This window comes from Lytechinus pictus, chromosome 3, assembly GCF_037042905.1.
Source record: "Lytechinus pictus isolate F3 Inbred chromosome 3, Lp3.0, whole genome shotgun sequence".
NCBI lineage: Eukaryota > Metazoa > Echinodermata > Echinoidea > Temnopleuroida > Toxopneustidae > Lytechinus > Lytechinus pictus.
In genome coordinates, this window is record NC_087247.1 from 59,202,370 (window position 1) to 59,263,317 (window position 60,948).

Here is a 60,948-nt window from a genome sequence, read left to right on the forward strand (position 1 = left end):
ATCGATGAGGCTCTATCCCTTTAATTGTTGAACGCCAAACAGGGTAGCAGCAACTCCCATCTTTTAACGTCCATTTAAGTTACCATTGGATGGTAAAGTTACCATAATTATAGTAACTTTTATGCAATAGCACCATTGATTGTATAATGTACTGATGGAGAGTAGATACAGGAGCAATTCAAACAACCTGTCATCGGTTTTGTGTTTCCTCAATCACTTTTGTTAAGTACCATTTAGAGTTTCAGGTTGATTAGGTCCCGCTGTGCTTTAGCACTATTCTAACCCTCTGAGGTTTCTAATAGATTTTCAAACTAGTGAAAATCTTCCACATTTAGTAATGAACACTGATTTCAGTATGGTAGATTAGTGTGTACTTAATCAGTGTTATATGGTGCATGCAATATTTTTTTTTCATTATTTCCTGAAATTCTGCTTATAGCTACAAAATGATAATATCGAATTTTCTTTTTCAGTTGGAAAAAAATTAAGAGGGCAGATATCTTACTATTGAATGAATAACTGAAGATAGAAGTATGATTTTTCAGTAGAGTGTATGTTGCCATTTAAGGACGTTCCACAGTTATGTTTGTGCGCATTATGATTTGCGCATAGTTTACACTCTGCGCGCTGACGTCACAATGGATGAACAGGTGATTAATTAGCTGCGGGTATGTGCTGATTTTTCTCATCTTCTGCACTTTAACTGCAGATCCGATGCGTTATTTCATGAAGCTAAAAAATGGAATTATTCCATGGACCATTCAAAAAAAGATTCTCTACAATTTCAAAATACTTTACTCTGCAATGCTGCCAAGAATCACAAATATTACCCCGAGTTTGAATAAATGGTAGAGTGGTTTTGATTTTTTCTTCACATAGATACAAAGCATTCGGCGCATTTTTGGTGTTTTAAAAAGCACATTTGCTCTAATAAAAATACTGATAGTTTAAAAACAAGCACATGAACCCCTATTTTTGAATGTTTGTTCCTCTTAGGTATACCTTCCTCTACAACTCTACAAATTTTGGTGAAAATGACATGGATTTTTAATAAAGTGCAGCATTTATTGTACTTTTGTAGTTTGTTACTGAAATTTCACAATTTTTAGATTGGGATTTTGTTATCTTTTACGCCATTTTTAAGAACTGACAGTGCTGTTAAACTTAAAATTGCAAACAAATAGCACTATAAATATATTCTCCATTCTAACGATACAATTATTAACTCTCTTGCGAAATTTGATGACTTTTTCATGTATTTTGACTGAGTAATACAGGTTTAAACTCATTGTAGTAATCTTGGGCGGTCTAAAAATGCCAAATTCTTTTGAATGCGCAATTTTTAAGAACATCAATTTGGGTGAACTTTGAAGTTCTATAGCAAAAAATCAAGCACATGGACCTATGTTAATTTTTGCATATTTCGAATATTAAGGTTCTAAAGTATCTATGTGCAAAGTTTGGTGAAAATGACATGGATTTCACTTTAACTGTGGAACGTCCTTAAATATCATTTTCTTTTGTGAGCTGGCATAATTCATTTTATCAAGGGCAATAATTTCAGTTAAAAAGAATGCTCATTTATTGTTCTTTGGGATCAAATCATTTGAGCCTGTTCTTCATTTTATTTCACTTAAATAAAAATTCAAAAAGTTTCCTGAAATACAATTCTTTTAAATCTGAAAAGAATGGGACTAGTTTTGATCCTTTATAAATCCTTCATGAACTCCTGAGCAAAGTGCATCTATTGCTTTGTCAAAGGGGATTCAACCCCTGATAAGTTAAAGGTTAAGTGACCTTTAACCTCTTATAAAGGACATGATATTGGATGTTTGCTCTTAGGTCTCAGATGGAATTCAATTCTTGATCATGTTTTTCAATGTCACCTGTATTCTATTGATATGAGGAAAATCTAAGAAAAGATCTGTTCAATAACACTTATCAACATGAAAGTCAATACTGAATATCATGAATAGAAGTGAGGTTTCAAAACACTTTAGGTCTTTATTGTACAAGCCAATTCTTGATATGAAATCAGAATGATATGTATAAGATTTTGAGAGAAAAAAATTCCATTACCCTTGATGCAGGATAAGAAGGAAAGGAAGAGCTACTTATGGTGAAACAAAATCTTGTCTTCATATTTCTGCTTCCAACCTTGTCATTTTGGGTTGAGTTAAATTTGACAACCTCCACCCTTTCTCCTCTCTTTATATCAGTCAGTCTGTCACATAATTTTTACTTCACCCTTCACACGTTGCTCTGGAGCAAAATTTCCTCTATTTTTATTTTTTTCTTCTGAAGAGCAGAGTGTAGACTGTGCCTTGATTTGGTCTTCTCGTTCTTAGAAGAAGATTCTCTCTGCCTTCTCTCTTCAACTTCCTTAATCAATAAAATCAATTGGGAGTATGTAGAGAGTGGTGCTCTTCATATTGCCACCCATTCCTGCCCAATAATTTCAGCTCCAAATTTGATCTTTTTTACTCCCCTACTCTTGCATTCATGAAACTGTGAGGTGGCTCTGGCATGTAGGAAGAGGGGGGTAAAGTCTGTATGTGTGTAATTCTGCCATCCCTTGCCCCAAATGAGAATTTAATAATTCAGAAGCAGTACAGAAGGATAAGAGGATTGGTATTTGATGGGAGGATGGTGGAATCATGTGAAAATTCAATTTGACCGATTAGTAAATTGAATCAGTGGATGCCCCACAGGTCCTCGTTATTATTGTCTCATTTGTTTGTTAGTGTTTTGGTGGGGTGATAGACTAGGGGTTACTTGAACATAGTTTGATTTTTAAATTGCTTACACTTATGATTTGTGATTAATCATGATATCAATCTGATTTTTTTCATTGCTACATCATTGTAATTATTCATGCTATTTAACTACTTTACATCATTATTATCAGTCACTAGTTATCATTTCAATCTGTCATATTGCAATTTCTTGCATGAATTCTTGAAAGGTAAAAGTAACTTAGTTGTGATATCAAATCAAGCCTTAGCAATTATATATCCTGAATTTACCCTTACATTGATCTTGGATGGAGCATAGATCTACAAGACAGCTGAATGATATACTGGAGTCCCTCCATGGTATTATTCATGAGAAGAGATGCATGATGCAGTGAACTGGTAAGAGTGATGGAAGTTGATCTTACCAAGTGGCATGCATTTTACAAATGAAAAAAAAAAAAACAACATTGTGGCTTGTGTTGTTTCTCGTTTACAAGTCTACATGATGGTCATGAAGTTAATGTAGCTTTCAGCATTCACTCCTTGTTCTAGAAATGGAGTACATGTCAATATCTCCATCACAGATTCTGTAACATAAGGGAAGTATTCAAGAAAGAGGAGATTTCTTTATGCTTTCTTCTAATGCAAACAAAATATTGTGTAATGTGTATATTTCATCCCAAATAAAAGGAAAAATAACCTGTGAATAAGAACTCCCATTTATTTTACCCATTTCGTACATTGCTATATTTAGATGGAGCGTCTTGTATCAGATTTGTGAATGTCATGTGGGTGTCACAATATTATCTTCAGATAATTGCTATGGTTAGCAGGCATTGAACGACTGATTCCGCTGACCTCCTTCAGCAAATTGGCAATAGCTGTTACCTGACGTGGCCTCCTACAGGTGCTCTAGGACAGAGTGTAGTTGCAGGTGTCGTTACAAACGGTTTTGACAAAGGTTATAATTATAAAGATCATTATTCATGAAACTTTTGAATTCAACACATTTTTTGTTTCCCAAGTATTTATATTTCATAAGGAAACAAAAATAAAAATAAACCCCTTATGTAATAGAGATTATCAGGGGTAGATATTAACTTAGTAAAGATAATAAATTATTAACCAGGACAATAGATGAATTACATGGAAATAATGCTGTTTCGAATCGAACCTCAGTAGATCATGTTATTTCTTCACTCTCATTTATAACTCATTTTTTATATCTTTATTATAAAATTGTTGAACATTCTAATGACAGTGATATTTACTTGAAATGATATATGAAAATTGCAATTATAAAAAATATATAACTTACATTTGCCTGTTCTGCATTGAAAGGTTTGAGAAACAGGGGGGGGGGGAGGGAGGAAGAGGGAGAGATGTAGAGGAGGAAAGATGGGGATTAGAGTTATTTTGTTTTTCATTTTACAAAATCAGCTGCTGAAATGGCTGATGCTCCTGGTAAATCAAATATGATTTGATACAGAGTGAGAGAGAGAGTTAATTGATGCACACAGTCCTAATCAGCATCATTTTCCAGTCATTGCAGTTTATAATTCAATCTGTGTATGGGATGATTAAGCTCTATAACATAGCCGCAATGATGATATTCATTTATAGGCAAAGCAGGGAATCATGTTTACTAGGAAATACAAATATTCTTTCAATAGGTAATCTGCATGTTAGGATCATCAGGAATGAAAGGTAATGTAGAAAAAAAGTAATGTTGTAGATCACAAATATGGATGATTAACATACTAATTGATGTTGACATTAATGATAGCATGGAAATATCAACTACAGGACCACTGATGATTCTTCAATCAGACATGTATAACTTGTTGAAATTAAGTCTTATGAACATGTGTTTATGTAATAAAGGTTAAAGTAGTAATAATAGTTGTATAGTAGATTTATAAAAACAGATTTATTAAATATATAGATTTACAAAATAGCCAAGGGAATGAATAACGAGGTTTGATCATTGATCATAGATTAAGACAGGACTCATATCTGCAAAGAAATCAAATATCCCACTGGCTCTTTGTTTTTTACGTAGGGAGATATATTTATACATGTAAATATATACATATTTTCAAATACTCAGGGCAAGCAACCTATGTGTAGTTTCCCTTGTATAATGGGGACGATCTTGAATTCTAGTTACCTCTATTTGCAAATCAGGGCCCCACGCCTTGAAAGCGTAGGAACCTGAATGAGTTGAAAATTACAGCACAACAATCATGCAATCCATCAGGCGGCTGCATGCATTTAGCAATGGAATAATGCAGTTATACATCGAGTGGATTTGAATTATCTGGAAAAGTGTGGTTTTGAGGGAAAATGTGGTTGTTAAGGAGATGAGTAGTTGTAAGATGTGAATTTTTGAGTTATCATTGGATAGCAAAATACATGATTTATTCCCCTTTAATGCTGAGGATGGTGTTATATGGAATGGGACTTGTTGGAAATCTAGATTGAGTTTGTTGAGATAAAGGGAGTAGAGGAACAGAAGATGAAGAAATAAAAGAAGAGGAGAAAAAAAATCATACGAAGAAGAGGTGTTCAAGGAAAAAGAAGAGAAAAGGAATAAGGGATAGAAAAAAAAAACAAAGAAAGAAAAATAAGGAGGAAAAGCAAAAAGCTTAGAAAAATATAGAAATAGAAAAGCTGGAGATATTCAGGTGAAGTGAGTTAGAAAGAATTGATTTACCAGTATGTTGATAAAAGTTATTCCAGATAAAAAAAAAAATCAAATTGAAATATTGTACTAATGCATCATTTTACATTGCACATTATAAACAAGACATTAATACTAAATACAATTTGCAATATATATATAAAGATGAATTCCCTAGAAAAAAAAATGGAAAGACAGAATATGAATGACATATGGATTTGGCCAAAGATAAACTTATGACGTATTGACCAGCAGTTGAATGTTATTCCCCATACTCCTTGGATAATGTATTTATCCCACAGGCAAAGCACTCCATTTTGTGGAGCCGACTAATCGTTATCACTGCCGCTTGCAGTGCATCTGACATACAAATTATTCAAGGCTGTGTTCAAATAATTATGATTAATCTTGAGGAAAAATATATTTATTATAATCTAAATGCTAATGAAATTATTCCATCATAGCATTTATAGCTAAACTGGCATCTCCCTTTGACAAAATAATTATGCCCCTCTGGCTTCAGAAAATGTAAAATGGTTTTAGAAATTATTTTTAGGTGTATATATCTTTAGGTGCAAAAGTTACAATTGACTTTGCAACTGTTGACCACTCCTGTTGATAATTGATCCCTATGTAGCATACTTAGCTCCTGAGAATGTGTTCCAGTTGTGCAAAGTTTTACAAATAGCTTTATGAAACTCCCACCAGGTTAAGAATTGATTTCAAGTGAAAATGAGACATTATTATGCTATGCCCTGTGTAGTGAACCATTATAAATTTATAACCACATTTAAGTGTTATTTGCTGACTTCGGGAATCATGTTCTTATAAATCACTACCAGACATCAACATCAACATTAAAATAAAATTTGGTTAGCTTTATCTTATCGTTCTAATAGAAATATTCATTCAAGATATCTATGGTATAGTATTTCCCCCTAGAACTATTATATATTTTGTTAAAATAATTTTAAATCCAATGGATAAATATTCTGGTTTGCTGAAATTCTATATCAAAAGAATGATAAATTAATTCTCTAATCAGTATTATATTTTCCCCTTATATTACCTATTCCTTGCATAAATAAGAATGTAAACATGCCCTATGCAACCAAGCAAGATGGCTCCGGATGGAACAGACATTATCGCCCCTGTAACAGCCAATTGGCTACAAATTGGATGGGTGAAGTTCAGCTAAAGCAAAGTAGACAGATAATACATGGCCTGCGGGTGTAGCTTCTTAAATTAGTGGGATGGTAGTGCACTTGACTTTGAGTGATCTCTAATTGAGAAGTGATGACCTGGTAAATGCAATTGGAAAATAATGCTCTAAGTGAACATTCATGTAATACACTAGGCGAATAATTAATCTTCTAGAAACGGTTATCTAAAAATATTTATTGCCACATTCTTTCATTCCATTTAAGATATATATTCTAAATTTTGCAACTCCAATTGTGCATTTCTTGTTATGATATAGTGTGAGAATGATATGACTGAAAGAACAACCACTGATATGATGAAGAACAATTCTAATGTACACATGAGCGTTAGAACTTTTTAAAAGATGCCATCACATACCTCATGAAGAGTCTACAAAATTCAAATGAAAATTTAGAAGAAAAAAATATTAAAAAAACATATGTTGCTTTCAAAAGCTGAATGCTTTATATGTTAAATAGACACAATTATAAGAGAAACAACATTTTGCATACTTTATAGTAAATTGTACTTACTATCTTATTTTTGTTGAGAGAAATTATTAAATTAATGATACTATAATTAGTGATAAAATGCAATCCTTTTGTTCAGAGTAAGGGAGGAATTGACTTCTGATGATAGCCGATGGTACAATCGCTGTTTGTGATTAGGATAATGAACTGAATTTGCTCTTGTACTTATGATGAGGAATGTAAGATAGTCTTAAATTTCCACTTAAAGTGTTTATATAATAAGTCAGATCTTTAAACAGTTATTTGTTCCTTTTAAATTGTCACATCAAATGTTAAAACATTTTATTTTTATATTATGGAAAATTGTGGGGTATGTGATGGCCTATAAATGTTATTTAAATCAATAGAATGCTTTGTGTTGGATTGGAAGGTCCTAATATATTTGACCACTGATTCATATTAGTATTTGTAATTATCTTATTTTGGGATTTTTTTAAAGAGTAGATTAACACTCAAGATACCCTTGCTTTTCTACTTCACAATCAGTTCCCAAATAAAGCTTCAAAATCGAACATCATGAAGCCTTGATATTTCATAATGTACCGTTTTTGGAGAGAGATTCTTCTCAGAATGGGAAATGAAGTCATTTTCCTTCGCTTTATGCCATTTTTATTGAAGCGTAGATGCATCTGCCATAATAACCTCAAGCTTTTTATGTAACATTAGTATGACATTTTCAGGGATAGAGCTAAGCTAATCCTCCCTTATGGCATGGATTGTGCATGAAATAATACATGATCACAGATTTGCCTATTCCTTCGTTTATCTCCTTGGTTGTATCCCACTCTTTTTTAAATTTCATTTTGCTCACTTGTGGTTTTGCTTTGTCTCTTTCTCCTATCCTGTATCCTTTTGTTTTTCTATCCTTCATTATGTTCTGCAAGCATGCATTCATTTTCTTTCTGTCAACTTTTGCATCATTCCCTCCATCTCAATGCTCTCCCCCTCTTTATCTATATTTCCATAAGACCATTTAGTTTTTTTTTTTCAATCTCACATTATCTATAATTACTTTGTGCTTTGTTCTTGTTTGGTTTCATATTTTGACATTTGGTCATGTGATTCACTGTTTCTTTCTGATTTAAAAAAACAAGAGAGAAGAAACAAAAGGTAACCGAGATATTAGTAGTTGACAGATAATCCTCAGTACTAGGTTATTATACTTGTCCTTTATAATAATCCAGAGTCATTCAGAGTAAATTATTTCATCTGTTACACACTTCAACCTTCAGATGACCTTTCATATCCTCCAGTGAAATCGTTATCCTTCTTGTATCCCTCACAGCTCTATTTAAGATTGATTCAAAGGAGTATTTCAAATTTCCAAGCATCTTTCTTGGGTACACTGGTAAAACAAGGATGAGTGAGGGTGGTGGATTCCAAGTTGGGTTTGGATTGGGGGGGGGGGGGGTCGAGTCGTTTGGTGGTTTGAAGGTTGAGGAAATTACAAAAATTACATTCAACTATCATAATCGGCTTTTTTTTTTGCATTTGAAAATTCATGATAATTTTGTAATATATCCTATAAAACTTTCCCTTCCCTCCCCTGATACTTCTGGATGTTAAATGATATCCTTGGATGGGAGGCAAGGATTACTGGGTATCCTTTACGCCTTTGTTAGTTCAGGGTGTTCCATTGTTGCTGCAGCTATTCATTGCGGCCCATTTCTGGAGGGTGGGGGGGGTAGATGGTGAGAACCCATCTCTGATTGTCCCTTTGCTGAGCATACACATGAATGATGCTAGGGCGAAACCCCAAACCTCGTCCATATTTATCCTCATCAAATCGGACACTCTCCATAATTCCCACAAGTCACGGGTGAGTGCTTCTCCGATTACATCTTTCTCACCTACTATGGGAGTAGTTAAAGCTAGTTTTTATGCTCCTAATGTGGGGGTATTTATCACCTTACCATGCTTCCCTTTTTACACCCTTGATAAGATCTTTGTTTTCCTTTAATTATTCTCTTTTTTTTTATAAAAATGTGAGAGATATTAGTCATCTTGAAGAGATCCCGAGGATAGGGGGGTAATTAGAATAGAAATTAGGTCAATGATAAATACAGCAATTAAAAATGTCTTTGATCTTACTCATTCATCACATGGATGTAGAGTAATGTGACAGCCACATTGCTCTAAATCACTGTTCAGAGATTTGAATTAACACTTTGGACTGGTGCAGATATGATTAGAGCCGAGAGCAAAACAAGATAGTGGAAATTTGAAATTATATATATTTATTAAATGGGTACTGCAGGCTATATTTTTTTAACAGATTAAGAAAAATCAGACAAACAAAACACTAAAAATTTGATCAAAATCAGACAAGGAATAACAAAGCTATGGCATTTTAAAGATTTGCATTATTTTGATGAAACAATTTTAGGCATGTCTTCATGAATATTTAGTGAGCAAACTGATGTCATATCTCCCCTTGTCATTTTGTATTTTATTACATGAAAATAGGTTTATCATATTTTTTCCTTCGAGAACCAAAAATATTGTAATAACAATTGATTAAGTGCATGAGATATTCATAGCTGCAACTTATTTCATTACAAGGGGGACATATCATTCACACATGTTTGAAAAAATGAAACTATTATGATTTCATTTAATAACATGAGAAAAAGGATATTGGGGCTGTGATATCATGAGTCTATCTAATGAATATTCATGGAGACGTTTCACAATATATCGCTAAAATTTAAAATTCAATAACTTGGCAAAAGCATTTTGTTCTGTGAATTTTGCTTTATTTAAATATTTTCAGCTCGGAGTATCCCTTTAATATATTTCATACACACCTTATAGAGTTCATTGAACACAATCATTACATATGTGAAAATAATAAGATGTGATCAAGAATTGAAGGGTTAGTAGAATGTAGAATAGAGGGGTGGTGTCTAACGAAATGAGATAGGAACTGTTAGGGGATGTGAAAAGAAAGAAGGGAATACTTGTCTCTTGAATATACTTTTTTTTCTCTGTAACCCATGAAAACCCTTAAATTCATGATATTTTTTTTTCAAACTGTGTAAATAAGTTTTCATGAAACATCAAAAAATAATAGAAGTATAAAGATATAAGTTTGGTGGGTGCTCTGAGTGATGGAGGAAGAAGTCAGAGAGAGATCTAGAAGATTGACTGGTATCCTTTATATTATTTCATAAAAATCTTGTGTGGTGGATCAACCTTGGGTAGATTGAACATCCTTTATACAAGGAGATCAATCTAACAGATCTCTTGAGAGTTTCTGAAGGTGGAAGATTTGTGTTTTCAGGGCAAGATTTGATCTTTTGCACTGCAAAACAAGTATATCTATGGCTGGGAGGTTCCCCTGTCAATGGAAGAAAGATAAGTGAATAAAGAGAAAACAATAGGGAAGGTGAAAAAGTAATTACATATTATATCCTTGATACTCATTCTCTTGTTAAGCCCCCCCCCCCCATGGGAAAACACAATATTCATAGACAATTGCAGTTCAGAGAAGGATGTCGGTAGGTAACCTCAAAATATATCATTTAGTGCCTCAGGTGTTTCTTGAATAGACATATTTGAAAGTTAGCTCTGTTGAACTGGCTCGAGATCCTAAAGATTTTAAGCTTATCATACGACCTGTTCACACCATTTGTACATTTAAGTTATGTAACAGTGAGAGATGAATTTACGCTTCATCCAATAACATTACATGTATGTTGCTATATTTTATAATATGAAAAATGACCCTGCATAGTATTATATTGTAATGTCAATAAACTGTTCATCTTTCTGAAATATCTTTGTTCACTGAGCCCTTGATTGTACAATCACTACAAAATGAAATTTATTCATGCACTTTCTAAGCAGTTCAAACACAGCATTTGGTATATCAATTCAAGTCACTTTATGTTAGAATTGTAGACATTTAGCTTATGGATCCCCAATCCTATAATCCAGTTTCATATACTCATAAAATATGAAATGTTTCACTTATTTTTACTTTGCTTCATAAGTTGTAAACATAGCAGAAAGAGACATAGTATTCTCCTCATGCATATTCTGGACTATTTGCTGAAGACATGCTTCGTACATCATTTTTACAAATCCCACCATTCATCATGTGAAAATAAATCCTCAGTAGTATCATACTCAAGAACTATTCTATAAAAGAATACTAAAATAAACCTGGAGTCAAAGAGAAGAATATGCCATATTTTTCTGATTAAAAATGGATGAGGAGGATTGATGTCTAGGATTGGGGTTTTGAAAGAGGACTCTTCGTCTGTCAAAATGAAGGATATTTGTCACCACACATTTTACAAAGTGAAGCAATGAATAAACAGGGGTGACTAAAGGTTGCTCATTATCACAATGTGTGGGCTGTCGCAAACATTTACTTCTATTTTCAGAGAAGTTGTAAAAGTTCCCAAATTAATGAGGTTTGTCATAAAAATGAAAAACATGTTGTGGATTAGTTATGAATAAAATGATTTTTCGTCCTCATAATGTATTTACAACTAATAATATACGACAAGGAAAAGGGTGAAATGAGAATACAGAAGAAGTGAAGAAATAAAAGTAATTGTGAAGTAAAACATAAATATCGTTGGAGAAAATAATAAATTTGACCTCAGATTTTATTTTGCCATGTCTGGATGCATATTTGATATGCTTGTTTTTTTGTAATAATTTTTCTGCATAAATCTCAAAAATATATAATAGTCTTATGAAATTTCGGACTTGGATAACATAATTAACACCTACAATCATTTGAACAGTGTGAAAGATGCCACAGATATGCAGTAGACAACCATAGCCAAATACACTATAGAATAAAATGGAAGATTTTCAGTAAGGTGATATCTTCATGAAGTTCATATCTTCATCAGATTGTATAGGAGAAAACTGAGGAATATATATATTTTACATCCCCATATGGATAAATGATAAACCTGAAGGATTCAGTAAGATTACCTTTAATAGCAGAACACTGTTGACTGATAGATACTAGTCACCCTAGAACTCCTAACAATCTATCATCACTGAAGATACTCAGACATTATTAAAACAAGCTCTCTAAACACTGGCTAGATTGGGGTACACACAAACATAGAAATGCACACATAGGGCTATCATCAAGAAATGATTCATCCAAATATTTTATTTAAAGAGAGCCAGCCTCTAGGAATTTTTTTAAACACATATACTGATATTTCAAACAAATTTAACAAATTTACATGTATGATATATATTTGGTACAATATTTCATTCCTCGTGAAGTGTACTTCGATCACCTGTGAGATAGAAAGATGATGGTACTTTGTGAAATTGTATTCTGAGTCAATTCCTTTCTGGCTCTCAACAAAAATGAAACACATAGTCACTCCAAGCTGACCCCTGTAATGGTTTCATTGTGTGAGTGATTTCCAACATCTTATTAAGATGTCCACAACACCCTGCATGATAGAGTGCTCATCCCACCGGCTGCTCAAACATTTGCTACTTGGGCCCGCTTGACGGCGGTGGACAAACTTTAATTTCCTGTTATTAGTGTAAGGCACAAACATTTACTTCTTGTTCTAAATATTGCTTTCCATGGCTGGCTCGTCTGTATAAGTACTTGCTAGACAGTAGTCATTCAGTCAGATTGCAGTATATATGAATGATCAGAAGACAAAACCATGTTCTGTCTACCTCATATAAGTCATGTTTAACAAGTTTCTTGTGTTATTATCACACTTGACTCAGATTGGTTTCCTGTCATATGAAAAAAAAAAGTTTTATTTCATTTCATTATACAATGTCAGTAGTAATTGTGTTCAAGCATGAAATGTATAGTCTTTCGTGGACAGCTTCTATTGTGTTCTATCTGTATGCATTGGATGGTCACATTCACTTCGTGGTATTGAACTCGCTGATTCCTGTATGTTTGGGCATATCTTATAATGTATTAGTTAACCCTGAATAAAAGGTTTTACATGAATTTGCACCTGTTACAAAGTGTTTATAAATATCCAAACTTCACTTTAAACCCTACCTTTAGTAGATACACATAGAACAATGCATGAAAGTCTCTTGAAAAAAAATTGCCCTCTTACTTCATCCAATTCACTATCCAATGCTAGAGGAAATATGAAGCAGTGGATAGATGCCCATCCAGTGTAATTTCATTTTTGGGGTAGCTGGTAATCAGATTTGAGGTCCACGTGTGCAAACATGGCTGCCATGGCTGGCACATGATCCAGTCATCTTAGATTCCCAAAGGAACTGACAGACCATCTCCATTCCATTAGTGTCACGGTCTAAGAACTCCCTCTGATCTGATTGGGTTACCTTCAACTAGTGGTGATGAGTAGGCTACCAGACCTTAATGAATAAGGTGAACCTTACATATCCACAAATTAAAGTTAAGAATATTGGCCTCATCCTACACATGTTATTGTCTTATATGTTCATAGAGATAAGGTAGATAGAGAAACACTACATATATAATGATTAGTTGAATACTTCTAAGTTTCTTGATTCTTATGTCTTCTATTGATAAGACTTAGCAGCCACAAGATTTTCAATATTCATTTGGAATTTAACATATATCTCTGTAAGTCTTTATTAGTGCTCATCAACCACGCGGTAATCCACAACTGTAAATATTCATCAATTCCTGAATTTATGATAGTTTTAGATTGGCATATGTTTGCATTTTGTGTCTACAGTTATGTAGCTGACATTTCCCCCCTTCAGTGCCTACCCAAAGGTTATACTCAGTCCACATCTACATGAGATGATATCTCTGAATCAGTTCTGTTTTTTTCATATCTTTTCTGAATTCGTGTAGTCTCTTCCTGCTCTTACTACCTTCCCTTTTCTGCCTCCCTTTTACATTTCTCTTGCTTGCCTTCATCCTGCCTGGATCTTTTCTCTTTGCCCCCATTCTTTTTCATTCTCTACTTCTGTATATGTGCTTCTATCATCTATCATTCAATCCGACACTTGATAAACTTAATTCTCTTAATTTACATGAAAGGAATATCCAACAAGTTCTCAATCCATCCCAGATTGATCCTCTTCAAAGTGCATCACATTGTCACTTGTTCATTGCATTAAACATTGACCCTATTACTCAAGAGAGTTCACTCCTTATGTTCCCTCTAGTTCATCCTCTATGTATTCCCCTACTGAGTTCCTCAACCCTAATCCTATAACTGAGGGTTAATCCCTATCACTTCTTTCCTGAGGACATGATTTGTCCATACATCTCTCCTCGGGCTACTCACTCCCTTCTGTCTTTGTCACCTAATTAGCATACACCCTCTGTAGGTTTGTGTGATGTTGAGCCGATGTTTCCTCTTGATTAGATCTGTTTCAGCATCCTTTATGTTTTTTCTACTTGATCTTTACCAAGAATGTATGATTAAAAAAAAATCATGTTTTCTATGACTCAGAAATATTATCCATCTGTTAAAGTGTGAAAGAAGCATTTCAGGATATGAGGAATAGTGGGTGAAAAGTTAATCCATTAATTCTTCAATTTAATTATTTCTGTATCAAGCTAAAAGAGGATTACACTTGAGTTGAGAATTTGGTTGTCAGCTGGGAAAGATAAAAGACATTCCATTTAGGACTAATAATGATATACAACAAAACCTCACATTTTGAAATACATGTATAGAATAGTGATAGAAATGTTGCTTTCTACTTCAAGATGCATTATCTATTTAACAAATATTGATAATGTTTTTTTTTTTTTACAGTGAATAAACTAAAAATTAATGAACCAAGATTTTCATGAATTTACTTTGCCATCATTATGATTGAATAAGTGAATATTTGCAGCTCCCATTATACTTACTGAATATTGACTGATTATTTCTTATTTATACTAATATATGAAATGAGACTAAAGACATGTTTATTCTTGAACATCATCCATGATAATATTATGACTGTAATTTGCATAATTCTTATTTATACTAATATATGAAATGAGAATAAAGACATGTTTATTCTTGAACATTATCCATGATAATATTATGGCTGTAATTTGCATAATTTCTTCATCACAATTCATTACACAACCACCCATATTCCTAGTTTCCTATTCCAATCAAAGACTATCATATGAAGGTATTGATCTGTGCTAGACTGTCATTGGCTAGTGAACAAAGAGGTGGCAAGAAATTGAAAATCAATCTGAATTTCTTCTTTATGCTTTCTCCCAGGGTGTTTGCCTTTCTCCAGATAGGGTGTATCTCTAAACTTTTATTAATCTTTCACTATCTTCCGGCAACCTTGACTCATAATTTCCACAGGGGAGACAAATGATGTGAAATTGATTTTGCTATGTTTATAGGTAGCATGACTGTATTTTAAAGATATTTAAGAGATCTATATAAAGATGCACTGACAACATTATTTCACCCGGGATGTTGAGCCAGTATTATGTTTGTTGACCTGGGCAAAATATAAACTATAGGGTTTTTTCATAGTCTTTTTTAAACATGATTTGAATTTGATAAATAGATTGCACATTCTGTTGTGTTATGTGTAGAAGTTTATAGATAATTTGATATGAAATTGATTGATTAATAACATTTTAATAATATTTTTATTCATTTTACCTGGATTTCCACACCAGGATTTTAATCCTTACATTTTTAAAGTTTTCAGCATTTGTGTTTTTCATGTCATATTTTCTATCATCAAATATAGAGTTTTTCTTATCTTTCTTTTTTTTTTACCTGTGTGTCTATTTCTCATATGGTACTATTGAATTACTTGCTATATGTCTGAAACCCTTGTGCAATATTATGTTTGCATTTTACAAAGCAATTGAATATATAAATATTACATTTGAGTTGGTTTTAATGAAGTTAATGAAGTAATATCATGGTTAACAATAGGCCTTAAAGCATAAACTTTTATTTTCTTCTTCATTTAGGAACGAACTGTGAGATTGACATTGGTACAGGACGTTGTGCAGGGGCAACAGACAGCATCTGCAAACATGGTGGAACCTGTCGTAACTTCCTCAATGGAGGCTTTGATTGTAGCTGTCCAAACCCTAACGAATTTGATGGTCCATTTTGTCAGATTCGGACAAGGAATTTTCCGCCAAATTCATTCATGATGTTCTGGTCGCTGAGTCAGAGAGTGAGGCTCCAACTGTCTGTCAGGTAAACAAAAATATATGAATATGGAATGAAAAAAATCCTGAACTTAATGTTATTTATATCCAATAGGATTTAAATCCTGTATAGTGATTGGTTCAAATAGCACCATGTGACCAAATATTGTTGGCCTTATACCAGAAGGGCCTTAGCAGTTTTTTGGCATTCTGAGATAAAAGCCTTTAAAGTTTTTCCATTTCTTATATTGTAGAGTTTGTATCCGTTTCTTTGTTAATGAATTCAATCTCGACACATAAGTTTAATGACTATGTTTTACACAATACAATATCAAATATTTTGATGAAAGATCAAAATATTTAGTTTCACGACGAGTGGACGCATATTTCTGCCAAAAGGGCTGTAACCGAAGCATGATTTACGCCAGACATGCCTGAAGGGCCATGACCGAAGCGTATCTACGGTTGCCACTTGGCATGAGGCGTCAACTGGCATGCATCTTCGTCAAAAAGGCCCTTAAACAGTGTGCGCGCACAGTAGTTACTTTTTGGCATAAAGAAATATAAAGAAGGCGCAATAAATCTAATTATACCCAAAGGTCCGTTGTAATGCATTATGTATGGTAATACCCTTTGGTACAAAGTCACCCTATTTAAGGCCCTTTTGGCAGACAGAAAAGCCGGGATACTCGTTTAGGGCTTTATGGAATTCATAACTATAACAAATTTTGACAAATTAAGGACATTATTTTAAAAAGTATTTCAAGATGTACACGATGATATGAATAACTCAAATCACCCAAATATCGAGTTTAGGCCCTTTTGGCATGAGGCCGACGATATATTCTAGCTATGACAAAAACTTCCAAGCAAACCTCGATAAAAAATTCCCCACTATACTTTCTTAAAGACTGGTTTATTTCTATAATATTGTCGTAATTCAACTCTGTAACAGTTTATTACTACCCATGAATTCTGAATTAGCGGGATTCTTATCATTAATTTTCCTCAAATGGCTTTGATGGCTCTCCTTGTGTCTACATTAGCTATTTCATAATGAATTTATTTTGGAAGATATTGGTATTAAATTTTTTTATAGCACTTGCATGCATGCATTATATCCCTTTGTGCTTTATTTTCTTGGCATCCATTTGACGACTTCCAATCGCATTATGTTAGTATTTTGTGAAGTTTCTGTGTCTTTTCTTAATGGATCATGACTATGTTAATTGTTTTACCCTGTTACGCATTTAAGACAATCTAATAGTGTGCATTAGACTTCATTAAAGTGAAGCAGCACATTGAACGATGTTTGACCCAACTGTTTTTGCAAGATAAACATTTAAAAAACATACCCATTAGTAGATTGATAGATGGGATGCTGTAAAATATTGTGCCTATACCCATGGAGGCTCTACACTCTCTATTATTTTTCACATTTGACCTGGAATGCTTCATTAATCACAATTACTGCAATCCTCGATTGTTAAAAAGGTCTATTCAATCAACAAGATCAAATTCATGCATTAAAATGTTAAGAATAGATATAAAATTCCCATCAGTTGTATGAAAACAAGATTTATTTTGTCGAATTCTCTAGCTATTCTCATGAACGAGCGATTATGAATTGATATAGAAAGAGTTGTATTTTGATCTTTTAGTATCTTCCAAACAAGAGGGAGAATTAATGTACTTAGTGCCTTTAGGCTTCACTGAGGCAAATAAAAAAAGGCTGATAATTATGATGTTTGAATAATGAAAATGAGGTTATATTCCTCTTTGTTGGTCAATAGATGTCTCTGATATGATAAATGCTTTCCTGTGGTGGTCTGGAATAAGAGAAGTGGAAGAATGAAGTCGCTATACTCAACAAGATGTAACAGTTTTATGTTCACATGGTACTATTATAGAATCTAAATTAGAAATCGTACTAAACCAATCGAGTTTTGGATTCACATTTTATTATTTTAATCATCAGTTTGTTTTTGTGTACATGATATCTTAAACCATAAGACTGTAAGACTGGAATTGTTTCTTCAATTTGCTCAAAAAGTGAATAATTTGTCAGTAGTGCTCTTTCAATGTCAAACTGCTTCATGTTTATAATCTGAGGGATCTGCATATTTTCTAATTGGAAGTTGAATTTGAAGGTTAAACCTACAAGTTAATGGATTGCCAGAACCTTGAATAAGAACTAATGCTAAGTCAATAATCAATATGATGGAAGCTCTTCTATTTGATCTAGCCTCCTGTCAATGTCATATGCGATAGGTCTATTAAAAGGACACTGCAGAGTGAAATGAGGCATGTATCAAATGCAATTATGATCTTTTCATTTCTAATGTTAATTTTCAAATAGTTAAAATGCTTTATAAAAATTGATGTCTAACAAACATAATATTTGGTAGTAAAAAGATTTTGATTTTTGAAATATAATGCAAAGATATTCTGTTTCATGATAGTCTTACAAGGCCAACAAATTTAAGGGAAGAATTGGATATCATAAATGGAGAGAGAAAAAATATGGAACAAACTGAGACAGAAATGTATCTTTTGATAAAGAAAAGATTTATATGTTTTGATGGATACACCAAGAAGAAAAATCTTTCTTCCCTCCCCCATGATTTTGAAAGTAGTGAAACAAAACAAGGAGAAAAAAACAAGAGAAAAGGTAGAAGAAAAAAAGAGAGTATAAAATCGAAAAGTTTAGGCCATTTAAAATGTATGATGTTTTTTTATACCCCTATAATTCAATCGAGATTAACCATCTATAGGTCGTCTTCCCCTCCCCAATCAAAATCATGTCACCACCCCTGCAATGAGCAAACCTAATTCAGTTAAATATTCATATAAGATTTTTGTTTAATTACACATCAAAGATTGGGGAAAACCAAATATATATGTAAGGAAATATCTTGCAATTTAATTTAGATGATGTTTGAAGGTTTGAATGGTGGTATGAACAATCGTGAAAGTGGTTTACGGTGCACCATGTGTTAAGTCCAGGAAGGAATGTGATGAGAAAAGAGGATAAAAATGGAGATGAAATAGACAGGCGAGAAAGTGGAGATTTGATTTGATTTAATTTTTTAATATAGTTCAAGAAGACCCTTCTAATCTGGCAAGCACCTTCTATTCTAGATCCATCTCACCTCATTAACCATTCCAATCAAGATAGCACACATCTCCCAGCCCAAGCTCAGCACAACAAAGCGTTTCCCGAAACCTTTCTCATATCGTCTTAGCTTTTCTATTGCTATGATTCACCAGTGTCGTAATGATTCAGACCTTGTTCAAATTTACCCATGTCACCAACGATACATCTTCCAATTATTCCACCCATTCCCACCAACCAAAGTCCCATTTTTTTAATCTTAAGAGGTGAGGACTCAGTATTGTCCTCTGAAATACATGATGGTCTGAAGATGTAGGCAAGCCGATGATGACGATGATCAACAAGTCATTGTACTGGAAGTGCCTCATTCTCTACTCTTTCAGACAAAGTGTTAGGACAAAGTGTAAAAATATAATTATTTTTAATTTAGTTATAACTTGGTAATTTTCTGTCCCATTATTCATTATCTTCCAAAATATTTGCAACAATTCATTTTATTTTTGAAAATGTAATATTTATCAAAACAAATCATTCCTTTAGTTAATGAATTATTAATGTTTTGTATGCTATACAGAATACTTCAAGTCACACATTGAATAAACACATTGTTATACTTGCTTTTTCTCTAAGTGAGATATTGTATATTTACCTCTTGAAGAAGTGAAAGAGTTTTTAATCATCAGACTATGATGAATATTTAATAATTGTTGGAATTGTTTTGTTTTTCAGCTTTGCCTCCCTGGAGCCCAACGGACTGATCTTCTACAATGGCCGCTACAACCAGCAGCATGACTTCATTGCTCTAGAGATTGTCAATAGCCAGGTTCGCTTCTCATTCTCTACTGGTAGCACTGTCACCACGGTAACCGCATCTAGACAAGGAGGAGTCAGCGATGGGGAGTGGCACACTGTTGCAATTGATTACAATTTCAGAGTAAGTCATAATCTCCTACGATGTTGCTATTTATACTTGAAGGGTCAGTATTCTTTATGTTTTCTCTATTCTTGATATGTTTGAAGCTCTTAGTATAAAACAAATTGATTCATATTCACATGCTTGTATTCATCAGATCAATGAAAAAGGCAAATATCTTGGTGTTTCCTGTGAGAGTGTTAACATTATTAGTGGGAATTCATTTGCTAGATGACGTGTGGAACCCAATGAGGCCCCCCTCCCCATTTACTTTCTGCACATGACCAATCTTGCATGAAATGACCCTATTTTCCACTTCTTCACTGCACCATGCACAACAGGTGGGAATGGTTCTTTTAAGTATCCCAGAGGATTCTGGGATTTATGTGTTTCTTTTCATCTGGATGGTTTGTGGGGCAATTAATAGAAGGATATAATTATATTAGGAGTTTACGTTCAGAGTCAGCGTGAATCCTTTCATTAGCATAATTGAAAAGGTTGCATCTAAAATAACAATGCAATTATAATTGCCCTATGCATGCTTTTTAGGGTGCGTTTATCCGCCACTTTTTTACCCTATAATCATGATTCCAATCATGATTCAAATCACGATTCTGGAGAATCACGATTGCGTTTAGTCGAAATTGAATATAATCATGATTAGAATCACAAACATGAACTACGAAAAAAAGGGCGTTTGGAAAGACGTTTCTGCAGAATCACGTACGAAAATGTTCGGATAAACGATATCGTGATTTGAATCATGATTATATGACGTCATTGTGTCGAGCTATTTCCGGTTCTTGCCAAGGCGCGCGCCCCACGTTGTCACATCACATGTACGTCGCCGACCTCCAATTAAGTGTCCAACGTTGACCTATACTTCCTGGGTCAAACTGCGCACTGTGATGCGCACTGGATCGGTCCGAATCCGAGGAGAAACAGCGTTGGAACGAAGGTCGTCTAAATCCTGATTCTGTAGTAATTGTGATTCATGTTTGTGATTTGAATCATGATTCCAATCATGATTCAAATCACGATTCTGGCTTGAGGTCGGATAAACGCAGCCTTAGTTTCAATTCATATACTTGGTCATACTAATAGACTAGTAGAGGAATAAGATATTTCTCTGAGCTATTGTTTTTCTTATAAAAATGCAACTTTGGTATTATATGAAAATACCTCTATCATGAAAAACTATTTCATTTTTACTTTGAATTATTGCAATTATAACTGCATATTGTCAGGTTGTTAAATCTACCTGTTTTACACTTTCTATCTGTGCTGAAATTAAATACCATTTTCTTTACCCTGGAAACTCAAGAAGTATTGAAATCACATTGAGATGGTCCCAAATCTTCTCTCTCTCTCTCTTTTCTCATGTTAAAGATGAAATATCATATGACCCTGAAAGGGTGCGCTATCAAATCATCTTCAGGAAGCAGTGCGGCATGAGGCAATCTGATTATGGGTCTTGATCATTGGATAGAAAAACAGGATCTCGCAGGCATTTGCAGCGTAACTAGATAACTCTAATCCCCTTCACCATATTTGCTATGGGATTATCCATGAATGGGAAAGCGATGTGTTTGGGTTTTGAAATCAGAAAAGATGAATATTGCATGCCCATAGTCCCAGGTTAAGCAAAAAGAATGTGTTAACTCAGTTGCCAATTTGAAGATAAAATATGTATTTTAGAAAGTTTGCCTTATGATTGATACTGAAACTTTTTTTTACTAAAGTAGACTCAATATTACACATTCAATACAATTAAGTTTCAATAATGGCGGAGTTGTCCAGTAGCATTAGATGGAAGGAAGAGAAAACTTTTTTTTTTCAAATTCCCATGAATAACTTTGTTTTTGAAGTATTTCCATGTCCTATGTTAGTTAAGTGAACTCATCAAATCATATCCCTTACATTGACAATATTTTTACAAAATGCTTTAAATACTGGTACAAGTCTATGATGCAAAATTATTTCATAAATGATATTTTAATAATAGTGACATCGATCTTTAGAATGACCCTATTTTTGTCTCGGACGATAATACTGAGATCCAATGGGAGATGAAAGGACCGGATGATAGCCAGTTATCAACTCACTCCCATTTATTAGAAATTGATTTCTAATTCTCAGGAAATGGGTTATTCATATTTGAGAAGGCAGTGCGATGATGATGCACGAATCTATCCGAGATGGAGAATTGCTGGAATGGATTAGTAGTGCCAAACAAAGTTTTATATGAAAGAGCACATTTTCCTGTCATTATCCTTGTAAATATTGCATCAATAGAATGGTGATCTGTCTCTAAATATGAATTATTTATGACCCCTTAATGTTATTATTTTGCTAGTTCATGTTGATCAGCACAACTTGGTGTCTCCCATAAACCGGATCTCTTGATATTGCTTTTTACCACACAGTAGAATAAATAGCATGTTGTTTAAGCCTGTAACTAACAACAAGTTTACATTTTTTGTAATTGTTTAACCCTTTTAAACAATTGTTTAAAAAGTTTAAACAGTTGTTTAAAAAGTTTAAACTTTAGTTTTAAGAGTGGCAGGCTTAAATAACATGCTTAAAATTGTTGACATGTTTACAGTACAGGATCTATAGTGAAAAATAGAAAATGTTCTCATTGTTAAATTCCTAGCACCAAATTGAAATCTTCTATTTTGCATACATAGGGCCTATTGCCTGATACAGTTTTCCCCATTTTGTACTTTGTAATTAGTAAGAAAGTGATTGATACGTATTGATATTTAATCCCGGATTATTAGTATATTATTCATCCGGCTGCATTGTACGGTACTTACGTAGGATGTGTAAGAATTATGTTCGTTTCTAGATTGGATTATTTGCATCAACTTCAGTCCTTACTTGTCCCTCATGTTTGTCTATGCGAGAGGTGAAAGTAACTTGTTACCTCTTACCTTGTGTAGTGCCTCATTTATCACAGTACTATATCATCTGCTCTCTCTTTATACCACTTCACAGAAATGAACAAAGATGGAGAAGTACATTACTTGGAAAGGGTTTTTGCTCTAACATTCAGGCAGTCCCTTTAATGGCATCCCACAATTCCACTCAAGATATTTGGCATTATAAAGGATTAAGAAATTTGCTTGGGAAAGGTTAACAGAGAGTTGTGAATTACTTAAAGAAGTAATTCACATGAAAATATTGTAAAATTGTCTTATTTTCCCATTATTTCAAGAATACTATGTTTTGATAAGTAGGCCTATATGGAGTATATGTCCTTCCACTTTGAAAAGAATGGGTTCAAGTTATTATTTTTTTTGTAGAAAGAATACTATTTTTGAGAGAATGTCATATCACGGGGAAGCATTTTTTGTTCACCCTCTGTCCCATACATGTACAATCCTTCTGTACTGCATCCCAGCATTTGACTGTGATTTTTAGAGAAACAATGGGATTGCCATTAGTCTGAATTGATATGAATTCAAAATTATTATGCAGTAATAGATTGTTCAATTCAAAGTGATTTCTAATTCATTATAAAAATGATATTATATTGACCACTCTTGCATGCCATATCTGCATGTGCATTATATTGGGACAGTACATGTAAACACATTTTATCTCAATTATGGACATACATGTAGTGGACCCTTTCTGTAATTTCATGAAAGTTATTACCAGGGATGGCTCATCAGATATGTATATTGGATGAGCTGTTGATGGCCTAGATAGCCTTGATATTTGATAAATCAAAGATGAGAAGTGATATCAAAATGTTAGTTGCTCAGTGTTGTATTTGGTTAGTCTCAAATTCATGCGTACATCCACATATATAATTCACCTAATCATGAGGTTTCTGTAGGAAATATTCAGCAAGCGAATTGAGTGAATTACAGAAGATTAATTGTATTCAAAGAAAGACAAACAGATGTACAATCATTTTCATAAAGGCCTATGCTTTAGAGTTGTCTTTAAAATGTTTCCCTTATATACTTGGTTTAATAGTGAAAACCAAATTATAATTATCGTGAAACTAATTGAAAGTAGTCTCACATCATGCATGGTACTCAGTATTTATGCTTTATATATTTAGTTACTTCTGAACCAGTATTACTACTTAGGATTAAGAATCCAATGTGAATCTAATTAAATGATCATTTTTATTCCAATTGGAAAAGTAGTCAAATATTCCATAGTGCCAAGTGTCTTCTGAGCCTTCATTTAATTGTACAATATTATGTTAAATTCCTTTCTCTTTGTGGTAGTACTCACTGCATTGATATTGTCTTCTTTTTCGAGGTATCATAGACCTTTTGAAGTAATAAATCATGAATGTTTAATGGCAGCGAGTCCAGCTAATTCAGGAAATGCATCCTTGTTGGACTGTCTGGGCAAATTAATGGCCAATATTTCAGTCCTGCTTCTAATTTCCGAAAACAGTTCCAATCAACCCAGTTTGGCTGGAGAGGAGTTGGAGGCGTGAATCTCCTTAAATGTCAAAATGCTAGGCTGTCTGAAAGGGTTTCCAATCTTTTGTTCTCCTAGGTACTCCAGTGAAATATAGCTACCATTTTGAGATAGGTTTTTAGAGTATGCAAGATATCTTAGACAACATTTTAAATATTTTATTTTAATATATTTCAAATGAAATAAATACTTGCTGTTGATACAACATGACATAATGATAATAATTTAGAATTCAGGTTTGAATAGAAAATGCAATGAAAGTGGGCATTTATACTGTTAGAATTTTTTTGCTATGGGCACACGAAGTAGGCCTATATATAGGAATATTTCAAATGTGATTTTATATTTTCAATTGATTTGTGACTATATTGTTTTGAAATGCAACACATTCCGCTGTCGCATAAGCTTTGTGGATCAAGTGGAAATGTTGGGTTTGAATAGACATACTATAAATCTCTGCATTGAGACGACAGGTGTGATAGAGAAATATCTTTTTTTGAAATAGAATATCACAAGATAAGGGATGACATTTACATATAATGTTTGAAAGATTACATGAAGGAAGGGTATATACATATCTACTCTAAGTTATCTTCAGTTTCCAGTTAAATCATTGAATATTAATTTCTTTACGTCAGTGCCTGAAAAATGTTTTATTAATTCCCCAGCTTGCAGTGAAACCTCAAATATTTTCATTGTTTAAGAATATAGAATCATCACTATTATTGTTAGGGATATATTTACATCATTACTGTCATCTCTATTAAAGAGGGACTTGGTAAAACATCATCAACATTACTGTCATCTCTATTAAAGAGGGACATGGTAAAACATCATCAACATTACTGTCATCTCTATTAAAGAGGGACATGGTAAAACATCATCAACATTGCTGTCATCTCTATTAAAGAGGGACTTGGTAAAACATCGCCATCGTGAGATGCAGTGTTATCCCTAACTTTAATCCTGATTTTTCCATTCAACACGTATTCACTTTAATGCATTCTAAAAGCTTTTTCCTTCATTTAAAATCCTAACTCCCTTGGATATTCTACCAACCCAAGAATACAGTCAATGACCGACTAAATGTGAATATCGTAACCACCCACCCCCCCCCCCACCTCCTTCACAGGTTCAGCCTGTTATCCAAATCCATGCTGCAACTGCTTTCTCTTGGCATACGATTACGCTATTTTCTCCAGGGCATGTGCAGTTCTGCCCTGCATTAAATGAAGTCTGCAAAACCCTCCATTTGGTCAAAGATGCATGAATAATTTGCAGGACAATTAATCCATGTATGATGATGACCAAATAAAGATAGAACAGCTTTCAGGCAGCAGGATATGGCTACCTGGGTATTATCATGGATCATTGTTTTGTTGATGATGATAGTGATGATGATGTTGATGGATGAGTCAGCTCAGTTCATGAAATCATCAACCACTTGTTCTGAGCAAGTAGGGAGTATGAAACTCATTTAATGGTTCTATGCTCGTACTTTACTTCTATAATGAAGCACAGGCAATACATTATTTATAACCAATATTTTTGCTTTTGTTGAAAAGTAAATGTAAAAGCAATTTATTTTCATCATGTTTATATCTTTCTATTTCATCTTCACTGCATGTTATTTCCAGTAAAACACTGTTACATGTGATTTATGGTTCAAAAATTATTTTATTTTGATTAATTGATATTCTTCGGTCTTTAAGTTTAATTTTAGTGTTTAGGTAAAAATTCTGTCCTCTACTTACATTTGTTATTTTATATGGTCCTACAAAACAAGAGAATATTTTAATGAAACTTATTTTCTGAAGACACTTATGATGTTTCTTTCTCTCATAAATATTACTCAGTCTATCTCTCTCCATCAATTAACCATTCATATTCTGATGACAACATCATCAATACTCCATTCTCTTTCGCCAAACCCATTAATAACGTTGAGCATTCTGTTGCCCCCTTCCATCTAGTATCCATGCACCCAACGGGTGTAAACTCATACCACTTCACCAACCCAGTTCTTTGTCTTCCATGTTTGCGCAAGCTCTCTCCTCGGTCATGAGAAGTTTGAAATTTTGATTTTGTATTCTCTCGAACGAAATGAAGAGGAGAAAAAAACAGCAATGGGAGGAGGGATTTGGGATGTGGGACAAGGGCAAGGGCCTTCAAAACAGTCTTGAAGGATGAAAATATCATTACAAAAACTTATGTGCAAATAAAACTTGAACCTATGATTGAGAGAAGAGAAGTCTAGGCTGTTGACATATATCATGTATACTACAGTACTACATCTTGGATATTGCTGCTTGTGGTTTAAGAGTGCTACATATATTGAAAGAAAAATAGTAAATGTAGGAAGTGTAATCACCATTTTTAAAATTTCCCAAGTTCACTGTAAAGTTAATTAACCTAAAATTCATTGATAAAAATATTTATTTTGTATGTTCATGGGTTATTTTGGCTGTTATTGTATTATTTGACATTGAAATCTGAATGAAATCATTTGTCTACTACACATAAATCATTATCAGCTTTATTTCCCAGTAAGTTGTGGCAGCGGTGGGATTCAAACCCTTACTATCACTATCCTACATCATGAGTAAGATATGCATTGTAATTCATTTTATATTTGCTTACGATATGTTGAGGACACTCTCATTTTACTACAGCATTACTGAGACAGAACTGCATTAGAGACAAAAGTGTGAATGCAGAGGTGGAGAAAGACATACAAAATTCTTTCCAGACAATTAAAATGGTTCTTTGAATAGAAATGATAATCGACATGCGTGGTATGTCATGCTTATCTTTTAATTTGAGAAACTTCTATGATTAACCACAGTTGAAGAAAAAGTTGTATAGATATTTGCATTGTGTGACTGTGTGAAAAATGCTAATAGAGAAAATCAGATATTCAATCAGATAGTCACTTAATGAGAATTAGATATTTACTTAAATTGTTTTCCCTTTTTAAAACAATTGAATTTCAGGGTCTTATTCTATAGAAATCTATGGAGCCTTATGTTGATTACGTCTTGTATAAATCATTACTATTTTTATGAAGTGTCCCAAGAGACATGAATCAATAATTTTTTTTCAAATTACATATAGAACTAGACTGTCCAGTGTCATTAATCTTACATAATTTAGATCTTGCGTGATTCTTTTTATTGTACAGTTCTAATATAAATAGGAAATAAAATTGGGTACTTTCAGCTCTCCAAAGGAGCAATAAAGCAAAAACTAATTTTAAACTTGTTTCTTGTGACAGTTTGTGCAAACAATGAAGACTTTGGAAAATTATTTTTCCTTTATTATTTTCCATTTCTTTTCTTCCCTTCTCAACCTGACTGGTATTTAGTACACTAAAATAAATCCAGATCGGCTGTGAATAGTGACCAGTGACCAGTATTAGATTTAGATTTAAACCTTGTTGAATTAAATAAATCTAAAAGATTTGAATTTAAATCTTCTGAGATTGAAAGTCAATCCTTAAGATTTAAAATAAATCCAAAATCCTTGGAATTTAGAGTGTATCTTTTTCATTGTGGTTACTTATTTCATTTTTTTTAAATAATAAATTTCATTTTCCATCTTGAGTGAGAATTAAACAACTAATATCAAAATTCCTTTGCAATCTCTGGATTTGATATCACCATTAAACAAATCGAGCTAAAGTGTTTCGATATTAATAACATGCTTTAAAATTCTTCATTAAGCAGACTCTTTAGATATAATTTCAATTCAGTTCCATCAGAGCATAGTCCAAATACATTCTTGCCTGCTTGGCTGCCTCTCCAAAATCAAATGCATTTGAGTATTGCATGAATTAAAAGAAAAATGATGGAGGAAGAGTGAAAAAAAAAATTGCCCCGAGGTGTGGATGAATGGTGGCGGCTCTCTTTTCATTTGTAGGTTGCCGACAGTGCTCTCTTATTTTTTCCTAAAGTAATTCAAATGTTTGCGTATTGTTGGGGGAATTTCCATGGAAAATCCGCTAATAGCACTGACAAACTATGATGAATGTGGTATTGTGTATTGTAGTGGAAGAAATAACTGGGAAGAGCAGGGTGAAAGGGGTCTGGAAATATTGGCCGCCAGCATTTTGCTTTTTCAACCATTTCATGTGATGTTGGCTGCTCAGATATAATTGAGATGGTGGACAAGTTTGGATTAATAGCCCCTTTTCACCTGTTTATGGTTTATTAACTACTTGCTACAGTGACATGTTCTGACAGCAATATAGCCTACATTACTTCAATCCTCCAGAAATTCATACAATGATCTGAATCAAAATGTAGAGCACAGCCTGATTTATTGCATTTTCAAGATCTTTTGTCCCACAATTTACATGGTAGATTTATTGAAGCAGCAGTTTGTAATAAGGGTTTCAGCAATAGCATCAAATCCTATCTGCTAATGTATTTCCAGCATAGAGTTGACATTTATGGGTCATGTATGCATGAACAATTACAATTCATTCAGTTCCCATTAGTGTCGATATATCAAAATTAATTTAGAACATTTCTTTTTTTCTCAATTTGAGAATAATATTTATCTCCAGCAATGTGCAATCAAATCTATATTTCAACTGGCTAGTTTTAAAAGAATAAATATTAACATGTACCAAATAAAGCAGATACATTATTTATCATAATGAGGAATGAAACATCTTGAAGAAACGTTTTTAATGCTGGGAAGAAATTTCATGAAATATTTATAGATTGATGCAGTCACATGGGTTCAGGCAGGGTTTAATGTAAAATTGATACATAGTAGGGTAGGCTAGGGCTGTGAAGATCCATAACAACCAACACCATCTTGGTTGAGGATGTTAAAGTTTGATAGGATTCCAGGGACACCGCCTTCAGGGTAACTCTTTTCTTATGAATTATGAAAAAGGTTTGAGGTTAAATGAAAAAACATTAGTGAGATTATGAGATAAGTGGATTGATTGATGATTGGGATTGAATGATCATGCTTTTCAATATGTATAGCAAATTTATGCATTGATAGTTTGAAAAAATGAATCAATTGAAAGGTCCCTAATTTGTGTTTTGTTTAACAGAATGTACATGTTTATTTTCATGAATTTCAATGATTATGATATAAAGACATTGAATAAAATACATTAGCATCAAAGAAGATAATAATTTCACATATAAATTTCATCTTTTTGGGAACAGGTAAAGAATACTTTTAAAAATAGCTTTGATCACCACTTGTAGGACAATAGGAATATTAAAGTAAACAGAGAAATTGTAAAATGCTCCATGTATAAAAAATGATCTTTTTCTAAATATTGAAGATAAAAGTTAAAAGAAAAACTGTTAATGATAAACCTATTGATTCTATAAATGATTTTGTAAAATGTAAAGCTTTCCATTGAAAATTTTCCACAATTTTACAAATGTTATGTCAGTTCACCTATACCCTTTTTACACAGGATTTTCTTAACCCCGGACTATCGCTAACCCCGTACTATCCTTAACCCCGTACTATTTTTTTTCCTTTTTACACATGCCAAATTGTTATTGCTAACCCCGGATAAGGAATGCTTGCTTTTTACACACGAAACTCGCTAACCCCGGACTAGTGGTTTTTGTCGATCATTCGTAGTACAAGTACTTCACTCGTACCATTTTACACACGCTACAATTTCCTTAACCCCGTACTATAGGTGGGGCCAAATTGCCATTTAGCCCCACCTATAGTACGGGGTTAAGCTTAGCCCACTTTCGTTTTACACTAGCGATCTTAACCCCGTACTATCGCTCTTAGCACCGCAATTGCTGGGATAACCCTGCTTTTTTGCAGGGCCAAATAATCCCGTACTAAAGGTGGGGTTAGCCCACTTTGCAAAAATGCTGTGTAAAAAGAAAGTGGGCTAAGCTTAACCCCGTACTATAGGTGGGGCTAAATGGCAATTTAGCCCCACCTATAGTACGGGGTTAAGGAAATTTTAGCGTGTGTAAAAAGGGTACTAGATATCAATAGAATAGCTTGAACATTATTTTCACCAAGTGTCTCGAGAGGATATAAGGGAAAAAAAAGACAAGATTTGAGTTAAACACTAGCCTATTAAACACATGTTTAAAAGCTCTCTATTTTGGAGGGGTTAAAAGTATGTTATCTAACTCAATTTTTGATACCATATTAATACAATATCTTTGGAATGATAATGTTTGATTTTGAGAGATTATACTAGGTCAAATATAAAAATGTGTTTCAAAATAGTTTTCATTGATTTTAGCTTTTTGGACACTGCTTTAACAATGGTGATTATATAACATTCAAAATTTCTCATTGTTCTGGTTTCTTTGTTATTGTATTGTCTTTTTTATTGCAGACTGCTAGGATTATTCTTGATGATTGTGATCCTGCTGTTGCTCTTGATAATGGTCATCAGTTTGATGATTTTACCTGTGCTGCAGAAACACAATACCTTGGAGAACTCAGGTGAGAAATGCATGTTATTCTGAAAATAAGGTTAAGAATATCCAAGTCTCCATTTTATAGTTCAGATGTAAAATTACAAGATGAGATGAGCTTCCTCCTCTATCTCAATGCATCTTAGATTTAAAGAAATTGCTCTGCTATCACTGACATATTTCAATCATGATGAGATACAGCTGAAAAACTTGGACCAAACTTGTGCACATTAATATGTGCAGACCCAGAAATTGATATTAATGTGCTGATCATATTTTATAAAGCACATAAAAGTAGAATCTTACAAAGGCACAGTCATTTTCATACAGCCATCATTGTATTACAGGCTTGCTTGCAGCTGACTCATTTGTTCAGATTTTCTTTTTTTTATGGAAAATTACAAAATAACACGACTCAGTCAAATATCCTTGTGTAAAAACATGCCTGTCTATGTGTCAATTGAAAGTTTGCATGTAACTGTATACCTACCATTAGTGCTGTGAAAGATTTAGATATGTAAGTACTACTATTTCATGGGTATTATTTGTTCAAGGGCATTTCAGAGTTCAGACTGTCCAACAGCCTCATCTTCAAATCCTTAGGATAAAAGACATGTGAGCAACATTTGCTACAGGTTCCTTTATAAGCCTGTATCGAAACACAAGCCTTCTCCTCATTCAGACTATATACTATACACAAATCATATATTTTGACATTTGAAAAATATTTATATTTATCTCTTTTATTCGAATGAACTGACATAGTGTGCACTGTGTGTAGTTACTATTTTGAATAAATGCCAATGAAAACAAGTTTTATTTCATCATTTGATATAAACAATGTACAGTGGTGGGTATATTACTTGACCAGCTGATTTTTAACTTAGCCTTTCTATACTTGTTTTTTTATAAATGTTAATGTAAAAGACAAATATTTCTTTCTTCCTTGTAGACCAGTTTTTAATAAATGATAACGTTGCCTTTAATACAATAGTCATTATACCATGGTTATATAATTTGGTCTGAACAGACTTCATTCATCCTCCATCTTGCTAAGGCATTGACAGGAGTAGAATAAAGCTATGGTTAGTTGCAAGCACTCCCAACTGTCTGCGGCCAAATATTAGAGAGATGATTGATTTCTGCGCCCAGGCTGTCTCATTTTTCATCTCATATTCTGAGGGGTGCCTCCCTATTTTGTACATCAAAGTATGGGAATGCTATGCCGCTTTAATGCTACGAGGGAGGAAGGCATGGCCAAGGGGAGAAAAGAAGGAGAGAGAGAGAGAGAGTTGGGGGAGAAAATGGAAAAAAATGTAGATGAAATCATCAAAATAATGACTGAAGAGATGTGTAAATAACCAGAAAGTAAAAGAGAGAGTTCTTATATTACAAAAATTCCCTTAAGTGCTACATGAAATTAATGTTTTAATTCTAGAAAATGATTCAAACAGTACATATTATTGTATCGGTTTTAATAAAACTGTCAATGCATAAAAAATTGACTTCTCTATAAAGAATTCAAAAGAAAGAATAAAGTTTATGGTAAAGATAGACTATAAGAAAGGAGATAGGAATGATAATATTTTATAGATTAAGTGAAGTGGTAGTGTTTGGGGGGGGGGGTGTGGTAGTCTAGACAGAGGGGAAAAAAGATTGAGATACATTATAGTTGCTACTAGAGGAAGGATTTCAGCTCAGAGCTGGATAAAAGGGTTGGAAGAGGATAGACTGGGAAGGTGAACTAAATGGGCTGCAAATTTGTAGTATCTTGTTTCAAATAACTAGCGCTGATGAAAAATTCTGCCTCGGGTGTTGATTCGTAGGAACATGGAGGGTATTGAATTTTTAGAATGCCTCCAGGCTAGAATGTTAGGAAGGTACATCAAAACAAAGGAACAGAAAAGGCTTCACCAGCTTTGCTCTGTCAAGGAAAAAAAAGGATTATTAGATATACAAATGACTAATTGCTCTGAAAATGAATAGAATCTACTGTGATCTGGTGTTTAATTTCATTCTAGCTTGGGCATGGATTTTTTTAAAGGTGTTCATGAGAAAATAAGACTCCGTTCTCACTACCTTCCTAAAACTAGTTTACTGGAAACTAGTTTAATGTGTAATGAGAACGGTCGAAGCAATCTTGGAAGCGTTCTTCCAAACCGGTTCATGAAACCACCTCGCGATGTACTTTTCCATATCGCTTTGCCTCGTTAAATTGGTTTTAGTGTAAGTGAGGACACAACTGTTCTTCGGAAGCGAGGTGGTTTCATGAACAGGTTTGGAAGTGATTAAAGGATTAGCTCATTATTTTATAGCTTATATAATTGCGCAAAAATTGAAAATTGATTTTTACGAAGGTTTATTGTATATGTTTCTTAATCAAGATGAAAAATATTCTTGTGTGCCATTCATTTCATCGCTGAAATATCCTAAACAAAAGCAAAAACAATTTTACTAAGTTAACTAATGACACAATTTTCTGTAATTCACTGCAGATTCCTTGATCTGAATGGACCCTTTATCATTGGTGGGCTCCCAGAGCTACCAAGTGAGTTCCCTGTGGAGAATACAGACTTCAAAGGCTGTCTACGGGATATATACATCAATAATGAACTCCTAGACCTTGCTACCAATGTGGAGGACTATAACACCCAGCCAGGCTGCCCTCATATGGCTAATTTCTGTGAGAGTGACCCCTGTCATACTGGAGGGACTTGTGAGAATGGATGGGATCGTTATCATTGTCACTGCTCAGAAGGAAGTGGAGGTGTTAATTGTCAGGAAGGTATGATATTTGTAGATTTTTATTCTTCTAGTTTTGCCCTTTCGAAAATTATTATAATTTAGCCTGAAATAAAGTAACATTGATTAAAAGGACTATTGAATTTTGAAACATATTGTCAAATGTAGACAATGCTGGAATATAGACTTATGAACCAGTGAATCCGTATGTATATATTTTAACTTTTACTAGTATTATTAAAGTTTAAGTTACTTATTTGAAGCATGCTCTAAAGAAAGAAACCACAATGTTACTGAAGAATGTAAATATACTTGTAGTGTTGTAATTTCATCCCTATTGATATAATTTATTACAAGTAGTGCTCAACTAAATTTTTTTTTTCAGTATTGATCTTTCCATCACATAGGAAAGTTCTCCTTTCTCAAATAACATCAGTAAATCAATAATTGAATATTATCTTTTGAATAATTACAGCCTTGTCCACCCCGATTCGTTTTATTGGTGAGAGCTACATGAGATTTGATCTTGATCATCCAATCACCTTACCCTGGACCAATCGGGTTGTATTCCGTACTGGCCATGCCGATGGCGTCCTCATGTTTATCCAACTGTCAAACAACATCAACATTCGCATCGAGGTATGTTTGTATGTTCTGCAGAGCCAGAAATGTCACGAGAGATGTGTACTTATATTTCTTATATAATGTGTATCTGTGAGATATGAGCTGAGAGGTGATAGTATTGAAGTTGTTTATTCTTCTGTCTGTAACAAAACCATAATTTAGATTTGTATAGTTTAATAAGGTCTAATCAATTATAAGCACATTTAATTTCTTTTGTTTTTTTCTTGAACAAGTGTCAATCACAAGAGCAGTGTTCAGGATGTGATTTACTTGTTGGTTTTTTAGTGAAAATTGCTTTGAATTTATAAACTACCATCCATGAGGAATGTTATACAAGTACCACCAAGGTATTGATAATGCAGGTTAACTCATTGAAACTATGTGGAATGTGGGAACATTGTTCTCTTTGAAGGATTGAAAATTGAACTGAACCACATAAATCTTCTTAGCTAATCAGAAATTAATTTCAACCCATTGGTCCCATAATGCTATATTTGAAATAAATTTCTTCGGAATATCTATAAAATGACTTCTAATTGGGGCATAATGCAATCATGAATTAAAAAAAATGACAATGAGGTGAAGCTTGAGATTATGATGAGATGTAAATAGCTTATTGTCTTTTCATATTATGCTTAAATGGCTCTAGAAATAATGTTTCTTTGATGCATTGGTGTGTTATTTCTTACCGTTTCTCTTTGCCTGATCCAGCTTGTTGAAGGTCACCTTCATTATGTGACCAGTTCAGTAGATGTCCAACTTGACCAGGCTACATTCAATGACAGAGAATGGCATGATATCGAGGCAGAATGGAAAAATGATAAAATCAAACTCTCTATGGATTTTGACAAGTACAGAGTAAGTTATGCTTAAGTATTACTGTTAATATTATTGTTGTGTCTCTTGAAGCATTTATTATTTTAGCAAAACAGAAATGAAGATATTTTCTATCGCTGTAAAAATCATAGTATAACTCTATATCTTAATGTCTCAACACTTATGTAGTAAAGTCAGTATATCTATTATACTAAAAGAATGAAAGTGAAAAGACACAACGCCTCTTTACACAATGCATTCAATTATATGTAATACAATTTCATATCATTCCCATTACATTCTGTATTACCACTCACAAGCATCATCTTTCATGTAACACAATCATTATAATTTTTTTCTGATAATGATACAATCTTTGTCTGCAGACATCAGTTCGTGCGACTGATAACATCAATGGAAAGACTGTACAGAGGGTTGATCTAGGAGGTAGATTGACTGATAATGGAATGTATAATGCTTTCACTGGCTGCATGCAGGTAATTTAACAATACTTAAATCTCATTTATTGGAAATGTGTATTGTCATATACATCCCATGGTATTTTTTCTTCTCCGTATTCAAAATAATGTAGAAGAAAAAGTGGTTAGCTATCCAAACTTCTCTGTTGGAAACAAACGTAAATAAACCTTTTATATCAAGACCCAAGCACCAAGGCATAAATCAAGTCATTTTATACTTGTTTTGAAATATGAAAATCCCAGATAATCTGAGGAAAGTACAATGAAACAAATTATTGTATTCATTCTATAAAAAAACATTTCCAATGAAATATTAAAAAGAATAAAAACATGGATAATCAGAGCTTTTTAGTCTCCCTAAATTTAATGATTTTAACATGATTAACCATGAGTAATCAACATCTCTCTTATTTTCTAATTAATTACTTCATTGTATGAGGAAATATGGATACCACAGCTTAACATGCTATACTTGTTAAAGCAAATTGTGTTAATGTGTGATTTTTCTGTGGAAGAATGAAGCAAAACAAATGGTATAAAATTTAGAGTTAACATCGATTGCATATTGTGCTAAAGTAAAAATTATATATGATTGAATAATTCTGATATTGTATATTATGTAATTTACAGGGTATGTCTATTGGTGAAAGTCACCTTGATCCATCTACTGTTGAAGGAGTGAACATTGAAGAGGGATGTAATGTCCCTAAAGCATGTGATACCGCTCAGTGTCCAATAAACAGTGTATGTGTGGATCTATGGGATTCATTTGAATGCCAGTGTGATAAAGGTAAACTTCTTATTGATTCCATTATTTATTGATATTGATATATATGGTTGTATTGCTTAGAGCTGAAAATCTGTAATCTTGTATTATTGATTTATTTTACAGGCTTACAGTGTAACGAGTATGCACAAGAAAAAAAACACACTGAATTCAGTGTCTGAAATACAAGATCTTAATTCAATGTTTGGACTTTTAATCATAATGTTGTATGATAAATTTGTGTGTTATCCTAGTTTTGTTCTTCATACATTTGAGAATAATACATTGATGCATAACCAAAGGACGTAAATGACATCTTCAAGTAACACCCTCTTGGACATAAAATTCTTCAAATTGAATGTCATATTTATAACTATTCCAGCTATAATCTAGTGTTTGTTATCCTCTTATCAGGTTATGTTGGTCCCAACTGTGTATCTGCCTGTGACTTACGTGTCTGTGAGCATGGATCCTTCTGTAATCTTGACAAGTCTGCAGAGTTTGGCTACACCTGTACCTGTTCTGACCTCTACTATGGAGACCACTGCGAGAATATCATAGATGAATGTGATGATGATTGGTGGGGTCATCAGATCTGTGGGCCTTGTGAATGTGATGAGGAGATGGGCTTTGAATCTGCCTGTAACAAGACAACCAGTGAATGCTATTGTGCTGTGAGTATACATTTATTTTACTAGCATTTTGAATATATTGTCTAAAGTGAATCATAGACTTAGAATCTTAGAAGTGGGAAGAATAGAACAAATGCAGAAAATGTGAATATTCAATGCAAAAAATAACACTTATGAACTCATTATAAGATCAGACAATGACAGAGGAGGAGGGAGGGAGGTTGTGTGATGTATGTAAAGGAGCACGGAAATAAAAATAAATTGTAGTCAATACACACACATGAATATAGTTCACAAGAATAATGAGACTTATCAAAAGAGGTAGACTACTTCAGAAGAAGAAAACAAAAAGCTGGAAGTGGGGTAGGTTTGGGAGAGAAATTGGAAAGAAAACAAGAGTCTTGCAGAGAAAGTGAAAGTTTAAAATGAAATATCATTATAGATCATACAGTCTGAATTTGAAATTTATAAATCTGGTGAATTAATTATTTTAATGCATTTGATTCTACTAACGATATAGGAGCACTCCTACAGACCATCAGATAGTGATACATGCTTTCCTTGTAACTGCTATGAGATTGGATCACTAGGCCAGGATTGTGATCAAGAGACTGGGGCTTGTACCTGTAAGAGAGGTGCTATTGGTAGACGATGTGATGAATGTGTTGATCCACATGCTGAGGTCACTCTTAGGGGTTGTGAAGGTAATCATTGATCATTCAACAGGATTTCTTTACTGCTTTTTATCTTACATTTATACAAGTAACACTGAAATATCTGTTCTTGTTGATAGATGATTTGATTTCATATTTTCCATCCAATCAAAGATTTTATGCTAATTCTTATTCATGATTTCATGTTATAGTTATAAAGATGATGAAGAAGCCAATAGGTTTAAAGCACTCCATTGGAATTCCTTTTCATAGTAATTAATCAAAATTTTCATTGTTTTTCTTCTTTATTTTTAGTGGTATATGACTCATGTCCTAAGCGTTTTTCTGAAGATCTTTGGTGGCCAAGAACCAAGTTTGGAAAGACAGCTATCCTTGACTGCCCTGGAGAGAGCTATGGCTTTGCTACACGATACTGTGATTATGAGAATAACTGGCAAATGCCCAATCTATTCAACTGTACTTCAGATAATTTCCTCCAGCTTCAGAATATAGTAAGGAATTCTTTTTTTCTTAACAATTTTTTATTTGACACATGTTCAGAATATTGAGTAGAACTTGATAATCCAATCGGTACATAATGGTCACTCAGCATACAGCCAGATCATCATGTTGAAGTCTTTCTAATTTCTGATGTTAAGCAGTTCATTAGCACAGAATTACTACATCTCAAATATGGATACCTATGTTAGAGATTAGACAGGAGCTCTTGTAAGATTGTGTTCACAGTAATCTGGTCAGGATGCTGTCATGGCACTTTGAAATTTCACATTAGTTGAATGAATATGGTGTTTTTTATTTATTTTCCAAGATCTGGCAGTACTTAATAAATGATAATGTAAACAAACTAAAAATATAGCTTTACCTTGTAATCAGGAGTGCAAAGAGTTCATATATTCATGGGAATATGATGTTATACCTGAGGTGTTAAATAAATTGATTCCTCATTTATGTTTACAGCTTGAAAGTCTGCAGAATGGTCAAAAACTATATCCAGAAGTTTCCTTCAACATTGCAATGAAGCTCCAGGAAGCTACTAATGAGACAGATCATTTCCATGGGAATGACATCAATATAGCATACCAGGTCCTTGGCTATCTCCTCAGACATGAAAGTAAGCAGGTGGGACTGAATGTGACTGCCACCATCATGAAGTCCTTTACAAAGGTATGAAAATACTCCCTGTGCTATCTTCTTTATCAGCCAGTTCTAAGATATCACTGATAGATCCTGACATGTGTACAAAACTTTTAATTGTATATCATAACCATCACATCATATCCTTTTTTCACAGAATATTGTTGAGACAGTGAGCCGATTGTTTGAGCCTCAGAATAGAATTCATTGGGAGATGATTCAGGAGACTTCACGAGGAACGGCTGAGATCATGGAGGACATGGAAAAATTTGCTCTCAACATTGCAAAATTCACCAATTCTTTCTCCTATACCCCAGAATTCTCCATCATTACCCCCAATATCAGTAAGTCCTGTTTTATGCAATAGAAGTGAAGTTTCTGAAGATTTAATATTCTCATTGATATCATTTTTTGCATCTAGATTTGTATGAATTTGTGTTTAAAGATGAAGAAAGTAAGATATATGAAATCCAAGCCTACACAAGAATAATAATTCAGTGACTTGTGTATATTACTCATATGATTGACAAAGAGGTCATTAGAATAGTGAATACATACATTAATTGATAAATGAATTGAATGAATAATTAATGAAAATATTATTGTCTCCTCTACAGTCATGCACCATGATATCATCCTGCGTGAAAACTTCTCTGTGAGAGCTGTCCCTGAGTATGGGAAAGAAGCTTTACTTTCTCTTGATGATAACTCTCAAGTTCACATCCCTGGTGATCTGATCCAACCAAGGACAGAGATTGATGATCCTAATCAGATCTCTATTACTAGTAATGTTGCTGTGACAGCCTTCATTCTCTACTCCACTCTACAGAATCTTCTTCCCAACAGCACAATGGACAATGTCAGGTGAGCTGTCGCAATCAACTCCGTATGGATACAGTTCTCATATTATCCACCAGTCATTTTGATTGCATGAGTTTTCATCCCACCGCTGCCACTATTCCAAGTCACTGCGACAAAAATAATTAAATCAATTGTACAATTCAGTGCAACTATAAGTCAATGGCAGACCATGTACTAAAACTGTCAATCTGTTGTATATATTAAATGTATTACCTCGTATCAACTTGTGATACGGGACCTAATTGCTCATCTATTTTTTTCCTCATAAACTTTGAAAACAAATGTATGAACTTATTTCAGATTGTTTAGTTTTTGCTATATTTCTTTCTCCCATGTATCTCTCATTGCTTCTCGGTAGAAAAAATATCTATTTCAACTTATCATGTGTTCATTTTGTATCATAACTTTAGGAAACCAGATAACCATGTTGGTCAGATCATAGATTCTCCAGTAGTATCCTTCTCTATCTATGATGAGCTAGCCAATGGCACACTGCCTGACCCTCTTCTGTCTCCAGTCATTATAGAGTTCCAGTCTATAGATGCGGTCAACAGGAGTGGACCGCAATGTGTCTTTTGGGATTTTGAGTAGTAAGTACTTCTTTGTAATTGTCTTAACAGAATTTGGAAGGTTGTAAACTTTTTTTTTTTTTTTTTTTTTTTTTTTTGGGGGGGGGGGGGGTTCCAGTGCCTTTCTGCCCATGTAATATTTTCACTCTAGAACAGTTCTTTCTTAGCTACAGTTGGCTCTGCTCATCTAAACAATGACTATTATTTCCTTCCAGCACTATTCATTATACTGGAGACAATATATTATCCAACAGAAACAACTGAAATCTAAGATATATGTATACTAATGCCTGTAATGGTTTAGATATTTTCTTAGTTCTCAGAAAACTTTGAAAGACAAATATTTTTTCTTTTGAATTTTGTAGTAATAATGGCACTGGTGGATGGTCATCTGATGGTTGTGAGCTGAGTGGATATAACAGGACACATATCAATTGTTCCTGTACACATCTTACTAATATAGCAGTCATCATGGATAATGCACCTTACATGGTAAGCTATTCAGTCTTCTGAGTCCTGGTGGTAAAAAGGGTCATTCAAATGGAGAGATCGGTGTTGACCTAATATGTCAGGAATTTCTAATGATTTCTTCATTTTTTACAAAGCTTAAAGTGTTTCCAAAAAAAATATCTTCCCCAGAAAGGAATCTGTAAAGATCAGTGGTTAGTCTCTGTACACAACATTGAATTGTCATTGATAATAAATATAAAAACAGTATAAAATTGTGCAGAGTAAATTATCTCCTGTATTGTAAATTCATGTTCCTGAATTATATTTTCTTTCATTTTTGTGAAGATAGCAACACCCATCTTATTTGTCTCCTGAATTACCAATTTTTTTTTGGTTTTGTTTCAATATTCCCATTCCAGTATGTAGAGGAAGTGATGATCACTCTGTCTATAGCTGTCTATGTTGGTGTTGGTATTGCCATCTTGTGTCTCCTAATCACCTTCCTAACACTCCTGGGTGTGTCCAACCTACACACCAATCTCAATAGCATACATATCAATCTATGCTTTGTACTCATCGCAGCTGAGGTAACATTTGGCGTTGGCATCAGTACGGAAAACAATGTAAGTCACAATTCAAATTCATATTCTTTGAATGAGATGTTATGCTATACATATATACATTCTATACTATAATATGTTTGAAGCCTAATTCTGTTCATATATTCTTTTCCCCCCATAACAGTATGCCTGTACAGCCGTGGCCATCATCCTTCACTATGCCCTCCTCTCTGCGTTTGGCTGGATGTTTGTAGAAGGTATCCATCTCTACCGGATGATGACAGAGATCCGTGATATCAACACCGGTCCCATGACATACTCCTATGTTTTATCATATGGTCTGTCAGCTCTCATTGTTGGTTTGGCTGTTCCGCTTAGTAACATCAACTATGGCTCACAGGTCAACAGCAGAAATGAACATTTGTGAGTTCAATTCAATTTCTTTGATAATATCTAATGAGTTCATGAATTCATAATGTAAGTAGTTGAGATTAGAGTAGGCCTTTATGACAGAATTAAAAAAAACAGACCTGGGGGATGTAACAGATATGATTGACTACACATGATGATCAACATAATCTATTGTAAAAGTAAACCCAATGATCAGATGTTAAGTTTCTTTGGGGGCCCAGATAACGGTGAACAGTTGGAATATTTGCAACATCAATCATATTTTCTCAATTTATACAAATGTAATCATTCTGATTGTCACTTTTTTGGGGTGTGGGTTTTTTACTTCAAATTTTTCAGTAATTTGTTGTTTACAATTGAAATTTGTTTAGTCATTGAGAGTTTTTCCCCCCAAGTTTAAGATGTCACATTCTGCTTCTAAACATTTCATTTACTTTGTTTTTATACAGCTGTTGGTTTTCTGTAGAAGACTTGTTGATTTGGAGCTTTGCTGGACCAGTTCTTGCAGTAGTGGCTGTAAGTAGTTTATTATGTAAACAATTGAGCAGGATAGACTCTATGAATGTGTGTTATCCTGTGATGATAAAAGAATTTGATTGTTGCATACTTTCACTTTTATATTAGTTAAATATATTTTGTATTAACACAAGTATACAGAGTTTATCTTTATTACATAGAACATAAAACTTATTTCATAAAAATTACATAAGTACAGCCAATTGGATGATTGTAATTTCAGGTAATTAGGTCAAGATCAAAGGTCATTTGAGTTCAATATTAAAAATACAGTTTTGGGGTGAAAAATGCAGGTTGGGTGATCACTGAATACAGTTTCTCATTCCCAGAGGTTGGAAAGTCTGGTTTAAAGGTGCATGTTCACAATTTTTTTTTTGGGGGGGGGGGTAGGGAAATTTTTTGTTTTTACCCATTATTATTATTATTCCTTTGAGTTACACAAATTTTCAGCTCTGGTTCAAGCAACAAAAGTGTAATTGTTGATATTCGTATTGATTTTCAGATGAATATGGTAGTCATCTTCCTTGCCATCATGGAATCCTGCAGATCAGCCAATAAGAATCCAGAATTTGGCAAACTGAGGTAAGACCATAAAGATAATTGTGTGGAATGATGATAAGGGTTTGGTTTTAGTAAGGATTTAATGCACTTCTGGGTTTTTTTGTGTGTCTTCCATAAGTTATAGTCCTCTAATATTTCAATTCTAGACAAACACCTATCAGCAGAATTCATTTCAGACTGGTTGATATTTGATATCTTTGTATTGTAATACCAATTATCTTAAAGACGGAAGAATCAGTGAAGACTAATATTGTAATAAAGATTTCTTTCTAATTCAGGCATCGAGCATGAAGCCCGAATCATTTTTCACTAAAAACATTTTACATTTGTTATGATTTTTCTTAACATTGAGTTATACAGTCTTCTACAACACTTGTTTCTGCCAATTCAGGTGTATGGATATGTTAGATTATTTAATCTCATTCATATCAAGCCATACTTATCAGTTTAATCATATTATATACATATTGTACTGATTAAATAATGTTATAATGAAGTTATAAATAGTCACTTCTATACAAGATTTCCTAGACATGCAAAATTTAAATACAGTACAAGTAATATACAAATTTTTTTTTTAGAAGATATCGAAAATCACTTTAAACCATCATATTTTTCTCAAGTAAAATTGTTTTTGTCTTGAGTAATTATATTGTTAATGTTAATGGTCTCCAAGTCTTTTAAACTGTTTGTTTCTTCTTGTTATTCGCAAATACTAACTCACACACACACCTTAGACCACTGATGTAAGTTTTTATCTAAAAGCTGTGCTAAGTGTTTTTTTTTTAAATCTCAAAATTATTGTTTTCAGATTTAGCCTGCTTGTGTTGATGTTTATTATATTATTTTAGTTATATGAAAGGGGATATTGAGCTAATTAAAATGTACATTACAAGTTGCTTCATTCCATGGCAAGCATGTTTTTCTTTGATAATAAAGTCAAGCATTTCCTCCAAAAAAAAAATGACTAATGCCAAAAAAGAATGGAAAGAAAACAAAGATCTACAAAGCAAACAATTTTACTTTTTTTTTAAATTGTTTTTTTTTCCTTGAATTGTTTTCTTCAAATATTTAGGTTTGACTTGTTTTTCTGTCGCAAGTAATTGTATATTTTTAGTGTGAACACAATTTTTTTCTATTATTTTAAGTTGGAATAGTTATGAGTTTTCTGAATCATAGTAACTTTTCTTTATACAAAATGAAAACACTGTAATCTTTGTATAGTGATTTTGAATAATTATGCATTCATAAACTTTTCACTTCTCTATCTTCTCTCTAATGCATGATAATAGCTAATTTTCCATGCAGAGCTTTTAATATATTTTGCTTAAGTTTATTTATTTATTTATTTGTACTTTGCTATGTTATCTGTGTAGTATTACAGTGTAAAAGATCCATAATTTAATCAGTGATAAAGTAGAGATAAACATCATTAAAAATATTAATTTAAGCAGAATTTCTCGGTACTCACTTTGAATTTTCACAGTTGTATCTCTGAAAATGCACAAGTAGTCACTTCTCTATGGCATTTGGGTAGTTGGGCTATGCACAGTTTTTAATACTTTGTCCCCCATAACTTGACACCTTTGTGTAAAATCTGTCTTTTCTTAGTAAATAATGAATATTAGAATTGTATAAATGTCCTGTATAACTGGAATAATTTGCGTAAAGAAGTCAAATTTTCCCATTATGTGCATTTTAAGGGATACTTTCTCTTGGTAAAATTGTTGTTATGGTTATTAGGTCCATGAATGAATTTCTTTGAGATTAGCTTGGTTTTTTTGTTGTTAATTTTGGTAAATTACTTTGATATACACCATTTTTTGGATGTCTGCTTTTATGACCCAGCCGTTATTACTGAACCCTGATGATCATACTTGTTGCCATATTATACAGGGATCATGGACACAAGCATTTTCAAGAAGTGATTTATGATTACACAATTATTTGCATCATTCTTTGTACGATATAACAACTCATGATTTTATAGAAAAATACAAACTTTTTATAAAAGGGATGAATCGAGTATTAGATGATTTAGCATTAGATTTACTTTGGCTGTATAGCTTTGTTCATCTTAAAGTGAGATAAATCCTTAGAAAGTAAATTTTTTTTCTTGAAATTTTTTCTCATGTAGGTGTATGTGAGCTCTTATTTTATTTGTCTTTTGTTACTCCTTTAAAGATGAAAATCTGGTTTAAACTGTCTCACATATTTTGAGATATAAGTGAAAATTATTGCATATTCAATCGTAGAGCAATGTGTTTCCTTTTAACAATAGTGTTATCCCATGACAATTTTTGAACACATCTGAACTATATTTTTTCTTAAATCTATATTTCTAAAACTTTTTATGCTAGTCTTCTTGTTTTGTATGATTAATAAAATGTTTGATTGAAGCACTTGCATATTATACAGTAAGCTGAAATATTCAAGCTAAGTGTGTTACTTTGTAATTGTAAGGTTCATACGTATGTCGTTATTAACACAAGATGTCTACACGTTTGCATTGATCTCTGAATTGAGGAAAAGGCATCTCTCACTAATGCAAGTTTTAATGAGAAAATTATAACAAATTCATCAGTTCTTATTCCGTTAATTACCTGTACTATTTTCGTTGTCCTTTGCTAGGTCTGGTATCCGATCAGCAGGCATCCTACTACCATTGCTTGGTATTACTTGGGTGTTTGGTTTATTAGCTGTCAATCAAACTCTCATCATCTACCAGTATCTATTTGCTATCTTCAATAGCATTACAGGAATAGCTATTCTTCTATTCCACTGTGTGCTTGATTATAGGGTAAGCTATTTTCACTCATTATTTTTGTCTGTTTTTATAACCAAAAGTTTCAAGATCTATCACATTTTAATACCCATCCACGCTCAAAGTCTGTTTTGAAAATATTGTCATTTTCTCTAATTTGTACTGTTGTCCTTGCCAATATGTGATTTTCCATAACTTGTATGTATGTTCTTTTTATTGAGTGAAATGAATGAGTAAAATTTAAACTCCTTTGCTTGCTTCTAAGACATTGAAATTAATTATAGACTATTGTATAACAAAATCAAAATTTACATATGTCAATAATATATTTGTGCACTTTTAAAGTACAACTTTATGAAATAATTGAAAGATCAGTTGAAAGTTTTCAGGTGGAGTTTAATCTTAGTAATTGTAAACTCACCAATACATTTTAACACAGATAGAAATTTCATCTTACAAAGATTTACGTCTTGATTCTAAAAACAATTTTTTTCTCAAAAACTTGGTTATTGAAATTATGTTTTTTTGTTTCTTTCAGGTACGGAATGAATGGTGTAGATGCTGTCACAGGATGCAAGGAAAACAATACAAACCAGAAATTAATAACAGCATCAACTCAGTAAGTTATTCACAAATTGTACAACAGGAAATAACTTGACTTTAATTTAGAATATATCTTAATTTAACTGTAGGAAGTACATGGATTGTTGAATCGTCAGTATAAATTATTTCTTTCTGATATTGGTACCCCAGAGATAAAAGAGAGTTAAATCATGAATAATTGATTTAATTTCTTTCATGAATAAAGAGTATAGAATATTTAATATGACTACTCTATCCCTTGGTAAAAATGCCTTATTTACTCTGTCATTTCAGTCGAATCCTGCTACTTAGAAATTATTAAGATTAAAGATGAATCCTTTCTTCTGTTTCTTTTTAAAGCGATCTGCCCTGACATATAGTAAAAATGATTCCATCGGCACACCGGGTAGATATAACATTGGCATATCAACAGCATCAATAGGCGCAAGTAGCCGTTCATCAAAAATGAGTAACAACCCTCATGTTTATCGACCTGATGGCTACCTACGCAAGACAGCCAGTACAACTACCACTTCACCATCAGCCCATTTTGATTATGTGCCATCCTACTACAAAAATAATGCTGAAACAAATTTAGATGGTAAGAACATTATTTTCAAAAAAGAAAAGTGAATAATGTTGTATAATCATTTCACTGTACTTCTGCATGAATACTAATAAAATCATATAAGGTTAGTGTTAAAGTTATTCATACATCAGATTTACTGAAATATTTGATTGACTTGAATACTTCACATATATCAAATAGAATTATGAGCTAGACAACTTAATTGTCATTCATCTTTGAAATTCGAATTTCAAGAGATGCATTTTCAGAGCAAATGACATTGCGTCATACAGGAAACCATCATCAACATCACCATCATTGTCTTCTAGGTATATAACATAGTATGAATTCCTCTTATTAATCATGAAATGATTGTATAACCTTGTTCTCAGTAGAATGTAGACTTGATATTCATGTTCCCAAGCCTTTCCCCATGCCTTTTCATATAATGCTCTAACCCATCAACAGTCCTGCTATTCAAAGCATTAAAAAAAATACCTGTACAAATAAGTATATATCTTGAATCTTATGATATATATCGCGTTTGAGTCAATAAAAAATGCATATATCCTCTTGACTTTTGCAGCTATATGAAATCATCTCTTCAGCTTCAAAATAATTTGATAAGCAATAAAAAAGAGAAATAAGGAAATTAGCTGTGTATCACTAAAATAATTTTTTGATTTAAGAGTCCTAATGATTGTCTTTGAAGTAATTTAAAGATTTGTAAATGAATAGTATAAACGTTGATAGATTAAAACATTATTATTCTATTTTATAATCGATCAGCTAAAGCTTTTTTATGGGCTTACAGTCCTTAAATACATTTTAAAGACCTCCAGTCTTGCTGCTTAAAAAAATAAATAGTGATGTGAATGGAAAACTAATTGTAATTTTTATTTAAGAATGATTGGTAGTAAAGATGACTAGTTAACATAGATGTAGTGGTTACATTGTTCTAACAGCATGCTTTGTACCATGTGCTTCTTGTTCCATGCATTCATTCTTTACACACACAGCAGCTCATATGGGTATGATGGGACACACCAATCCTGTTATGAATGTTTTAGGTGAGAGAGTGCATTCTGTCTGTCTGTCTGTCACATTCTTGTTATTGTGATGTCATATCACCCACTTATATTTTCTAGTCTCTGCTAGATCATTCAGATATCATTTCATCTTTAATGTTACAAATAATAAGTAATCTATGCTATTTTAATCTAACCCATTCATTACCAGTTTTCACAAGATCTTTATACTTTGTAATTTGAGTGATGAGTACATTTTCTTAATTCAAGATAAGATGTACCGGTAAATGTTATGTATTTACAGGTCCCTAGTTTTAAAGGTTTTACCATTTAATACAATTACATTAAAATCTGGTTTCTGTTGCATAAATTTTTTTTTTCAGTTACTTTGCCATCCAATGGTAACTACCATGGCAATTAAAATAAAGGATTCCATGAGAATTACCATTTGTTGGGAAAGTTACCGTTATAGTAGCTTGTATGCTATGGGTCTCTGTAATGATTGATAGATCTATACAGTAGGTATTTGGATTCTTAATGCTGTCTGTAATTTTGTATCACTGTTTCTTGATTTGTGTTCTGTGTGTAAGTTGAGTTTATATTCTTTTGTGGTTTAAATGTGAAGTAGTTTCAAGGTGCTGAGAATTCTCATTTTGTAGGTAGGGTACGGTATCCAGATTTAACAAGCTTCAAAGTCCATGCTAAAAGAAAAATTTATATGGCTTAAAGCAATTCAGAAAGAACAAGATCAAAGAAGCATGACAGTGAAAGCTTGAGGAAGATAGGCAAATAGATTTTAACATAGAAATCTGAAATTGACAACGTCATCCATTCAAAAGTTTTGTTGGAAATGGCCAATGATTTTATAATTAATACTCATAATTTGAAATTGAAATCCATGAGTCATTTTTCTTGATAATTTCTGCCTTATCGTAGGTGATGACAATGAAGTTATCCATCTCTACATACTGTAATGATGTTAATTTGTTGTTTGGAAGTTCAATATTTGACATTGATTACGCTGCACAAAGTGAATGTGATATTTCCACCTGTCAAGCAATTTTAAGTTTTTATAAATTTTCGTAACTTGTTTATATGCTTCTAAGATATTTCTACTATTGGAAATAGAATCAGGATTGTATCCCCTCTAAACTAATTTTGTAATAATCTGAAATGATCGTAATGGTTTTATTATAGAAGCAGTGTATACCTTTCAAAAGGATTGGCCTGCCAAGCTGTGTAAGTAAAGTCCTAATGGACTCAATGGCCCACTCGTGGAATGCAAATCAATTATGTTGCACTGGATGCCTAAAGAAAGCAAACTTAATCTGATTGAACCATACTGACAAGCACTGTGAAATCACAATACTAGATGATGTGTAGGAGCCCATCTAATAAACAAGATATCATCTTGAATGACTTTGTCATTTCATTTTCATGTTTGTGTTCATGTAAATGTTATGTGTGTGATGTCCATATGACTGTAATGAATAATTCACGACGAGAATGACTGTATATGAGAAACTCCTTGCGTTTCCTCTTGAATATATACAATGATTTGTATAGGCCTCCCCTTTCAATCCAATCCAATCTGGGAATTTATCTAGCACCAATATTACATTTTGGAATTATGAATCCCAAGGTATTATGCACCTGTCATTGTAACTGAAGCCCACATGTACCCTGGTACAAGTTGGGACTTCGGTCCCTCAAAGCTGACAAATCCCCAAGGACGTCACTGTCGGGCAGGGCAAGTCCTGCCCTTCATACCGCAGTAGAATTTCTAGCTCACTGCCGCTGCCAAAACCCATACATGGTCTCCACCCAACAGGGGTGGTTTCATTCAAGCCACTGCCACATCCAGGTAACCTGCCAGCAAGGATGTCTACTCGTGCAAACCCCTAACAATTCAGTGGATTCACAATAATGTGCCCTATCTATCGGTTGCAGTGGACAGGCCGAAATTTGCGATGCCTCATGGGAAAAAGTCGACATATGTTGCATGCGCTAGTACTAAAGTGCATACATGCATGCGAAAATTCTGCGCTGGCCGATGTGGCTCAACCGGCTTACATATGCTGTTTACTCGGGTCGAGGAGGTGGGAGAGAAATTTGCCTGCATATTTCTGTGTGAAATTTAGACAGGTGAATACCTGCCATATGGATTTAATTTGTGAAGCATCACAGTCACATTACAGTACACTAGCACTGTGCGCCTGCGCGCGATGTTGACTGCGAAATTGGGCAATTGGCCTGTATGCTGCAACCGATAAATGGCTTACCATATTGTGAATACATGGCAAGTAACCCGGTATTCCCTGGGAAAGTGGGACCCGCAGTTACAATTCACAGGTGCATTAATGTTATATCTCTTAATTAATCTTATACACAAAATACATTTTGATAGTAATTATATACAAGTGTTAGTCCTTTACGTTTATCACTTCACCACTTGATTCTTAAATACTAACAATATTCATTTGTACTTGCCTGGATTGCATTTCATTGCATACCATCAGACTGGGACTATGATTATAGTATTGCTAACAGAACACCATCTTCAGGCAGCTATCATACTAACCCTCGTAGACGAAAACGCCGTGGTAAGATAGCTTCTACTGGCCAAATCCGTGTTTGTCGTCAGCTTAATCTGTTCTCCAGCCCCACTTTCATTGCAGAATATTTGCTTCTTTTTTATGATTTAATACTGAGATGTATAATGTTTGATAATGCTTTGTCTATGTAATTTTAGCAATATTCCACCTTTTATTTTTCCACCTGTCAGTTTTGTTCACAAAGCCTGTGATTTGAATATGATCCACATGTTCTTTTTTCATAAGTTCTGTATTGTTATTGACATTTCCATTCCAATCACAGCTTCTGTTTTCATTGATACAGTTAAAAAATTTATTTGTAGGAGTGAAAGTATATAATACTCATTTCTGCTTTAAAAAGAAATATTGTATTTAAATTGATTAGTCATGATACTTTGTTAGAGAAAAAATATATATCATTTGTAAAGTAAAGCATGTATATTGATTTGTTCAATATGAAAAGCATATATCAATCAAAGCTTTTCATATCAATTTCCTAATTTTTTATATTTTGCTCTCGTTTCAATAATGATGCTGTTCTAATTCATGATTAATCTGACATGATGGATATCAATTATGTGGATGGAATCTGTAAATGTATGATTTGCTATCATTTATTTGTATATTTTGTTTGTTAATAACTTTGTGACTTTATTCAGTCTCTGAGTCAATCAGTAATTTTCTGAATTCACTTGCATGGGTATTTCTCCCTGCAAAATCTTACACAGAACTATTTAAAAACAAATACTACAATTCACTAACATACACAAATGCATGTGTTTCACTTACCTTTTTATGTAAAACTATTTAAATGGTATTTTGCATATTTCAATCGACCTTTTGAAAATATATTATTTTTCTATCACCTATATTTGATACACAGAAGTCATACGGCTCATATAATGTTGTGTATTCCAAACAAGCTAACATTGTGCATTGATTAAAAAGTCCCACATAAAAAAGTCATCTATTGCTTTTACATAAAATTTCATCCCAGGAATTTTCTTGCATTTCTATTCAATATTTTGAATCGGTTTTAGATTAAAACATTCAGATTTTTTAATTGGGTCTTAGATTGAAAACACTTGGATTTTTCACAAATATTGGAAAAAATAATTCTCGCCTTACTAAAGAGCACGTCTCTTCACCCAAACATTAAACCTATTCCCTACCTCTGTTATAGGAGTAAATTATGATAATATTATTTTTTTGTTTCTCTTCAGATAATGATTCTGATTCAGACAGTGATGCATCAGTTCAGCGTCAGAGAGATAGTATGTCATTAGCATCATCTCATTCTTCTGATGATGAGGAAATAGCACCTTTACCTGATAAAGAACAATGGAAAAGCACACCTAAAAAAGTTCATTTACCAGGTAAGTATTATCTATCAGTAACAAAGTGGAATCCAACTTTAGGTATGACAATGTTTAGGAATTAGCAACTGATCTTATTTAGTTGTTTTAGATACTGGTTATGAATTTTATGCCTCAAATTACCAGGGTATTTCCTTGTCAATTTAGTTATGAGTCTTTTGCATCTCTCATGCATTACCTGTTTAAATGTAAGAATATTAACGGATAAGCAATTATGATATTCACATAACTGTATCCGACGGCTGGCTTAAAAAATCTTCCTACATAAGTGAATATTTGACAATTAGAGGGGTTAGATGGTTGGTTGATGCTAGCTACTGCAGTGAGTGTGATCTCACTTGAGCAAAAGCATGCACATAAAATATTTATATTAATTTTTGGTATTAGAACATTGATTATAGTGAGAGAGATAAAGTTGTGATACTACAAGATTGTATTGTATTTTAGTTGTTTATTATAAACTAGTTTTTCTCTTTGTAATTTCAGATAATATTCCCCAAACTACCATAGCACCAATCCATAGTACACCAAAAGGTAAGAATGATTGAATTTGTAAATGAAGATGCTTTCTTTAATTGTGATACTGATAACAACAATAAGATAAGGGTGGTCTAGTCATACTAATTTAATATAGATGGTGGTAAATACTTGTTGTACTGACATAAAATTGATAATTATAGATTTGATATGATTTTTTATGTTATCCTTGTATGGAAAGGAAATAATGTTTATTGATGAAAATTTTCTTCAATATTAGTGATGTTACTAAACAGCTTTATTTGTATATTGTCTGTGAATTGGATTTCTATGTTTACTCTATTTAAATGTTACAGGCTTTTTAATTTGCATGCTGTAATTATTTCTGTTAATTCTTTTCCCCTTCAAAATCTTAGTTTTATTTCCCTCTATGAAATCATAATTTTCCTTTTGTTCCTTTTTGTGCAGTAAAACCATCACCAGAGATGCTTCACAAGAAAATATATTCTGGTGATATTTTAACAAATGATAATGAGTCACGCCATAGAGCAGAGCTTAAGATATTAGACCCTAAACTCCCTCCACCAGATAGTGATAGAGATGGAAGTCAGAACAGTGGAAGTGTGTCAGGTTAGCATCACCATTCAAATATATTCTAGGCAAATTCATTTTATGTAAAGAAGTTGGAAAACAGATGAAGTACTAATTTTCGGAAAAGATAATGAAATTCTAAATATTTCTGATGGAATGTCTTTTGTCTAACTGGTAAACCTAGTAGTTCAATCATACCTGGAACTATTATTTATATAGCGTAAGTGCTGCAAAATATAGGTTGTAATAAAAATAAAAACTTTCATTAAATTGTGAGATGTATTTGTCTATAATTCATTTTCTGTTTATTTTATTTCTTTTTTTTTTTGCTTCAAACAGACTGATATATGGAGTATATTTATTTTCTTATCCAGTGATATTGCCAGTGTTATGTGGCTTTTTCTTGATATTTGCTGCTTGATTTTCAAATTCATTTCCTGCTTTCATGTTCTAGATTCATAATGTATGAAATGCTTACATCATGTCGCTCTCCTTGTCCTACCACCCACAGGAAGTCGGACACACTTACCGGCAGTCTCTCAACGTCCTGATATCCTTCCATTAAAAGGTATCATGAAGACACCAGGTAGCTCTCATAAAGGATCACCAAACACCACAAGCAGCTCACATAGTAGTCTGATTCCAGCTGATGTCACTAGCCACAGGGACAAACTGACCGTTAGGCCGGCTGGAGGTCAAGGCGACAACGATTCAGAGTGCGTGCCTGTCACTGATCTTTAAATTGCCTCTCTACATATTCCCTTTATTAGACCATTTTATGATCCCTAGCCCTGAAATTGTGGTTTGTTTATGTATGCAAATTACACTTGTCTTTGGTGAGAGGGTACTACATTAACAGAATAATATAGGATAAATATACTTGCTGCTTTTATAATAATCATATAAAAATATATACAACTAGAAACAGTACACTTCATATCCTCTCTTGTATCTGTTTGTAGACAAATCTTTAATAATCTCATTTAAATCTGAGAAATGACTTTGACCTGACCATTCTTTGTAAGGCCTTCTGTTAAGTACTTCAACAAAATGTACGTCCACAGCTTTGTTCAATTTGGGGTTCCTCAATTGGCCATTGTGTCTATTACCATAACCACAAAAATAATAAGCAGATACAGGAAATGACTCAAAAATGTTGACAATTATATTTATTCCATTCATATGGGATTTGAAAACAAAAGCTATGAAGCTATGAACAAGAAGATGATTTTATTATATTGACATAGACACACATTAAAATTTAAATGTTTGTGACAAGCAGTTGAGGATAGGATTTTTTGGGAAGCATTGTAAATAAGACTTTTGAGCAGATGGGTATATATATGAGTAAGGTGTGTGGACAAGGAATGTATTATACTAGACTGGTGAATGGACACAAAATACTATGATGTCTCTATATGTGTGTGTGTTGTGCACTTATTACTTGTTATTTCATGATTATGAGATCAGAAATTAACATATCAACAGATAGGTTTGTTCTCATTTTACAGGAGACGGGGCTCTTAAAACAATCATTATTATGCTATATGGTGCTGAATGAAAAAAAAAAAGAATTACAAATCTACTCCCCACATGTATTGTACACATTACATTTTAGGAAGTGAAAGGAAAGGAGCTTGATAAATGTTGTGATTTTGTGTCATTGTGAAATCTGTGACTGCTACATTTCAAAGATATGTATATTAAAATCATGTTTATATCATGAATTATGGACAAAATCAATATCTTTCCAATCAAGATATAAATAGATGAAAGATGGACTAGAATATCTTGTATCTATACCTCAATATCGTACTAGAGGCATGTACTACAACTGTGATCTACTAGGAATTATGCTTGTTTAATGTGATGCTTTGTATGGGTGATTTTTGTGACCTTGTATCAAAGTGCACTGCAACTACATGTACATATAACATAAAGAATTTCAAGGATGTAAAAGATGATTCTGCCCTACTTCTCCAACACCCACAGATGCATACTCTGGGCCCTGCTCTGGGCAAATTGAAATGATATTTATTAATATAGGCAAATTGATTTACTATGAACTGAAGAATTCTAAATGCTCAAAGAAAATTGTTAACTCTAATTCAAGCAAATTGAAGACAGGCCGAGTGGAGTTCTCCATCAAAACATGTAAATGAATATCAGAAGTGGTAGACTTTTAAATCTAAAAGGATTTATATATTTTATATCCTTGATTCTTCATCCCTGGCAGTATATAAATTGGGTCCACGATATAAAGTTTGTCTCATCTTTTTCTTTAGGAGTTTGATTTGAATAATCCATCATGCGGACCTCTGTTTACTTTGTACCCATGTATTTAAATTAAAGTTGTGAGCAAAATATAAATCGGGAGTTTTCACACAGCGGTGTAGAATGAATCCTACAACGCAGCCAATGCATTGGAAGTCAAATCACAGTGAAGTCTTTGTTAAAGGTCGGTGAATCGGAGCTGAAATTTTGTCTTTGTGAAAGCTGACGAAAAATTGCAAATGTGTTGTCACGGCCCAAACTGCTGGTTTTATTCGCCGACCCTCAAGAGACTTCATTTTGATTTGACTTGCATTTTCAATGCATTTGCTGCGTGATAGCTAGGGTTCATTCTGTGCCTCTGTGTAAAAACTCCCTTATATCAGGACTACATCACCAAAATTACAACTTTTTCTTCTCTTTGTTTCTCTTATTTAATAGTGATAAATGAACTATCTGGTAATAAACAGTTAAGTCAGGCTGCAGTTTTATCAAATCACTTGCATGTTTCCCCATGTAATCAATTCCCATGCAGTTTTGATAATGAAACTTGTTAATTCAACACAAGCAAAAATAATATTAATATTTCGTTATTCCTTTTACATGATTTCCTTCTCTTATATGAAAATGTTGATTTTTACATTGTTTTTTTTTTAGGGAGAGGAAAAAAAGAATACAAATAATTGAAATTATCATGATCAATATCTTTACTTCTAGGAATCTGCTTAAAGTCAAGTCCCAATCCCTTTTTATTGTTCTTGAAATCAGAGTGATGTTATGCTGTGACCATGATAGCATGATTTTACCTTTGTTTTTTCTTTCGTTCTTATTATTTCACCAGTTGTGTTGATTTAAGATCGTAAGTAGCCAGGGGATATCTCCCTTCTAATACTAACAATACATTTTGCATCATTTTGGGTTTGAATAATTTGCAGTGGTATTTGGTTTGCAATTAATCCATGCAATGATTGATTTCAAGGGATGTAATTTCATTCTTTACTTAAATTTCCCTTGGGCATTTTTTATTCAATCAATTTGCATTATTCACACTTTTTATCATTGGTTGGTATGACTTTTAATTTGCATCTCTAAATTGAGCTTTTTTATGGGGAATAAAGGTCCGTCAAAATAGTTTTTGGCAAATTTTTATATCCAGAAAATTATCTTTCCCATTGACAGCTACTTATAAGGAAGTGTGTTGTGTGTTCATAATGGCATCATATTTACACTTTTCTGATTTTTGAAATTCTTCATTTTCATATCTTGGACATAATTTCTTTGCAGTGCATTCCTTATTTTGTTAATGACCTTATATCAAATTTCCTATTCAAAATAAAAATGTCTGATTTTTGTCTCGCCCACCAGAGGTGAAGGCGAGACTCGGATCCGTCTGTCGTCCGTCCGTCCATCGTCCGTCCGTCCGTCACAAACCTTATGACACATAACTCCACAACCCTAAGTCACTTTTCAACCAAACTTGGATGGTAGATGGACTTGGGGGACCTGCATGTTATGCTGCAATCGGAGGTCACATGGTAAGGTCAAAGGTCATTTTCAGGTCAACGTTAAAGTTTACATGCAAGACTCTCTTATGACACCTAACTCCGCAACCATAAGTCGCTTTTCAACCAAACTTGGATGGTAGATGGACTTGGGGGACCTGCATCTTGGGCTGCAGTCGGAGGTCACATGGTAAGGTCAAAGGTCATTTTCGGGTCAACGTTAAAGTTGATATGCAAGACTCTCTTATGACACTTAACTCCGCAGCCGTAAGTCACTTTTCAACCAAACTTGGATGGTAGATAGACTTGGGGGACCTGCATGTTATGCTGCAGTCCGAGGTCACATGGTAAGGTCAAAGGTAATTTTCAGGTCAACGTTAAAGTTTACATGCAAGACTCTCTTATGACACCTAACTCCGCAACCGTAAGTCAATTTTCAACCAAACTTGGATGGTAGATGTACTTAGGCGACCTGCATGTTATTGCTGCAGTCGGAGGTCACATGGTAAGGTCAAAGGTCATTTTCAGGTCAACATTAAAGTTTACGTGCAAGACTCTTATGACAAGTGTTATTTCATCCCAGTCATTTCACAATGAAGTTTCGATACAACTCTGTTGCGTGCCTTCGCAAATCACAATATTTCTGGTTATTTTCATAAGTGGGCGAGACACAAAACCGCTTTTGCCTTGTTATTTCTTCTTGTAACTTTCATTTGCAATGGTAAATGGCCATAGATATCATGCAAAACTCATATTTTCCATCTAGATCTTTCTTGAAATATAAAGCTATTTTTTTATCATTTTGATCTTTATAATATGCTTTTTAAAAGAAAGAGGAAAGAGTGTATGATTTAGACATACTATGCTGTCAGTTTAGTCCATTATGTGCATGTTGCAACCCTCCTGAGCAGTCCAACACATTATCTGCCCCCCCCCCCTTTTTTTCTAAATAAAGAACAATTGATTATACCCTCTCAGCATTTCAATTAGAACTTTTAATTTCAACATAGACAAAGGCAAGTAGGATAAGTCCAAACCCAATAACGGTAATCATTATTTTGTTATTGATCATCAGCTTCTGATGTAAGAAAACTCTGAAAATTTATTTCCTCTATAATTTGAAATTTGTTTCCATTTAATTATGTTTGCATGATTATTATTTGTACTTAAAAGTTTATTTTTGTTTCTTGTCTTTCCTTATTTTACACCCTTTCCCTCCTTACCTCCCTTCCTAACCTTTTAAATAGTGGTGGAAGCAGCAATGAGACTTCTGTATGACAGTAATAACAACTGAGAAACTGCACTTGATGGACTATAAATTTTCTACCAACAAGGGGGCAATTGCAAATCTACTTGTACAGATAGGCTAATATGAGTTTGCAAACCAAGGACAAACTGGAATATTTTAAACAAGAGTGAATGGATTGTGAAAGTTGATATCAAAGTGTACAGTTTTTGTTTTATACTCGTGTTATTAAGCCTGTATTTGCTCAAATATTGTTGTAAACCATGTGCAAATGATATGAAATGCATGTACTATGATACTGATAACTAGCATTGAAAGTTTTCTTTCATAAGGGTGTCTATGATTTGATCTGAAATCTTTTTGATATTTGAATGAATTTAATGAGTAATATATTAAGATTTGTTGATTTCTATGCTCTATGTTTCTTTATGATACAAAATGAAATAACCATGTCCATCAAACTTTGGAAAGTACATGAAATTGTATATGTAAATTATTTGTACAGTACTATTTAAGAACAGTTTCCATGAAAGTACAGTATCATCCTAAGAAAAAAAATATTACTGTTTGTCAGTTTTTTTCATATTTATGTCTATCCTGTCTCACAATGTACTAAAAGCACAATGAACTCTGATTAAAGATGCTTTCTGATTGGTCAATTTATTTTGAGCATGTACTTACTTTGCTTTAAGAATACACTTGATCAAGCTCCAAAAATGAGAATCATTCAATAAAATAGGAACAATACAAATGCTATGTATACAGTTTAAATGTTTTTTCATTCATCATAATCAGTGATGTTTTACTTTTGCAATGCTTGTATAAAATTTCTTTAATGTGTGTGTGTGTTTTTCAATATCACTGCTAAGCAGTATTTTCTTTATTTTAGTCTTTATTGTAGTTATTTATTATTTTTGCTGTTAACATTCTTTATTAATTATGATTGTTTGAACTAGATACAATTTATTGCACCTTCTACTTTTTATTATCATTTTGTTGTATAAAATGCCTTGCCATGTTTAAAGTATTTGTATATTTTGGATAGCACATTTTTTTCAATAGATATATTGATTGTAATGAAAGAGAAATGTTAGACTATACCCTCTGGGTTTCTCTATCACTCCTGGTGTATGTACTTACGTGTAGATTATTTGAGATTTAATTTTAGATAGAAATTTTCACCTTTCCCTGTATTCAGAAGTATGGAAATGATTTGTATAAATTTGCTTTATTATTTCTACAGAAAATGGCCAAAGACTTCCTATTATTAGGCAATATACCATTTAGTAATGTTAGCACAGGTGTAAAGAGATCAAAATCCAATCTCCATTCAATGTATCACCTTTGTTGATTTGTACTATTTGCACAGTTCCATTTGAAACAAAAATCAATATCAGTTAATGAAATAATTATGGTTTTGTATTCATGTTGGTGTCAGGGGACAATTAATATAGCCGTTGCTTTCTGAAATGTTGAAATGCCAAACCACTTTAATAGGATGTTAACTAGCAAATTTTTCTACAGTAGTCTATGGACCATAACAATACCAGATCAGTCAAGGAAACATTTACAGACGGATAGGGAATGTTGGAGTTTGGTGATATGCTTGTAAATATTGGTTTTGAGTGAATGTATTGTACATGTTGAGATATATCTGTATTGATTGTGCAGATGTTATAGTATCAGCTGCATTTTGTAAGATAAAAGAAAGATGCTACATTTATCAGTCATTAAGGTGATTAAAACCTAGGGATTGAAATATATTATGCACCCGTAAGTGATAGACAGGTACTGGATCACACGTAATATGAATAATCCTTTATTATTTAAAGGATAAAAGAAATGTAAGTGAATAGAAAATAAATATTAAGATATTTTTAATTTGGATATTTTGTTTCTTATATATTGATTTTATTCTTGAATGTCTTGTGATTTCTTTTGGAAATATGATTTGAATTATGCAATTTTTATTATCTTCCATATAATCTGACTCATTGAGCATCCTAGTAAAGCTTCCTGTACTATGGTCTTTTCTTTCATTGTTTGATTACCATTTTTGGCTCAAAAGTTGTTTGTTGTAAATTTTCTGAATTCAGTTTGATAATTTGCCTATTGAAACCTGAAAATTGGCACTGGAATGCTCGTCAGACACATGTTTGTAGGGTTGAACTATTCACACACAATATCTCCCCCCCCCCCCTCTAGACCTTTGTTTGACCTGAACATTCCTCTGAATCAGTTAGTTTCTCCTTGGGGTGTCCTGACCACCTTAGGATTGTATAGATCTTGTCCTTGTGTGAGAAATAAATTCTTACTCTCTGTTGAATTTACAGTCCATAGAGAAATTCATGTTTTTTTTTAGTACATTCTAGATGTTAAAGCTTGAACTCATTAACTAGTACCAATCTGATCACACTGGAAGTAGAAATTTTTTTCACATGCTTTACTTCTGTTCACTTAACTTTAGATATTCATTATTGAAAGAAATTAACAATTACATAATTTGATATTTTCCAATTTTCTTCCTGTCTCAGCCTTCTTCCAATATGAAAATTAATGAAGAATATTCATAAACATATTTGAATGTTCATTATACTGTCATGAGTGTGTCTTTGACTCAACAAGGGTCATTGGATAATTCATTCTTATTGAATTAAGTTTAACCATTGTTGTGTCTTAAAATGGAAATGACTTTGTATTCCTATCGTAGAACACAATACTCTTTAGAAAACTGAATATCTCTACTGTACACTGTGCTCTTGTAGTCTTTATGGAAGTTGTGTTCAAATGTAGTCACATCTTTTTGAACTGTCAGTTGTTCACTTGTCCTGCTTTAGCTTGCTGTAGATGTAAGATAAAAACTGAGAATAAAAAAAAATGCAGTCATTCTTGTCAAAAACCGAAAAACAATGTTCCTGATTTTCTTTGTTCGAGTGTGGCAGTCATTCTTTCTTTATATGAACTGGAAATCTTGTCATGATTG

The 60,948-nt window shown here is 33.2% G+C and overlaps 1 protein-coding gene across 12 annotated transcripts; it reads left to right on the top strand.

Annotated features, from left to right (window-relative positions):
• Nucleotides 1-31,088: 31,088 nt before the first annotated feature.
• LOC129256894 (cadherin EGF LAG seven-pass G-type receptor 2-like) lies at nucleotides 31,089-59,852 on the top strand. Of its 12 annotated transcripts, none has more exons than XM_064097458.1 (29): nucleotides 31,089-31,199; nucleotides 33,667-33,956; nucleotides 34,389-34,552; nucleotides 35,249-35,395; nucleotides 35,740-35,850; nucleotides 36,463-36,622; nucleotides 37,013-37,272; nucleotides 37,751-37,934; nucleotides 38,199-38,395; nucleotides 38,862-39,068; nucleotides 39,196-39,382; nucleotides 39,656-39,902; nucleotides 40,310-40,489; nucleotides 40,834-40,960; nucleotides 41,338-41,541; nucleotides 41,663-41,901; nucleotides 42,339-42,405; nucleotides 42,908-42,987; nucleotides 45,598-45,766; nucleotides 46,269-46,349; nucleotides 46,673-46,913; nucleotides 47,900-47,950; nucleotides 49,106-49,147; nucleotides 51,726-51,878; nucleotides 52,365-52,412; nucleotides 52,824-52,985; nucleotides 53,458-53,662; nucleotides 56,059-56,076; nucleotides 57,967-59,852. In XM_064097458.1, the coding sequence occupies exons 2-29, from the start codon at nucleotides 33,842-33,844 to the stop codon at nucleotides 57,995-57,997; spliced, it is 4,077 nt and encodes a 1,358-aa protein (XP_063953528.1). In that variant the 5' UTR covers nucleotides 31,089-31,199; nucleotides 33,667-33,841; the 3' UTR covers nucleotides 57,998-59,852. The 12 variants fall into 12 exon arrangements, with proteins under 12 accessions (XP_063953528.1, XP_054751086.2, XP_054751087.2 ...); XM_054895111.2 differs by having other exon boundaries at nucleotides 47,903-47,950; XM_054895112.2 differs by lacking the exon at nucleotides 56,059-56,076.
• The last annotated feature ends 1,096 nt before the right edge of the window (nucleotides 59,853-60,948 follow it).

What these genes read in the sequence shown, in the direction of transcription:
- LOC129256894 (XM_064097458.1), top strand. Translation starts at nt 33,842, where the DNA reads ATGGCTAATTTCTGTGAGAGTGACCCCTGTCATACTGGAGGGACTTGT. An exon ending in ACATCAACATTCGCATCGAG is followed by an intron (nt 34,553 to 35,248) that starts GTATGTTTGTAT and finishes TGCCTGATCCAG; the next exon opens with CTTGTTGAAGGTCACCTTCA. An exon ending in CAGTTCTTGCAGTAGTGGCT is followed by an intron (nt 42,406 to 42,907) that starts GTAAGTAGTTTA and finishes ATTGATTTTCAG; the next exon opens with ATGAATATGGTAGTCATCTT.